We start from the raw sequence: 72,089 nt of genomic DNA, 5'->3' as shown, positions 1-72,089 counted from the left end.
ATAGCATTCACTCAGTAGGGCGGTGTACACCTGGAGGATGTGTTAACCAAAGCCGTCAAATAGCTGGCGCCAATTATCCGCTAAATTGGCTTAAGTCAGCGGGTTAACCTGTCCCACAGGGTCCAGTAGTACACTTTGGCACGGCAACAAAACAAACAGTGACCCGTATAAGTCTCGTGCTCAGCTGAATGTTCCCTTCGCGAGACAGGTCCAGAGTCTCTCAAGAGGGAGGCAACAGTCCAGCATACACTCTCTGCAGGCTGCCACATGCAGGACTTATACCTTATTCCCCCCACATCCACTCCCGGTGCCTCCTGAGATACACGTCACCGTGACTCGTGACCGGCTCTCAGCATGCGAGTCCTACTTGCGAGTGTTTATTACCTGCGTAACAATTTAAGAAGCAGATAATGTGATCACATGCGTTATAGCTGTTTGCTTGTCCATCAGTTATACTGTATACTGTATGATTAATAGACAAGGGTATTGGGTACCTGAATACTAAATGCGCTGTCCAAAATGTAATCGGTAATGATAGTGAAAAAGAGTAATTTATTCAGATTACATTTGAAATGCATCTTCAAAAAGCACGTGTGAAGCAGTTTTGTCGTATCGTGAATGTTATTTGTGTCACACTGTTGCTTGTTCTCATGCCATCATCTCAATATGTGTTGACAACCTGCCAGATACTGCACCACTGCACCAATGGATATATGCAGACGGAAATGTGCACGTGCTAATTTGAAAATAATTGTGTCATTGAGGCGTCCGGGTAGCGTAGCGGTCTATTCCGTTGCCTGCCAACACGAGTATCGCTGGTTCGAATCCCCGTGTAAACTCCGGCTTGGTCGGGCGTCCCTAAAGACACAACTGTCCGTGTCTGCGGGTGGGGAGCCGGATGTGGGTATGTGTCCTGGTCGCTGCACTAGTCTCTTATCTGGGCGGTCGGAGCGCCTGTTCGGTGGGGAGGGGGGGGGGACTAGGAGGGAAAGCGTGATGCTCCAACGCGCTACGTCCCCCTGGCGAAACTCCTCACTGTCAGGTGAAAAGAAGCGGCTGGCGACTCCACATGTATCGGAGGAGGCATGTGGTGGTCTGCAGCCCTCCCCGGATCAGCAGATGGGATGGAGCAGCGACCGGGACGGCTCGGAAGAGTGGGGTTATTGGCCGGAAAAAAAAAACGTGTGTGTGTGTGTGTGTGGGGGGGGGGTTGTGTCACTTACTTTTGATTGGGACCATGGTCGACACCAGGGCTTCTACGTTTCACCATGGGGGGGGGGGGCTTTTGAGTTGACCTCACCATTATGTTGCGTGAATGAGAAATAGGCAATGACAGAGAAGCTTAAATGTACACACTGGAACTGTGTGCGTGCGCGCGCGCGCACACACTCTCACACACGCACGCACACACGCACGCACGGACGCACGGACGCACGGACGCACACATGGTCGCACAACATGACCTACGATGCTTTAGCTGTTTTACGTCATTTGTCGTTGCTGAGTTGCAGACTGCAGCTGAAGCCTGAATACCCGCCTTTCATTCGCTTCTCAGTTTTCATGTGAGCGTGCGTTTGCCAACGACACGTGAGCACGTGTCACCTTTAACCCCGACAGCGAGTGAGGAGGGGCTGTTCTAAAAGCATTCGCCTTAACATTTACGAAGTAACTGTAATCTGAATGCTGGAGATTCCAAACGTAACGTGAGCCGAATACAAATAGATAATTTGTGTACTCTGAATATCTAACGTCGTTACTTGTAATCCGTTACAACCCAACCCTGCAAATGAATAATGGATAAATACACAAAAACACAGACACACACAGAAACAAACAAATACATCATACTGCATACTATATATATGCCCTGTTTACTTGGTAAAAGTCCACATAGTATAGTAATTGTAATTTGTATCACGCACCCCCCCCCCCTGCCTCCTTTTCCTCCCCCATTGTATCCGGCCAATTACCCCAATCTTCCGTGTCGTCCCGGTCGTTTTTCCTCTGCCGATCCAGGGAGGGCTGCAGACTACCACGTGCCTCCTCCGATACATGTGGAGTCGCCAGCCGCTTCTTTTCACCTGACAGTGAGGAGTTTCGCCAGGGGGATTTAGCGCGTGGGAGGATCGCGCTATTCCCCCCAGTTCCCATTTCCCCCCGGACAGTTGCCCCGACCGACTAGAGGAGGCGCTAGAGCAGCGACCACGACACATACCCACATCGGCTTCCCACCCTCAGACAAGGCCAACTGTGTCTGTAGGGGCTCCCAACAAAGCCGGAGGTAACACGCAGATTCGAACCAGGATCCCCGTGTTGGCAGGCATTAGAATAGACCGCCAGGCTGCCCGGGCACCCCTATCATGCACTGATGTTTCCATCATGCTTGGGTTGGGACACTGATTGAAAGGGTGTTTTATAAGGCTTTATCTAGAATTTATTCATAATAATGTGTTTTATTACCAGTAACATTTAAAACCTGAACCTCCTATTCAATGCATTAAGTTCCAGATTCAAGATTTCTGACTACTGTATATTCTCTATATTGGCCTATTCATAGTAGTCAATCAAATTAGCATCACTCGATGTCACTACTGTGAAACAGTACAGTACAACAGATTACAGATGACTGAGAAGTGTGTAACCATTACTTTCCTATTTTGAAAATTAAGAGTATATAAAAACAGTGTATTTCGGTCTAATGGTCTGTGGTATGTTCCCGGAGGGTTGTGGTCCCCTTGGATAAAAGGTGGATTAAGTTTGGCTTTTTTTTCTTCTGGCTTGTGGCACAACATGAAATGGGTAACACACCAGCTTTGATAAATGCATTTTGTACAGCCGAGGTCTCTGTTCTCTGTTCGATACGCTCTCAATCTCAGGTCCAGCTCATAAAATACAGTATCGACATGACTTTATTTTCCTACCCGGTGTTTTCTCCGGAAAAATCCCTCATCCCTGTGATAAGGCTGATTTTATGTTGTTGATGCTGACTTTGGAAGAAACAAAAAGTGGACTTGACAAAGGAGTGTGTGGGCTTGTGTGGATTTAGACATAGAGGAAGGCTTTCCGGCCAGACCTGGCCTCAGCTTAATGTGATCCTTGACCCTTGGACCAGGCGTGTTATGCTAATTGGCCTAATAATTGAGAAAGGGTAAGAAGACTAAGGTTTCCAAATATCAGGCCACCAATAATCCTATTAGTGCTGCGTCTGCATTGTGTTGAGTCTGGTTGTGTTTCCCTGTTGGGCTCTGCAGTACCAGGTAGGATTACAACCACTTACATGGTCTGAGTTATAACATGAAGTTAAGCCAGTGTGCTTCCATGCAAGTGTTGGTGCACCGCTTCCGGTGTGGGAAGCTGACAGGGTGAATTCATGTTTGAAGTGACCTCACCGTGTACCGTCCATGCAGTGTCTTTGTCCACGTCTGTCCACGTCTTTGTTTGATGGCTGGGAGAGCTGGTGCTGGATCAGCTGGGAGAGCTTGGTCTGCTGCATCCTGTGGGCCCAGGGACCACGGCCCTGGCCGGAGCTGCACCCGAAGAGGTAACACCAAGGGTGGTCTGACAGGACGCAGAAGCGGGGCAGGCTAAGCTAACTGCTAGCCCATGCAGACCGGCAGTTCCGACAGTCATCAAGCGTTCGTTCACTCGGACAGTGATTTATATACAAAAATGTGTGTGTGTGTGTGTGTGTGTGTGTGTGTGTGTGTGTGTGTGTGTGTGTGTGTGTGTGTGTGTGTGTGTGTGTGTGTGTGTGTGTGTGTGTGTGTGTTCTTGCAGTTTTTAGATATGTGTTTGTGTTGCACTGCTGTGGGCTGGGGGAAACGATATTTTGTTTCATTTCCTGTACACAAGCACATGGGATGACCCAGTGTTCCTGATTCCTGGTATGTTGTGCAAGTGTTGGGCGGCACGGTGGCCCGGTGGTTAGCACTGTTGCCTCACAATAAGAAGGTCCTGGGTTCGAACCCCAGGCCATCCCGGGCCCTTTCTGTGTGGAGTTTGCATGTTCTCCCCGGTTCTGCGTGGGTTTCCTCCGACTATCAAAAACACATGCATGTTGGAGTTAATACTCCTTTCTGTGCCCCTGAGCAAGGCAGTAGGAAGAAATAACTGGAGTTGGTCCCCGGGCGCTGCACGGCGGGTGCACACTGCTCCTAGCTACACACCTAGGATGGGTTAAATGCAAAGTGAATTTCACTGTATGTATGTAGAAATGACAAATATTCTATTCTGTATGTACACATTTGTGTGTGAAGTATGCGTCACTTTGTCATAATATCCATTATTTCCTTTCTAATGGATGTGGCACACATGAAATAAACACATCTACATCAAGAGTGCACATCGTGGCTTAAATCCCCGCAGTTTACAGAACAACACATCTGACATTTGTTGAGAAAAAGTTTTACTGTTTTATTTTCCATAGTCACACAATGCACTGCAACCACAACACTCCCTTGAGAGAGAGAGACAATGAACGGGTAGATGAAAGTGTGATAGTTGAAGAAGACAAGAACAAATGAAGGAAACAAGCCCCGGAATCCTCCTCTTATAGTTCACTATCTCTCGATTTTCTCTCACCGCAATCTTGCACTCTGATCAAACCTCTAAACTCTCACAAATGGGGCTTGCACGGTGAACTGTCTCTCAAGAATCCCGGTCATCTTCACTACCCGAGCTCCACGAACTTTTCCTCTCTTCTGTTCACCCTTCATTGTCAGTCTCACGTTCTGTCAGGCTGACGAGCACTCTCATTCTCTCCTTCTTGCTCTCAAGGCTCCAAGACTGCAGCTAGCAGGCTCCCGCGCTCTTCTCGCTCTTCAACCTTCCCTCTTTCCTTAGCAAGCCCCGGACTGCAGAACAGGCTGGAACTCTCCGCCCATGCAGATCTCCGCTTGCTTCTGCCGAACGGCGCGCTGGATGGCAGGGGGCAGGCCGCGGGGGTTTCTGGAGAAGACCAGGGCATATCCGTCGTCGCAGCTCCCGTCATCCTTCAGCGTGCGGCAGGCGTACGTGATGGCATAGTTGTCATAGTCTGTGTCAATCACCCAGTAGTTGTCACCTGGGTGGAGAGCAGGGAACAGTTATGGGAGCGTTAAAATATATATTTGTCTATGGTGTATAATCTTATATTTGCGGGATTTAAACATACATCGTCGTTTTCTATGCATTAGTGTCATTAGGTTTCTGTGGCCTGCATTTAATTGTGTGTGTGTGTGTGTGTGTGTGTGTGTGTGTGTGTGTGTGTGTGTGCAGAACTGACCTCCACTGGACAGGTAGCTAGCCAGACCCTGGTAGTTCATAAACATCTTGCCCGGTGTGGCAGGGTCTGGAACAGTATACTGGGCAGCCATGTCCGCACACACAACCCAGAAGCTGGAAAATAATGACACAAATGTAAGAAGAACAACTACCCTGTTACTTGCTCTTAGCCTTTATTGTATTCACTCATTAAAACAAACAAAAAAAAACTCTCTTTCTTGCGCTTTTACTTTAGCGCTGGTTTTACTCTTAGATGCTTGTTTAGAGAGAAGACGCACTTGTGACCTCTGATGACTAGTAGTTCGCCTGATTTCCTATGTTAGCCGTAAAGTAAAATGAAGGAATGAAAACTGGTGACATTAAGATGCCCTTCCCTTTTCAAATGCTTGAACTAAAACCTCTGTTGTTTACTCTCTTTGGAGTAAAAAATGTCCCATCTCATCTCATCTCATCTCATCTCATCTCATCTCATCTCATCTCATCTCATCTCATCTCATCTCATCTCATCTCATCCCATCCCATCCCATCCCATCCCATCCCATCCCATCCCATCCCATCTCATCTCATCTCATCTCATCTCATCTCATCTCATCTCATCTCATCTCATCTCATCTCATCTCATCTCATCTCATCTCATCTCATCTCATCTCATCTCATCTCATCTCATCCCATCCCATCTCATCTCATCTCATCTCATCTCATCTCATCTCATCTCATCTCATCTCATCTCATCTCATCTCATCTCATCTCATCTCATCTCATCTTCTCCGGGGTCGGGTCACAGTGGCAGTAAGCTAAGTAGGGCACTCCAGACGTCCTTCTTCCCAGCTGCTCCTCAGGGATCCCAAGGCGTTCCCATGCCAGATTGGACATGTAGTCACTCCAGTGAGTTCTGGGTCTACCCCGGGGTCTCCTCCCAGTTGGATGTGCACAGAAACCTCCAAAGGGAGGCGCCTAATCAGACGCCTGAACCACCTCAACTGGCTCCTTTCAACACGAAGGAGCAGTGGCTCTACTCTGAGCAGTAGGGCAGGGAAAAAATTCCCAGTCTCTCCAAATATGCCTAGCATATACATTGTCCCACTATCTCTAAATGTACAATGAACTACTCCACAGATTGGGATGACTGAGAAAAGGAATCCAGAATGTCATCATTAAGATATACTACTGGCATGTTTTAGATGTATTTTCCACTCAGAAAATGTGATGGTGTAAGCCTCAAAAGAATCCATCTACAATGTGTCTCTTTGAACCTTTCATTTTATACAGCATTTGGGGCCTTACTTGCCTTAGGTTAGCCACTTGAAGGTTCTTGTGTGCTCTGGGATAGACTTGAACATTGCATTCCTGTGTAAAAACCTACTTCTGCAGCCCACATTAGCATCTAATCCTCTTGTATGCCATGGAAAACCTCACTTGGTGTTAATGGTGTTCAGGCAGTGCTTCAGGAAAATCGGTGTTGTCGTAACTCTCGATGTGGACCTCAGATCCGTTGGTTTCAAATGTTTAGAGCCTCTTTCTGCACCCTCTGAGACTATCTTTCTTACTTCTGATCCTGTGATGTAAACATGTATATTTGGCCCTTACCTACCTTATCTAATCTTATAGAGCGTGTAGAACAGCCCTATGCCCTGACTGGACCTTTGCCCTAAAGGGCAGATAGGGCAGCAAATGCAACATGACATCATTCATTATGATCCCTGTAGGAGGTACCAGAAATTGGTAGGAAGGTGGAAGGTTCTTCCCTCTCATTTGTTTAAGGTTGACAAATCACCAGCTGGCCAAGGGGACCTCAGGCATCCTTACCCGAAAAGAGTGACCCGTCCCTTGGAGGAAGCTGTCATGGTGCCGTCGTCATCAAGGGTGTACTCAGCTGAGATGTTGTCCTGCAGGAAGAGGCCTTCTGGGTCCTTCTTCTGAAGAGCATACCACTTCCCTGCATACTGAAATGACAGTGATGAAAGTAAAGAGGACGTCAGAAATGGATTTTCACATTTCAGTAATCAGGAATCAGGAACCAGGAACAATTTATTGTCATTTCAATTGTGTACCTGTGTACACAAAAGAAACGAAATTTCATTTCTCCCAGCCTACAGCAGTGCAACAAAAACGATAAAAACACATATCCAAAATTTCCCAAAACGACTCCACCAAAATCATACAAAAAACAGAGAGAACAAAGCAAAAAAACAAAACAAAACACACAAACAGTTAACACAGACAGACAGACAGACAGACAGATAGACAGACAGACAGACAGATAGATAGATAGATAGATAGATAGATAGATAGATAGATAGATAGATAGATAGATAGATAGACAGACAGACAACTGTACATTAACAGAAGAATTTATAGGTTCAGTGAGTTTAATGTCACCATTAGTGTGTGTGTGTGTGTGTGTGTGTGTGTGTGTGTGTGTGTCCACATGCTGATGTGTGTTTGTGTTAGCTGTGTGAGTTGTGTCACTCACCCTCTTGGGGTCGAAGTCCTCTTTGACGGTGAAGCTGTCCACAACACAGGAAGCAGACAGACAGCGCTCTGCACAGGACAGCAAGACCAGCAGCAGGGACAGTTTGGAGAGTCCCATTCTGAATGTAGACACAGATGCAACACTTCCTTAACTGTTACCGCTGCATACACTGTTCTAACTTCACGTGTTATTGCACCGGACACAAGTGAGCAGGACAGGGGAACCGAGTCATTGAACTGCCTTATTTTATAAACCAGGGGCAACTACAGTATATACTGACTACATAGAAAAATATACCCTTTTAACTTGATCCTAAGCTCAAGATGAGGACACTTAGGAATATGATGTGTTAGGCAGTATATCCGCTCCACAGTTTGGGATGACTGAGGAAACGATGCAAAGGTGTGACTGCAACAGTTGCATTGAATTTTAATCACAGCACTTGGATACAGAATGCAGTCTTGAAGAGACCACAGTTAGCAAACCTATGGTGTGTATTCCCCACTTGCTGCAATGTGAAATTATTCAACATGTAATTCTGTCCCTAAACTTCTCGTCAGCAACTCCTTCTACTTAACAACTAAAGATGATCTGCAGTTTTATTATTATTATTATTATTATTATTATTATTATTATTATTATTATTATACTATTATCTGACCCTTAGTGCATTGCACATTTCCGTAAACCCTGCCTAAATCTGTCTCCGGGAACATGATGAAAACCATAAATTGCACCGTCTACTAAAATACAACTATATTTTTATCATAATTTTGTTTTTTTTAATTCATCTTGGGGAAATTTCAGCGTCTTACCTGTGTGTGCAGCTTTGAGTCCAAACAGCAACTGAGCTGAATCTCTTGTTTGGTTGGCCACCAGATTTGGTGTGTTGTGTGTGTGGGTGTGTGTGTGAAACTGCCTTTATATAGACACCCCACAGACAAGCTTATGGCTGAAATCATTGCTTGGACCTAACTAAGGTGCTTAGATCTAGAGTTAATCCTGTTGGGTTGAAATCCTTACTGTAATCTGGCTTCAAACCCGCCCAAGAATTGCGGTAAAAACAGTTGGGCCTTTACGTAACTGTGAGATTGCAAACACAGCCAAATGTGTTTACACACAGATGTTTCTGCATGTATGGTGCATATGCAGACTGTCAGTTCATACACAGACAATGTTACAAAAACAATCTGTGTGCACAGCAACACATTCACAATGACATACAAGAACTTCTATTGTGCCTTCAGCTCGCACACGTGTGTGTGTGTGTGTGTGTGTGTGTGTGTGTGTGTGTGTGTGTGTGTGTGTGTGTGTGTGTGTGTGAGAGAGAGAGAGAGAGAGAGCTCAGTTTTTCTAAAATTGCCTGAATTTTGAAACAATTGTTAATAGGCTACACAAGGTAATAACAGCGGTGAACAATATTTCAATTCAATTCAATTCCATTTTATTGTCATTAAAAACAACGTGCAGGCACATGTTAAAAACGAAATGAGGGCTGTGGCTTCACCAATCAGTTGCAAGACAGACACAGACAAACACAGCAAACACAATATAAGATATACACACATGAAGACCAAAGCTAAAAATAAGTTAAAGAGAGCTGGAGTACAAAATATTTAAAAATATCCACAGACATTCAGTGGGTAGCCAGGTTCAGGTGGGCAACAGCTTGTGGAAAGAAGCTGTTTTTGAGCCTGGTAGTGCGGGCTCTGGGGCTCCTGCAGCGCCTCCCAGAGCAGAACAGTCCATGGTTGGGGTGGGTGGGATCTCTGCTGATGCTCAGACCCCTTCGAAGGCAGTGTTTGTGATAATTGTCCTTTATGGCTGGGAGCTGGGTACCGGTGATATGCTGGGCCGCCTTGACGAGCCGCTGCAGAGCTTTCTGGTCTACTGAGGTGCAGTTGCCGTACCACACTGAGATGCAGCTGGTCAGGATGCTCTCTATGGTGCAGTGGCAGAAGTTGGTGAGAATTTTGGGGGGTAGACGGGCACTCCTCAGCCTCCTCAGGAAATGCGGGCGTTGTTGGGCCTTTTTCACAAGGGCCTGGGTGTTTAATGTCCACGAAAGGTCCTCGCTGATGTGGACTCCAAGGGTTATATTTCTGGTGTATTTTTTGTTTCCTTGTAAATCTAAATGATTCTTACCCCCATTTTACCCCAGTTTCAAGTAGTGGAGCACTGAGTAGCACTGCCTACTTGGACAACAGGGAGGGAAGGAAAAAAAAATGCCAAGTGTGGAAGTTTTTCCTGATAAGACTCCAGTAAGACCAATGCTGCGGTGGAGCAAACACATTTGGGCAGAAACAAGGCCTCTCGAGCCTTTATGGGGCCCTAAGGAGAATTTGATTTGGGGCCCCCCCACCGCCTCAGCGCCACCAATACCATAGGCGTAGATTTCGCGAGGGGGGGTTGCAGGGGATACATTCCTCTCAATATTTAGAACTCGTGCATTTGTTCCCTCCCAATAAAAACACGAAAGGCACAAAAGATTTTTATTTTGAGCATCCGGGTAGTGTAGGGCTCTATTCCGTTGCCTGCTAACAGGGGGATCGGCGGTTCGAATCCCCATGTTACCTCCGTCTTGGTTGGGCGCCCCTACAGACATAACTGGCTGGTGTCTGTGGGTGGGAAGCTGGATGTGGGTATGTGTCCTGGTCGCTGCACTAGCGCCTCCTCTGGTCGGTCGGGGCGCCTGTTCAGGGGGAAGGGGGAACTGGGGGGGATAGCGTGATCCTCCCATGCGCTACGTCCCCCTGGGGAAACTCCTCACCGTCAGGTGAAAAGAAGTGGCTGGCGACTCCACATGTATCCGAGGAGACATGTAGTCTGCAGCCCTCCCGGCTCGGCAGAGGGGGTGGGGCAGCGACGGGGACTGCTAGGAAAGAGAGAAAAAGGGGGAAAATAAAAAACAAACAAACAAAAAACTGGCACCAGCATGGCACCGCTAAATTGCCGGACCTGAAGTTGGAACCTGACGCCAGCGGTTATGGGCGGGGCTACCGCACGACATTCTCCGCCCCTTAACCCTTGGCGCATGTCTATTGACGTTTAGCTTCGCAGTGACAATAAGAAAGTCGCCGCCATTTTGAGAAAACGTGAGCGAAAGCGGGGCGAAAGAACGACGGAACAAATCACAAACAAAATGAAAAAGGTAAACAATAGAGATGATAAAAAACAACTATATAAAAGTGGTGCCGGAAGGAAGACATTACAAACTGGGCTAAATACCGAGTTAATGTACTCGGTCAAAGACCAGCTAACCAAGTGACCAGTGCATTAAATTCAGCGACGCTAGAAGCGATGTGCGAATCGGACACCACATCGCCATGTGACCCTGGTAAGTTTTCTTTTTTTTTCACAAACACCCAACGTTAATGATTACACGTAATGTAGTTAATGCTGTACAACAGAAACTATTCCCCTTGCAATAAAACAGCATTGTTGCATCTTTATAGCATGTGCAACAGTGCCTCCGACAGGAGCTGGTCTTTTTTCTCCAGCACTGTTTTTAAAAAAAATGTTAAAATTTTTTCACCCAAAATATGAATAGTGTAACGTGCATGGATAAGAAGACACGCTGGCCACTGGCTGGCGGGTCTGACACTTTAGTCCAGCGGTTAGCGATGTATCCTGCGGTGCGGGCGACACAGGTTCGCCTCCCGGCCGCGGCAGTTCCTGTGATTGCGTTGTCCCCCGAATTCGCGATAATATGAATTATGAGCTCATACAACCACTGAATCTTTTGTGGCGAATTTAATTATCCCCGCCACACACACACACACACACACACACACACACACACACACACACACACACACACACACTGTGTGGAGACGTCAGTCAGCAGTGGCACATCGCCTCCACCTGTCCTCTGGCGCCATGCGGGTGCTGGCAGGTGGATTACCATAGAGGAGCCAGAACGAAAAGGAGGAGGAGGTTATTTTTTCTCATAAAATCTCAAAACCAACGAAGTTGTGAGCCACTTGTTGAGGTTTTTCGAGTATACTTTAAGAGGTGTTGTTTGCTAGTTTGCTAACTAATCTTAAGGTACTGTTGCCTGCCCATAAAAGCTTGCTAGCTGGCTAAGCTAGCAGCAAAGCTAATCCAGCGTTAGCTGCGCAACGGCTGTCCAAAGACGGTCAAAAGAGCGGCAGCGTGGGATTTGTTGACAGTGTGCGGCATTTGAATTTGAATTTCACCAATTAGAGTTTATTTATGTATTATGAATAAATACCGAGAGAAAACCCCGAGGCGGTGTGGCGGTGGCCTCGACCAGCGTCGACTGCAGTATTTTTGTCTGCGTCTGCGTCGTCGTGTGGAGTGCGGGGACGTGTGTCGAGGGTGTGTGGCTGGGAGAGCTGGGGCTGCTTCGTCCGATGGGCCCAGGAACCACGGCCCCTTCCTGGAGCTGTGCCCGGGGAGGAAACGCCGAGGGCGGTGTGGTAGGGCGCGGAGGCGGGGCGGGCTAAGCTAACTGCTAGCCCATGCAGACCGGCACTTCCGACGGTCATCCTGACTGGAGTTCGTTCTCTGGACAGAGGAGTTTTTTTTGGACTACATTGTAGGGTGTACTTGTGTTGTTAACTGTTTGTGTGTTGTTGTTTTTTATTTTCATTTCTTCTCTGTTTTTTATGCTCAGCATCGTTTTTGGGAAATTTTGGAGGTGTGTTTTTTGTGTTACACTACTGTGGGCTAGGGGAAACGAAATTTCATTTCTTCATGCACGCAAGTACGTCTAAGAAATGACAATAAATTATTCCTGATTCCTGATAAAGTCATACGACAGTGTTAAATAATAGATGTTTTCAACAGGAACATGAGGGATCTTGGTGGAATCTGAGATTAGAAAACGTTTTTAGACTATCAAGGACAGTTTGTGAGTTAGGTCTACAACTATGGAATGCATTTATTGATCAAGCAGTGACTAGATGATAGTCATCTAAGGTCCCTTTCACACTTGAAAGTCCAAACCAAGGTCTGAACCAGAGTCTGGTTCTTGTGCTTTCACATCTGTTATTTTATAGTCATTAGATTCAGGACTTTTCCTTTCATACCAGCGGACCTTGACTTGAACTTTTGGTTCGTTGTTGCCGCCAGGTGCGCTCGTTGTTGCCAGGCGCGCTCGCTGTTGCTAGGTGTTACTGTTTGTGTTTGTTTTATCACTTCCTATGATTGATCCGAAAGTCCGAACCTTTGATTTCACATTAGACATTCATGAACCTTGGTCTGAACCGAGACTACCTCCTGAGCTTGGACCAAAGACCGAGTCTTTGATCCCTGTACCCTGGTCCAAGAGGTTTCACACCTGGCAATCTGGTTCGGACTTTTCTGGAAAGTCTGAAAGTCCGGACTAAACAACATAAGTGTGAAAGGGCCCTAATAGTACTTATTGGATGGGTAATTCATAATCCCTCAAGACAGACACCAGAGGAGGCTGGGAGAGTGCAGTCTAAGCGAGTGAGGTAATTACCAGAATTCTCACTCTCATTCAATTTGTGCATTAAACTACTTAGGGATAAAATTACCATATGAATAATGGCAGTTTAAAACTTGCTAAAATGTGAACTTCATGTAGGAAGTACCAGTCATTGAGGCAGAGAGAATTAATAAGAATTAGGTTTCCTTTATTATTCCCCTTGGGGGAATTCAGTTGCTGCAAATTAACCCGTCCTAGCTGTGATCTGTGTAGCTAGGAGCAGTGGGCTGCTGCCTTCATGCTGCTCCTGGGGACCAACTCCAGTTCTTCTCCCATAGCCATAGTCAGGGGCACAGACAAGAGTATAAACCCTAACATGCATGTTTCTTTTTCATGGTGGGGGAAACCGGAGCGCCCGGAAAAAACCCCACCGCAGACACGGGGAGAACATGCAAACTCCACACAGAGGACGACCTGGGGTGATCCCTCCAAGGTTGGACAACCCTGGGGTTGGAACCCAGGACCCTCTTGCTGTGAGGCGACAGCGTTAACCACTGGTCCACTGTGCCGCCCAGAGAGGGAGAGAGGCAGACAAGCAGGTAAGAGTTAATACACTGTTAATGTACTGTTAATACACACTGTTGACATAGTGTATTGATCTACTTTCAAAAGCACACTAAAACAGTTTAGCTCAGTATGGGACCTGTAAGAGTAATACTTTGTTAAAGATGTGATTTCTTGTGATTTCTACTGCCATGGCTTGTGTGTAGAATTAAACTTAAGAGCCTAAGGATTTTGTTTTCCAGAATTACTCAAAGGCTTTAACAGGGTGTCATTTGCGACTAGATTTGATCAATGTTTTAATCGGTTATGGCTAAAATGTGTTGTGTTTTTGTTTTCAGCCATCTTCAATAACATAGTTGATTCCTAAAAATTATCCCAAAACATGTTTTGAATGTGCAGAATGTTTTGAACATGAGCAGAAATCTTGCAGAAACACATATAAGCTATTAAAGTCCAGGGGTTATGAATTAATTAAAATGAATTAATGTATCATTGAATAGATATTTGAAAGCAATGCAGAATGCCTGAGAGCTTTACTGCATTATATTCCATTATATTTTAAATGGTTGCCTGGTGCCTGAATTTTGTGTTTCCCTTTACACAAATAAAGACATTTCCACCATAAATTGATGCAGAAAAGGCACAAATTGGTGCATAAGAATTCACCAAAATGCAGGAAATGAAGTGCTCAAAACCCCCCCCCCCCACTTCATGTCTCCCGCCCCCCAGTGTTCAAACAAAACCTACGTCCTACGCCTATGGCCAATACTATTGACTATTGTCAATGCCTGATCATTCACACACCCACTGTAAATCTAACACACACACTATTAATTTTATTAGTTGTTGCTGTGTTACTTACATCATACCAAAGCCAACCTGGTATGTTTTTTTTTAATTTTTTTTTTTACCTTTTCTATGGTTTTTCATATTAAAAGGTAGCGAACTCACAAGAGTGGTCTGGTTGTTAACTTGCACTTTAATATTTAAAGTTATACAGTACTAGGTGGCATAATGGATGTGGTGTACTGAAAAACAACAAAATAAAACAGCAGACAATGCATTTACTGTAAACAAGTTAACCACTTAACCTTTTATGTACGATTACCATTGACAGAAGACGTCACAATTTTTTTCAAGCGCTCTTGGGGGCCCTCTGGTGGCCACAGGGGCCCAAAGCAGGCGCTTAGTTTGCTTACGCGTTTGGATGGCCCTGGCTCAAACATAAAAACAGACAGAATTGAGGACTTAAAACAGACTGGTAGCAACTAATGACTGCATGCACTCGTTAAGTTCCTCATTGAGGGCTTACTGTAAATCTGTTACTGTATGTCTTACCTCGTCCGCTCAGCATCTATCACGTGCCAAGCCGTCCTGGAAGACAGATCACTCCTCTGACGCTCTTCCTGCGGTTTACCCACCACTGTTTTCCGGAGAAGTTTTTTCTGTGGAGTTTTCCTCATGTGAGGATAAGGATGAGCAGGTGTCATTTATTCTGTTTAGCTGTTTATGGAAAATGTAATGTAGATGTAAAGCCTTTTTAGATGCAACCGTGGTTGGATTCAAATTACAGGCTGTTCACTGTGCAGATATAACTAAGTAATATACTAGTAAAATAGATGTCCTTTAACCATGACTGGTGGTAAGTACTGAGTAATTTATGAGTAAAATCAGGGTTTATGTGTATCTCTAGTTTGCCTCCTTGTCATTATGAAGTGCTGTTATATACTATGATCTATAGGAAATGCTGTATGAGATAAATTCACGAATCACATTGTGCCAAACACAAGTATATTGAATCCATTTCGTTTCAGGGGTAAAAAGTAATTAGTTGTTACACATATTGTTACACAATATAAGGTGAATATTGAATGTCCTGATGAGGAACATAAGCATAGTAAAGATAACGCAATATTCAATTTAGTGTTTGATATAACAGCACATTATAATGGCAAGGAAGCAAACTGGAGATATAGAAAAGCCCCTATTTTGCGCATATATTACTCAGCATTTACCAATGATAATTCTTCTTCTTTCGGCTTGTTCCCTGTTTTTCAGGGGTCGCCACAGCGGATTTTATAGTCTCATCAGTACCACGTGAGGGCACAACATCAATGGCGGTCAGTGTTAACCCGGTTTTTAACCGATCTGGTATGGACTTGTCAATCCACATACTGATTTGGCAAAATATTATGTCGGATGCCCTTGCTGACACAGCCACTACCCCTATGGATGGGGGCACAGGTAAAGCGCTGGATGCCATCCAAGTATTTATGGACTTGCATCCATGCCTGTCACAGGACCAATCATAATTGTTCCTTTTCATTTATTTTACTTGTAAGTTACTCAATTATGTCTTTGTAATGGGTGACCGCCAATTTAAAGTGTTACCCCAATTCTGATTAACAGTGAAGTGTTTAACAGTCAGTGAACTGTAGCTATAGCATTTTATATTTCCCATGGCCCATACATATAGGTTCAAGTTCAACTTTAACTTTATTATCATGTGTATTGGAATACTATGAAATTATTGTGCTTGTGGCTCTCTCTGCCTTATAAAATCTTTCAGGGCGCCCGGGTGGCATGGCGGTCGATTCTGTTGCCTGCCAACACGGGGATCGCCAGTTTGAATCCCGGTGTTACCTCCGGCTTGGTCGGGCCTCCATACAGACGCAATAGGCCGTGTCTGCGGGTGGGAAGCTGGATGTGGGTATGTGTCCAGGTCACTGCACTAGCACCTCCTCTGTTCGGTTGGGGTGCCTCTTCAGGGAGGAGGGGGAACTGGGGGGAAATAGTGTGATCCTCCCACGTGCTACATTCCCCTGTACCGGAGGAGGCATGTGGTAGTTTGCAGCTCTCCCCGGATCAGCAGAGGTGGTGGAGCAGCGACCGGGATGACTAGGAAGAGTGGGGTAATTGGCCGGATACAATTGGGGAGAAAAAGGGGGGACCCCCCCCCAAAAAAAAATCCTGTGTTTCCTAAACTTGAAAGGGCCCGTGCGCTGAAAACTAAATGGGAAGTGATTCAAGTCAGCACCGATGAGACCCTGACAAAGAGGCTGAGATCACAAGCAAAAACACTGTATGAACATTTGTATCGGAAGCTCAAAGATCATTTCTGAATTTGAACCCAGTTTGATCCTAATGAGCTGAATTCAAGTTAAGTTAAACTCAAATTCAGATATACAGTTACATCAGTTATATTTTCAGTAGCTTTCAAGGTAAAGGATATGATACTAAGATGTTTTTTCCTCACTTAGCATATTTATCTATTTTTATTTATCTACACATATCTCATCCAGTTAATGGAACTAACAATTTGTCAACCAAGAAGACTATTTTTGTCCCAAACTTCATTGGCCTATTTTACTTGTTTACCAGCCAACTACGTTTTTAATAGTATAATTGGAGCGACCATTGGCTGCTTCTCTTTCAAAATGGCGTACATAAACTTACCAGACTCGGATACAGTTAAATACTATTTTGAGTGGCGTTTTATAATATTTCACCTAGATCACATAAGGATGCTTTTCTGATACATAAGCACACACACACGCACACATGGATGGATATATATGTATATGTATGTATGTATGTATGTGTGTAGGTGTGTATGTATATATATATATATATATATATATATATGTGTGTGTGTGTGTGTGTGTGTATATATGTGTGTGTATGTACGTATGTATGTATATACATACATATATGTATGTATGTATGTATGTATGTATGTATGTATGTATGTATGTATGTATGTACGTACGTACGTACGTACGTATATCTCAATACAGATACAGATACAAGAAAAAAAGTTTTAATACATTGCAGTACAGGCCTGTTTTGTGCGTCGCGCACTCATCAGCTGCTAATGTGGTTCAACAAAGAAACGTGTGTGTGTGTGTGTGTGTGTGTGTGTGTGTGTATGTATGTATGTATGTAGGTATACACCTACATACACACATACATATACACACACGTGTATGTATGTATGTATGTATGTATGTATGTATGTATGTATGTATGTATGTATGTATGTATACACCTACATACACACCTACATATACATATATATACATACACACATATACTACATATATATACACACACACACACACACACACACACACACACACACATATATATATATATATATATATATATATATGACATGCAATTTACCCTGCATAAATTGAGATTCATATTTCAGCAGGATCAATGGCATTTAAGGGTAAAAGAGGCCTCATATTTGCCTCATGACAGAGCAAAATATTACTTAATATTACATAATGCTTGGTCTCCAAGTTTGTAAGTATATCCAATAACCAATAATGCCAGACTGCTACTACTTCTACTACTACTACTACTACTACTACTACTACTACTACTACTTCCAGCTGCTCCCATTAGGGGTCGCCACAGCAGATCATCCGTTTCCATCTCTTCCTGTTCTCTGTATCTTCCTCTGTCACACCAGCCACCTGCATGTCCTCTCTCAACACATCCATAAACCTCCTCTTTGGCCTTCCTCTTTTCCTCTTCCCTGGCAGCTCCATATTCAGCATCCTTCTCCCAATATACCCAGCATCTCTCCTCCTCCACACGTCCAAACCATCTCAATCTTGCTTCTCTTGCTTTGTCTCCAAACTGTCCAACCTGAGCTGTCCCTCTAATGTGCTCGTTCATAATCCTGCCACCCCCAGCTCCACCTCCTCTTTTTTCGTCAGTGCCACTGTCTCCAAACCACATTAACATAGCTGGTCTCACTACCATCTTGTAAATCTTCCCTTTAATTCTTCCTGGTGCCCTTCTGTCTTAAATTACTCCTGACACTCTTCTCCACCCACTCCACCCTACTTGCACTCTCTTCTTCACCTCTTCCACACGCCCCATTAGTTTGGACAGTTGACCTCAAGTATTTAAACTCATCCACCTTCATCACCTCGACTCCTTGCATCGTCACCATTCCGCTGTCCTCCCTGTCATTCATGTATATGTTTTCTGTCTGTCTACAAATAATGCAGTGACCCCTTTTATTGAGATAATGGCAGTGAAATATATAAAATAACTATGTTAGCTAGAAAATAAAACTGGGTGGAGCTTAATTATCATAGCAGTGTAATGTACTATAAACATCGTGTTAATGAGTAGAGCTCAATGCTTCAAAAGTAAAAAATAAAAAGTCAGACAGGGAGATGCATGTGTGCACGAATTTCAAGACTCGAACTAAAACGGGGAGAAAGTTGCACTTGCTAAAACTCTGAGATTTTTTTGTCCTGCAGGGGGACCCGTGATGTCTGTCAGTGATATAGCCCTTGACGGACGGACGGAGAACAATCCATAGACTCACCCACCCCAAACGACGTTATATTGTTTACTGTCCAGATTACTGCTATAGATAATCCACTTATTAGATCAAATGAGTATTATACATTACCTCATGACAAAATGTAGGCCTGTTAAGGCTTTTATATGCTATAAATTCTCATTTTTTCTACTGGGAGTATTTTCACTTTCACTTTCAAATTAATGTCGTAGAGCTGTTGCATAAACATTAATATTCTAAAAAAAAAAATAAAAAAAGTCATATTATTATAGTGTTGTGTTAACTCAGATGTAAGTCACTGAATAAAAGCGTCTGCTAAATGGAATGAATAAATTAATGATTTTTAATAATTTAATTTATTAATAATTTAATTTGTTTTTGTCACAATCAATAAATTTTAAAATTAATTAATAAATGAAATTGAAACATTATAATTATTAAATTCTAACCAGCCTCCTTGCGAAACATACACTATTGATAACTGCACAAAAGTTACTTTAGCTGACCTACTCAGTATCTTCTCATGTCACAAACTCTTATCAGGAAATGTCGGACAACCAGAAAAAACAAAACATGCCATCCAAACTAGCTTCTCTCAGAGTGTGCAGTGATGCCAATGGGATCTGTAAATTATGATGCTGTGTTTACATTATGTGATGCTGTGTTTACATTGCCATACATAGCACAGGACTCTAAGTCCCGTCTCCTCTAGTCAATACCGTGTGTGCCTGAATAGATCAAAATCTCTACACCATCTCTTTCGCTTTCTCTCTCTCTCAGCGTCTAGACCTAATCTATTACTATGGCAACAGATTATCTATTTGACCTTTTGTTTAAGATGGTTATGGAAGCTCAATATAGACAGGTCCTCCCTACTCTGAATGAAAGGATTACTGGTACTCTGTTAGACAACACATTACATATATCTCCCTCCTCCCTCCCTCCCTCCCTCTCTCTCGCTCTCTCTCTCTCTCTCTCTCTCTCTCTCTCACTCTGACTGACTGTCTCTCTCTCTCTCTCTCTCTCTGACTGACTCTCTCTCTCTGGCTGACTGTGTGTGTCTCTCTCACTTTCTCTCTCTGACTGATTATCGCTCTCACTCTCTCTGACTGACTCTCTCTTTCTCTGGCTGACTGACTGACTGACTCCCTCTCTCTAACTGACTGTGTCTCTATCGCTTGTGTGTGTATAAGTGTATCTTTATCTATATATATATATTCATTTAGTGTCAACTATATCCAAAAACACCTTACAAGAGAGTATTTTTTCAGGACATAATTTCATCATTTAGATTTTTACAAAAGATAGGGTCAATTACTCATCGCTTAACCAATCCATTTCAAAATTGCACCTCCAGATCATAGTATTATAGCGATATCCTGTGTAGTCTGAACTGACTGACTCACAGGCAGCAGAGAGGAGGAGAGTCGGGGTGCTGAGATAATCAGCTAGTGGCCTAACCAAATAGGGCTTATGCCTGAGGAGGCCTTGTTTAATAAGGACTTAAAGAGCTTTTAGGCCTGTGTGCATGAGCAAGTTCAAAATAAATAGTGGAGCGTAGAAGATAAAGAACAGAATGAAAAACAACAGGGAACATGACAGGATGGAAAACACACCACTGATTAATGCATTTACGCATATTTTCACATTATATATTTTTCTATCTGTAATTCGGGCCACCAGATGGTACGTCCCAATTTGCATAAGCTGAAATACAGAAGCTATTTGACTTGCATACTGACCTCCATACACTGGTGTATGCCAATAAAGTAAGCCGAACACAAAACCTTAACCTCAATAGCTGAATAAGACTGTGGAGCCCTTTTCTGTATTTCACACTTGTTTCACATCTTGTACCCCCATACATTTTTGCTGGTGCTGAGATTTTCAAAGCTGATTAAGGTCAAAAAGTACTGAGCTAAACAGTGCTGCTGGGATTGTGCTATGAACGAGGTTGATATGGGTCACTGCAGTACAACTTCTATATATACTTTCAGGACTCTTTAATGTCCACGGGGGTTGGGTCGGTTGGCCATAGCAGTATTTACCAGGTGATCAGCTGATCAGTTTAGTATGGACAGATCCCCGCTAACCTTCAGCACTATCTGCTGATGACAAAAGGATTGCTGGACTCAGCCCTCTCAGCCATGTCCTGTCCCCTCCGCCTCACTTACCACTCATCTTTTTGACTGCAAATAGGGGGATTACTTCTCAGATGCTTTTGAATGTGTTTCCTTATGTATTTCTCCTACTCCGAGTAATAACCAGACAGGATTTTGAGTGAGTTTAGAGGTCTATCTTAGTGACTTCAGAGACTGGTTTGTTTGTTTTCTTTGTTTATATCTGGTCAAGCACTTGGAGAAATTGGAGGCAATTCATTTGAGGCGGTTTTGGATCAAGCAGGAGCTTCATCCTCGACCTGAGAAGGGACAAGACAAAAGGTTAGGAAGCAAAGGAGGGAGAAGGAAGCATGGGGTTGAAGGAAGATGTGGAAAAGTTCCTTAAAGGGAACCCTGCATTTGCTGAGAGCTACTTTGCAAAGAAGCTGAGCTCGGGCTCGATATCGAAGGCATCAGGAATACCAGAGAAGGAGGTCGACTTCAGCCAGTTCAAGGATCTTAGTCAGGTAAGTTGGAGTGTTTTTGATGTTTGTTAGTTGGGGGGAAAAAAACCCAACCTATTGCATCACGTTATGTAAGAGGCCAAGTGGAGAAGATTTACTGTTGCTGTGAACATGATGTAGGTGTTTGAGATCTTCCAAAACTACACTTCCTGGCTAATCTAAACATTTGATTTCCATCAAGAGTGACTCAGGTCTTACTCCATTTCACATCTACGTAGATTTTAAACCACAATTGTCTGCCGTTGAAAGAGTTGTATACTTTTTCCATTTTCTCAAGGTTGAAGAAAGCAGGATCATGTATGAGCTGATAAAAGACATGCAGGAGAACATCAACATGGAACAGGTGGTTTTCAAGATTTTGAAGAGGATCAGTGCACTCATCCATGCGGACCGGTGCAGCCTGTTCATGTACAGACAGCGTAATGGAATCGCAGAGCTCGCCACGAGACTCTTCAATGTAAACACCGAGGCCGAGTTGGAGAACTGTGTAGTGCCGCCCGATTCTGAGATTGTCTACCCGCTGGACATAGGGATAGTCGGCCACGTAGCCCAGACCAAGAAGACTGTAAATGTGAAAGATGTCTCTGAGGTAAGAAGACAGTTGAAAATACAAATAAATCAAATTGCGCAAACAGCAATGTGGGCAACATAGGAATGTGTATATTTGATATGCAGACATTTGCAACAAAGCCAATTACTGCACCATTTAAAAGCCCATTATTATACACTTTATTGTACACTCAGTAATAGTGCAAGTCCATGTTTTCTATTGATTGTGTGTTAAGACATACAACACTATGCATATAGACTGGGTTATCAGATTATCAGTATGGCTGAAGTTTTACTTCAGAACTAAACATAAACAGTTCTGTAAACAGTTATTTAATTACGTTGAAGTTAGAGACAAAAACAGAAGTAGGTACTTGATAATTACGCTGAGCAACTGGAAAAAAAGATCGCTGGATATTGTTATTATTTGTGTATAATGGCAGTTTATACAAAGCAGCCAAAATTAATATTCACTGGTTAAAAACTTTTTATCCCAGAACTATACTACTTATATATTATAGGGGGGGGGGATTAGTCCTATTCTGGGTACAGAGATGATGCATGCAGCATTGCCAAATGGACCGTGCCACCGTACCAGTGTGTGCAAAAAGACACAGTAAAGAGCGTCTTCATCTTTTCTGTGATGGTTACTGGTGTATGTTTTGTCTGAAAAATGTTTATCCAAAGAAGCATATTTTTATTATAAGGACAGATCACATGGCAATACTAATCCAAAGAATTTTTTTTCCCCCAGTAACCTGTTGAATACCATAAGTATTGGCGTATCTACCAAAAAGCAGAGCTAGCCAACACATCTTTGCTTCATCTTTGATCTGTAACACCACTCGGTGTATACATAGCAGACCTGTTCAATAAACAGCTGTCAGTATGTAACAGCAAAAGTTCCCGGTGTGCTCGCTTTAAGAAATTTTGTTAAAACAGGGCTGAGGGATGGGGCGTCCAGGTAGCGTAGCGTGGCGGTCTATTCCTTTGCCTACCAACACAGGGATTGCCGGTTCGATTCCCCGTGTTACCTCCGGCTTGGTCGGGTGTCCCAACAGACACAACTGGCCGTGTCTGTGGGTGGGAAGCCGGATGTGGGTATGTGTCCTGGTCGCTGCACTAGCACCTCCTCTGGACGGTCAGGGTGCCTGTTTGGGGGTGGGAGGGGGAACTGGGGGGGGGGGGGGATAGCGTGATCCTCCCATGCGCTACGTCCCCCTGGCGAAACCCCTCACTGTCAGGTGAAAAGAGGCAGCTGGTGACTCCGCATGTATTGGAGGAGGCATATGGTAGTCTGCAGCCCTCCCCGGATTGGCAGAGGGGGTGGAGCAGCGACTGGGGTGGCTCGGAAGAGTGGGGTAATTGGCCGGATATGATTGGGAAGAAAAAGGGGGGGGGGATAAAAAAAAATGGGATGAGGGAAATATTAGAAGCTGTAATAGGCAAGTTGAATTCAAGTATGTTGTACAATAGGATACGTGTCCTGTTTAGCAGGGGTTAACCTGGTCAGTTCTCTCCCTACAGTAGGATGGAATAGACCAACACACAAGACCAACAATGTACTATGCTGTCTCAGTACTGTAGATACAGTACTGTTTGTTCTTAGTATTGAATTATATGCAACCTAATATTCATGTTAAGTATCTTCTGATGAATATTTTTGATCAAGTGATCAATTTGATTCTTGATCAGTTATCAGTAATTAGGTGAACAGGTTCACACATTGACATTAAATGTGCTGATGTTAAGAGTACTGTGCAATGTGATGCTGTAGATTCATCCTCTCTGCTGTTGTGTATGATCCCAAAACAATACCTTGGTCTACACATAGGAAGGCTGCACTGCACGACTAATATGCATTAACATCCAGCAGACTGCTCAGGCAACACGATATACAATGGCAGGTAGTCATTGGTCCAGAGAGTGATTTTTTTTTTTTACTATTTACCAACTTTATCTTTTTACTTTTTAAAAGTTAAAGAAGAGGTAAGAAACACGTAGCTAAACTTGACTATGAGAAGTAGGTGTGACATAAATCCCCTAGTAAGACATAATCCCTTTATTTCTATATCCTATCAGATCCCGCCCTGTTTTTGGATTATAGTTTTGTGGCATTGAGTCTGCAGTCAGCGCGAACCCAGAACAGATCATAACTACTCCCAGTTTACACTATCGATGTAAATACACTTTCTATAAAAACAACAAAAACAATGTTGTCTGCAGGGAATATGTGTTTTCTTTCACAGTAACTCTCATAGCGAATTATATACCTTGTGTGCAATCTCAAATTGTACACAAGGTTCAAAATTGTCATAAATTATTGTTACGTTTCACTTTGAACATGGAATAAAATGAAGTAAAATCAGAATCTGGCTTTGTGAATTATGAACTATGTCTGAATGTATGAATATGAACATTTTCTGAGTTACTTAATGACAATAAGCACATGATGCTAGTGCCTTTAGATGATTATGCTGAGACATGGACATTTTTTCCAACAGAACTATGATATTTGGAAAAAAAAATGTGAAAAGTCTCATGATGAAATCGTCCTTGTTTTATCTTGATTGTATGTACTGTATCTGTGAACCTCATTGTGTCATGTAGAACCAGTACTTCAGCACATTCGTTGACGAACTCACTGAATACCAAACACGGAACGTACTGGCTACCCCCATCCTCAACGGCAAAGACATGGTGGCAGTCATCATGGCCCTCAACAAGACCACAGGACCATTCTTCACTCCAGAGGATGAAGATGTGAGTCAGCCGTACTCAAGCATTAACACTAATGCGTGCAATGAGCTACTCACGTGGACTCATGCCCATGAGGATACGCATACACAAGCACATATATGCAGACTAAAGCATCATATTACACACTCCATCACATGAACCACAGCACCAACACAACCACACTTGCAGTGATGTACACACACACACACACACACACACACACACACACACACACACACACACACACACACACACACATACACACTACCATGAAAACACAAACAGAATTGGGGGCAAGTGTAACAGGGTTGAATTGCCATTGACTTTCATATCTGGTCAAAGACAATGACGTAGGGCGTCCGGGTGGCGTGGCGGTCTATTCCATTGCCTACCAACACGGGGATTGCCGGTTCGAATCCCTGTGTTACCTCCAGCTTGGTCAGGCGTCCCTACAGACACAATTGGCCGTGTCTGCGGGTAGGAAGCTGGATGTGGGTACGTGTCCAGGTCGCTGCACTAGCGCCTCCTGTGGTTGGTCGGGGCACCTGTTCCGGGGGGGGGGGGGGTAGCGTGATCCTCCCACGCGCTATTCCCCCTGGTGAAACTCCTCACTGTAAGTTGAAAAGAAGCGGCTGGTGACTACACATGTATCGGAGGAGACGTGGTAGTCTGCAGACCTCCCCAGATTGGCAGAGGGGGTGGAGCAGAGACTGAGACAGCTCGGAAAAGTGGGGTAATTGGTCGGATACAACTGGGGAGAAAAAGGGGCACACAAAAAAAAGATATTGACATAGTGATGGGATTTTCTGACAGTTCAGCTAAGCTCAAAGTAGACGATTCAACTTTTTTAGACATTGTAACCCCCTCCTCTGTGAAGAGCATTGCTTTGTTACTAAATAAATAAGTGTTGATAACAAATAATGAAAATGGTTATTTAAAGTATGTCATCAGTCTTGACAATAGTTTACACAAGTTTAGGGAAAACAGCATTAGTGGTCAAAAACATGGTATTAGGAAGTGAACTAAAGTTTGTCTGGTTTTTTTCTGCTTTGTTTTGTTTAAATTTTGATATGAATATTTCATCAAAATATGAAGATAAGGCAAAGTCTAAGTATAAACCTTTGCAATTAATGATAGTTGGCTCAAGGTGACGTGAATATTAGCTTATCAGTTTCAGTGTGGAAAATTTAGCCAGCATACCAGCGCTAAGTCATGACAGCAGCAAACGTGATTCCCCTCCCGCTGCAATTAAGCTTAGCAGAGACTGGAGTGATAACCAGGAATTGTTCAGGGCAGATTTTGAGGATTACAGTTTGGCAACGGTACTGCATGAGAAATCGGTGGAGGTCCAAGCGGCTACTCTGAGGATTATAATGGGCCCTGAATGTGTGCATGTGTGCAAGCACAATCTGGAGTTAACTGAGGAGAAGCAGAAGGATGTGAAGAATATTCTGGATGCAGTGGAGGCATACTTCAAACCCACCAAGAATGTGATTTATGAATGATGCATCATTGGCTGTTGCAAACAGGAGGACAGTGAGTCCATTATCAGTTTTGCTATTGCCTAAGGGGGAAGGCTGGTTAGCTGAGTGTGTGGCACAGCTAACCATTTTGCAAGAGTCTGCAATAAAACCAAGAGAATTGGGGCATGAGTTCATTATGTGGACAATTTGATTTCAGGCCAGGACAGCAGCAGAGCTGAAAAGTATGTTTATTCAAACGAATGTATTGGGGCTTTGGGAGGAAAATGAAAAAGTGGTTTGTTGCGCTTCAACTGAAAAACAAGAAGCCACAAAGTCAACTTGACTCAGGAGCCACATGTATTTTCATGAGTTTCAATGACAAGATGCAGCTTGCACCCAGTGACAGTCTTGTGCCAAGTACCACCAAATTCAGACCAGTTGATGCCCTGCATGGGCCTGGTTGTGACAGAGTATGTCGTGCACATCTGCAAATACACCAGATTTTGAAGTGGTTGAGGCCAGTCAGCAGCCATTGCTCTCAAGGTCTACCTGTAAGCGCCTTGGGCTCATGCATTTTACCATTTCAGTAGACCTTAATGCTGTGGACAGTGTTCAAGCCAGGGCCCTGACTAAGGACACACTGGTTAGTAAATACCAAGATGTGTTCACTGCCCCAGCCAACTCAGTGCCAGGTGAAGTGCATTTTGAGTTGCGGCAATTTGGCCAGTCCAGTGTGCACCTCACAATGTTCCAGGTGCTATGCAGACAGTAATGATGGCACAGCTTGACAAATATGGAAGCCACATGCTCCAGTTACAGAGCCAACAGACTGGTTTAGCAATATGGTGATTGTTAAGAGACCTGACAAGCTGCAGATATGCATTGATCCAAAGCACCTCAACCAAGTGCTGATACAATCACACTACATCATGCCCACACTACAGGATGTACTCTACAAGCTCCCTAAGTTTTCACTCTCATGGATGCCAGGGATGCCTTCCTTCAGTGCAAGCTTGATGAGCCCAGCAGCTACCTGATCACTTTCTGGGTACCCTGGGGTCGAAAGCGCTGGTTGAAGTTTCCTTTTGGTGTTTCTGTGGCCCCAGAAGTGTACCAATGGAAGCAGCATGAGGCACTGGTCAGGCTCAGTGGGGTGGAGCCCATAGCTGATGACATCCTCATTGTCAGCTGTGGCAAAACAGATGAGGAGGCAGACCTAGACCATGATACCAAGCTGCTGGCCCTAATGGACCAGTGTAGACAGGTCAAGCTGCAACTTAGCCCTAAAAAGCTCCAATTCAAGGTGCCAGAGGTCCACTTCCATAGGCACATCCTGTCCTCCATGGACTTGAAAGCAGATCCAGAGAAGGTGAAAGCGATCATGAAATGTCACCCCCATCGGATGTGAAGGCTGTGCAGTGATTTGTTGGATTTGTCACCTACCTGGCCAAATTCCTGCCACAGCTTTTGGAGATGCGTGAAGCATTAAGAAGGCTCATCGACAAGGACACACTCTGGCACTGGAAACAGAAGCATGACACAGTGGTGAAAGACATAAAACAGCTGGTGACAATGACGCCTATGTTGTGCTACTACAATGTGTAAAAGGCCATCAGTATTCAGAGTGATTCAAGCCAGAAGGGCCTGGGCTGTTGCCTGATACAGGAAGGTCGTCCTGTTGCATTTTCTTCGAGGGTCCTCACACCAGCAGAGCAGAATTATGCTCAAATTGGAAAGGTATGCCTCAGCATTGTGTTTCCATGCCAGTGTTTTCACCATTATCTGTATGGACACGACAACATTACAGCAGAGACCGATCACAAGCCCCTCATCGCCATATTCAGCAAGCCCCTTCTGAGTGCCCTTAAGCATCTGCAGAGCATGCTGCTGGCTCTGCAGAGCTACAACTTCAGGGTGGTTTATAAGCCAGGGCCAGAGATGCACGTGAGTGATACCCTCAGCAAGGCCACTGTGTCAGCCACACACAGTGTCCATGAACGATGAGTATGCTGTCTGTAGTTTAGAGGCAGAGCAGCTGGATGTGGAGCTCATCAACCAGGCTGACTCTCTGAATGTCACAGACCAGTGACTTGTACAGACACAGAAGCACACTGACAAGGATGAGCAACTCCAGACCGTAAAATCTGTGATTCTGCGCAGCTGGCCTGAACACAGAGATGAAACTCCACTGGTGGTGAAGGAATGTTGGGCGTCTAAGGAGGAGCTCAGTGTTCAGAATGGGGGGCTATTCAAAGGTGAAAAAGTTCTCATCCCCAGATCACTCTTCCCTAAAATGCTGACGCAAGTTTATGCTAGTCACGTCGGTGCCGAGGCCTGTCACAGGCAAGCATGATACACACTGTACTGCCTGGGGTGCAGATCAAGGTCTTTGTAGGCAAATGCACTGTCTGCAGTGAATACGCCATCGAGCAGCAGAGGGAGACAATGATGTCGCACATGCTGCCAACACTCCCCTGGCAGATTTTAAGCCCAGACCTATTCCAGCATAGTGAGAACGATTTCCTCTTGCTAGTCGACCATTATTCTGAAAATGGACCTCCTCCCAGACCTCTCAGCAGAGACAACAATAAAATGCTGCAAGGCTCAGTTTGCTTGCTACGGTCAGCTGGACCGGGTCATCTCTGACAATGGCCCCCAGTTCTCATGCCACCAATTCCAGCAGTTTGCTATGGACTGGGAGTTCAAGCATGTTACCTCCTCACCACACCATCCCAAAACTAATGGTAAGGCAGTAGCTGCTGTAAAAATAGCCAAGAACTTATGCAAGAAAGCTCTCTGTGAGGGCAATGCCTGGAAGGCAATCCTGCAGTGGCATAATACACCACCAGAGGGCATGGACAGCAGTCCGACCCACCGCCTGATGTCGAGGCATTTGAAGACCACACTGCCTGAATTGGATCAGCTGCGTCACAGAAGACAGGTCTCCAAATTGATCTATGACAGCTCTGCAAGGGATCTACCTCAACTCACAGTGGGTGACGCAGTCCGGATGAAGCCACTACCTACCAGGAGACCGAAGAGGCATTTGGAGACGCGGATCCTGTGTACAGAATGTCACTCAAAAGTCATACATGGTAGAAGTGGAGGGATTGTTGTACCGTTGAAACAGTGTTGACCTGTGGGTGGCAAAGCCAGCAGTGATGCAGGACCCAGGAACTCATCTAGAAAGCATGCCACTGGCCCGACGCCCCCCCGCCCCCCGCATGCCATGCCGGTCCAGAGGCACTGGGCGAGAGCTGAGTGGTCACAGAGCATGTGCTGCCCTGCCCCCACTCAGTCATTTTGACCATCTACCTGCTCATTCTGCCGAAAATATCCCGGCAAGGCCCTTTACGCACTTGCGTTCTGGACAGCTGTCGTGGGAACCTGTTAGGCTTAATCTGCAGCTGGGTTGCCATTCTACCATTCGCCATTCTACCAGTATTGTTGTTTAAAAAAGAAAGGCACAAGTTTGTTTAATGTATACTGACAACAGCATAATAATTTCTGAGAGTGATTTGTAATACTTATGTCATGTTCAGTTATTTTTTTGGAGACAGTGGCACTGACGAAAAGACAGGAGGCGGAGCTAGGGGTGGCAGAGTTGAAGATGCTAAGATTTTCACTGGGAGTGACGTAGGACTGGATTAGGAACAATTATATTAGAGGGACCGCTCAGGTTGGACGGTTTGGAGACAAAGCAAGAGAAGCAAGATTGAGATGGCTTGGACATGTGTGGAGGAGAGATGCTGGGTATATTGGGAGAAGGATGCTGAATATGGAGCTGCCAGGAATGAGGAAAAGAAGAAGGCCAAAGAGGAGGTTTATGGATGTGGTGAGGGAAGACATGCAGGTGGCTGGTGTGACAGAGGAAGACGCAGAAGACAGGAAGAAATGGAAACGGATGATCTGCTGTGGCGACCCCTAACGGGAGCAGCCGAAAGTAGTAGTAGTAGTAGATGTCATGTTCAGTTATGGAGGGCTATGTACGGTTTAGTTCTGAAACTTAATGAAGTGTTTCTTATCTCAGAAAGTTGAAGATGGTATGGGTCTTAGATGGCATGTTAGTAGGTAGTACTGTGTTACTGGTGGTGTATCACTGTAAGGGTTTTGTGTCCCGTATGTTGTTATTATTTTAACTTTTGAGGTAAAGAACATGTCAGCACGCATGACTCATCTCATCATTTAACACTTATCCAAGTAACCTCTCCAGACTGAAGAGGTCAGTAAGATAAGTGATGAAAACTATCTGTCAATTTTCTTAGCTGGATTAATGAGCATGCATCAAGATATGTATCCCAATATTATAAATTGCACTCTCCGTGAAACAGCCTGCTTTTTTTTTTCTCTAGCTTTTTTTAAAGTATCTGAAAGTTGCCACCTTAAACTTGAAGATCTATCATCTGAGTTACCTGCACAACTGTGAGACACGTAAAGGACAGGTGAGTTTGATGTGCCTAAACTCATTCCCTCCCAACTGCCTATACTTTGAAGAAACATGTTTGCCTATGTGCCTGGAAGAATTGCTCAGTCCTGACTTTTTGCATAACCATGAACACAGAATGTGTGTTTCGTCTTTCTTAGTTGCTGCTGTGGTCTGCCAACAAGGTATTTGAAGAGCTGACAGACATCGAGCGACAGTTTCACAAAGCCTTGTACACAGTCCGAGCCTACCTTAACTGTGACCGTTACTCTGTTGGCTTACTTGACATGACAAAGGAGAAGGTATTGTGTGTGTGTTTGTGTGGGGTGGTTGGTATTGTAGGTGTTTCTGTGGTTTTGTCTGCGTGACTGTGTTTGCATTAATTTGTTCAAAATTGCCTCTTGTTCTACATGGAATACACGTTTGGTGAATAAGTATTTGTATGTGAAAGTACTGTTTGAGGGCATACACTGAAATGAGCAAGTTACACATGAATGACTGGAGGCTTGGTGGTCTATTCCATTGCCTACCAACATGGGGATCGCTGGTTCGAATCCTCGTGTTACCTCTGGCTTGGTTGGGTGACCCCACAGACACAATTAGCCGTGTCTGCGGGTGGGAAGCCGGATGTGGGTACGTGTCCTGGTCGCTGCACTAGCGCCTCCTCTGGTCGGTCAGGGTGCCTGTTTGGGAGGGGAGGGGGAACTGGGAAGGATAACGTGATCCTACCATGCGCTACGTCTCCCTGGTGAAACTCCTCACTGTCAGGTGAAAAGAAGTGGCTGGCAACTCCACATGTATCGGAGGAGGCATGTGGTAGTCTGCAGCCCTCCCCGGATCGGAAGAGGGGGTGGAGCAGTGACCGGGATGACTCTGAAGAGCAGGGCCATTGGCCAAGTACAATTGAGGAGAAAAAGGGGGAGAAAAAAAGAAAAGTGAATGAATGAATGAATGAATGAATGAATGAATGAATGAATGAATGAAAGAAAGAAAATGTGTTCAGATATTTGCATCGCCATGGGCAGCAATAATTGTGTGTCTGTATTTTTGTTTCCATTGTCCTACCAGGAGTTCTTTGATATTTGGCCGGTACTGATGGGAGAACAGGCACCATACTCTGGCCCTGTAACCCCTGACGGAAGGGTACATTTTACATTCATCAAAATATCACAACCTAACCCATCTTTATCAAAAGCTAGGTAGAAAAGAGAAGGGACAATGTATTTTTCTAAACTCTCTACTTGCTCTTGCACCTGTTCCCTCTCTTCTGCTCTACTCTCTTTTGTGTATTGCTTTTCTAGGAGGTAATATTCTACAAAGTAATTGACTATATATTACACGGAAAAGAAGAGATCAAAGTTATACCGTGAGTGATTCCACTTTCTATTTAAATGTTGTTTTTCCGAACTATGTTTTCCAGATGAGGTAGTTAATTAAGGGTAGTAGCCCTGCTAATTAGAAATATTTAATTTCCAGACCATATTCAGAGGTTTTTATGGTGCTTGAGCACAAGTGGGTTTGGGATCCAGTTGTGTATATGCCTGGTAACTTGTGTAGTTACTCTTCTGTCATTTAGGACTCCACCTGCAGAGCACTGGGCCTTGTGTAGTGGCCTACCCACCTACGTTGCTGAGACTGGTTTTGTGAGTCAGCTTTTTTAAATTAATCATCTGTTATAACCAACTGTAGAGATGACTGAATCACAAAATGAATTATTTTCCATATTTATCTTGATCAATTTAACAATTTGTTACTTTTTTCATCGACAGATTTGTAACATTATGAATGCAGCAGCGGATGAGATGTTTAAATTTCAGGTAATAGATTCAAAAATAGGCCAAAAATGGAAGTGACTGAAATGGTCCTATAGCCTACAACAGGGGTATTTTGTTTTAAGACGTTAAGTGAGAGACAATGTAATTTACTTGGTGTTTTCTTTTTGCAGACTGAGCCGTTGGATGACAGCGGTTGGACCATAAAAAATGTTCTGTCACTTCCAATTGTCAACAAGAAGGAAGAAATAGTGGGGGTGGCCACCTTCTACAACAGAAAGGATGGAAAGCCATTTGATGAACAGGATGAGCAGCTCATGGAGGTTTATAAATTACACCTACCTACCTATCACTGAAAAATGTCTCCCTTAAAAATGTTAATTTTTGTATTCCACGGTGCCAATTTATCTGAAGAACAAAAGAAACCAAACAGAAACTGAAACTGGATTATTTTTTCCTGCGGTATTTTGACTACTTAAACTTTTCATCTGTGTGCATGATGTGCTGATACAGTTGTGTCCTGCTCTTAACTTCCTCTGTCCACAGGCCTTGACCCAGTTTCTGGGCTGGTCAGCTCTGAACACAGATACTTATGACAAGATGAACAAGCTTGAGAACCGGAAGGACATCGCTCAGGATATGGTGCTCTACCATGTCAAGTGCCGCGATGATGAGATTCAGAATGTCTTGGTTAGTACCTTCAAAGCATTAAACATAGATCAAACTGGCAATTTTGTGACCTTTCACTTTAGCAAATTATCTAATTTAGTATCTTCCTTTATAGTTTTCTCTTTTTTAAGGTTAAACATTTCAAAGCATTTTAATTCATGCAGGGCTCACCTTTGGGCCATCAACAGGGAACAAATGCTCAAGCTTTCCGGTTATATGAGTTTCACGTCTCAAATGCCTGTTCATTCCTGCTTTAAAATCACTTAAGAATGGCGTCCAGGTGGCATGGTGGTCTGTTCTGTTGCATACCAACACAGGGATTGCCGGTTCGAATCCCCGTCTTACCTCCAGCTTGGTTGGGCGTCCCTACAGACACAATTGGCCATGTCTGCGGGTGGGAAGCCGGATGTGGGTATATGTCTTGGTCGCTGCACTTGCACCTCCTCTAGTCGGTCGCGGCACCTGTTCAGGGAGGGGGAACTGGGGGGAATAGCGTGATTATCCCACGCGCTATACCCCCCTGGTGAAACTCCTCACTGTCAGTTGAAAAGAAGCGGCTGGCGACTCCATATGTATCAGAGGAGGCATGTGGTAGTTTGCAGCCCTCCCTGGATTGGCAGAGGGAGTGAAGCAGTGACTGGGACGGCTCAGAAGAGTGGGGTAATTGGCCAGGTGCAATTGAGGGGGGGGGTCAAAAAAATCACATAATAAGCTGCTGTAATTGCTTCAGTACTAAAGCAGGGTTGATGTTTTATCACTATCCATCCACATGTTGTACCGATGAAGCACACACATAATGCTCTCTCATCTCTTGCAGAACACCAGAGAGCTGTATGCCTGTGAACCCAGAGAGTGTGAAGAGGACGAACTCCTACAGATCTTGGTAGGAATCAAACATACGTCTTATTTTGACTTCTGTTATATTCTTCTCACAATCACCATCCCAAAAAATAAAAGAATAGATAATCAAACTGACAATGTGAGATAAATAATCAATTTTGTTCTTTGGTGTATTCCATTGTTTTGATCCGTTGATTCCTTCTTCTCTCCTTTCTGTGTCATTCTCCCGTGCTGTTCACACTTCTTTCAGAAAAAAGACCTGCCACCGTTAATCAAGAAGTTTGAGATCTACGAGTTCCGATTCTCAGATTTTAACTGTACAGAGTTGGACCTGGTCAAGTGTGGCATCCAGATGTACTATGAGGTTGGGGTGGTCAAGAAGTTCCAGGTCCCCCAGGAGGTGATGATGTAAACACACAGGCACCCACACCTACACTAATACAACATGCAAACATGACAAATGAAAGGGAAAACCTGAAGCGTAACCCCTACAGTTTGGGGGTTCAGGGGCTCTGTTATGCTGTGGGGGGCATTTTCCTGGCATGGTTTGGGTCCACTTGTCCCCTTAGAGGGAAGGGTGACTGCAAATCAATACAAAGTTATTCTGAGTGATCACCTTTATCCTATGATGAGACTTTTCTATCCTGATGGAGGTGGTCTCTTCCAGGATGACACTGCCCCCATCCACAAGGCACAAGAGGTCACTGAATGGTTTGATGAGTATGAAAATGATGTAAATCATATGCTATGGCCTTCACAGTCACCAGATCTCAACCCAACTGAACACCTATGGGAGATTTTGGACCAACATGTTAGACAGCACTCTCCACCACCATCATCAAAACAGCAAATGAAGGGATATCTTTTAGAAGAATGGTGTTCATCCCTCCAGTAGAGTTCAGTGACTTGTAGAAACTATGACAAGGAGCACTGAAGCTGTTCTGGAAGCTCATGGTGGACCAACACCTTACTAAAACACTTTAATGTTGGATTTTCCTCTAATTTGTCACCCGTCTCTATATCATACAAGCACAATATGCATATAAGGCATCCAGGTAGTGTAGCAGACTCGATTGCCGGTTTGAATCCCTATGTTACCTCCGGCTTGGTCGGGTGTCCCTACAGACACAATTTGCCATGTCTGCGGGTGGGAAGCCGGATGTGAGAATGTGTCGTGGTCGCTGCATTAGCGCCTCCTCTGGTCGGTCGGGGCGCCCATTCGGGGGGGGGACTGGGGGGAATAGCGTGATCCTCCCACGCATTACCTCCCCCTGGCGAAACTCCTCGCTGTCAGGGGAAAAGAAGCGGCTGGCGACGCCACATGTATCGGAGGAGGCATGTGGCAGTCTGAATCGGCAGAGGGGGTGGAGCAATGACTGGGACGGCTCGGAAGAGTTGGGTAATTGGCCGGATACAATTGAGGTGGAAAAAAAAAGGGGGGGGCATTCGGTCTCTCTCATTCCCACACAGTTAGGTGTACTGAGATGTTCATACCTTAAAACTAATGTATTGCTTGTGTCTAGGTTTTATCTTTACCTGTGTTCTATGTTATTCCTTAAAGGGCTTAATCACGATATTGCTTTTAAAGTACTATTGAATACATTTCACCCTTTCTTGCCCTTCATCCTCTGAACAGGTTCTGGTGCGGTTCATGTACTCACTCAATAAGGGTTACAGGAGAATCACCTACCACAACTGGCGTCATGGCTTCAATGTGGGACAAACAATGTTCACCCTCTTAACGGTATAACGTTTTTTAAACTGTTTTTACAGGTAGGGCTATTTAAGCTTCTGCAGGTATATGGCTTATTATTGCTATTATTATTATTATTAGCTCATTAATATTATTAATAAAATATCTCAAATTAATAATAATAATAATAATAATATTAGTTAATCCATTATTAATAATCCATGTGGGAAAAAGTTGAACATTAAAAAAAAAATCTGAAGAATTCTATGAAACAGTAGTTGGATATAGACACACCATTCTATGTAGAAAACCCAAAAAATACAGGGATTGAAATGGTATCAGTAGTTTTAGTTAGAAAGAGTCTTGATTACTTATCCAAACAGTCGAGTGCTCCAGCTTTCAGTGTTAAGTTGGATTTGAACCCAATGTTGTTGATTTTATTTTCTGCCTTGAGACTGATACTTGTGAGGAAGATAACTGTGTTTCATTTACATTAGTGCTGTAGATGCAAGATTTCTGCACAAGTTATGTTTACATGCAATATCTTTATGTTAATTATGTGTAAGTTCCGATGTTTTACCCTTACAGACATTTATGGTGTTAGCCGACGTGTAAAATCCTTGCGCTAACAAATTATCATGAAATATTATATGATTTAGGAAAACGTTCAATTGTCACTTTTCATTTGGATGCAAATTTATTAGTTTATTATTTTGGAATTACATTATGAAATGTTCACACCATTTGTTTTTGCTGTGTGTGTGCGTGTGCGTGCGTGCGTGTGTGTGTGTGTCTAGACGGGAATGCTGAAGAGATACTACACAGACTTGGAGGTGATGGCCATGATCACAGCTGGCTTCCTCCATGATATTGACCACAGGGGTACGAACAATCTCTACCAGGTCAAGTAAGTACTCCAGGAGATCCTCTTAATTTATCAACAAGTACATTTGAAAATAGCTTCCCTAAGAAACAGATCGCGTGTAAGGCACGTCATTGCTTACTTTTGCCAAGCATCTGATATCCCGGTACAGGTGTTTGAACAAGATAAATTTTGTAACTGAATATTAGACTGATTAGATTATTTCCAAGGTTATTTTTAAAATCGTGATTACATTCTGAGTAATTTTATTTCCACTTACAGATCAGGAAATCCTCTGGCAAAGTTACACGGCTCCTCCATCCTGGAAAGGCACCATCTAGAGTTTGGCAAGTTCCTTTTGTCTGATGAGGTAAGTTTAAAGGGCAGATAAACGAGTCTTGAATAATACCTACAAAGGAGGACCTTTTCCGTTTACCAGTTATCAATTTTCAACCTCTCTATCTACCTGCAGCAGGGATAGCACATGAAAAACACACGTAGTTGTTCCTGACCTTGTCTGCATCTTTATACGGCAGTGAAACTGACATTTTTCGTGGCTGCCATGTGACGTATCTTGATGTAGCGTGACATCATTTGATGGATGGAAAAACTAAAGCCTATCAGGGTTTCTGATACTCTAAACACGCTGTTCAAAAAAACACATCCTCATTCTCTCGGCTAAGATACGTTTCCAATGGTGTAAATGATGTCCCACAACACGAGCGCAGAGGATTTTTTGGACACTGTACAGAAACTTGCATGCAGCAATGCATTCTGGTATGTGTAAGCACTGTGAGAAAGACTCTGAGCAGGAAAACATCGATTTCTCCATCAATTTAGGAGGGTTTCCGTGCAACGTCATCACAGAGATGCATGTGCAAGTAGGGGGCAGAAAGCAGCAACAGTGCAGAGATTTTAACCAAGATAGAGCTCAGATACAGCAGAGATGACGTGCAGTTGTTGTGCAATAAACTGCACAAACCGCCAAAAGGATGGGTCGAAAATGTTGAACATTTTCATTGTTGAACTGCTTTGGTAGCTCTCAAAAGATTATGCCTCTCATAATCTTTTGAGAGCTACCGAAGCGGTTTTGCCCCCTGGCTGCGCACGCACCCAGTAATATTGGAAACGGGAAACCCATCTATAGTCAAGTCAAGTCAGTTTTATTTGTATAGCCAATATCACAAATTACAAATTTCCCTCAATGGGCTTAACAGCAGCACAACACCCTGTCCTTACACCCTCTCATCGGATAAGGAACAACTCCCTAAAAAAAACAACAAAAAAAAACCTTTAACAGGGAGAAAAAATAGGAAGAACCCTCAGGAAGCGCAACAGAGGAGGGATCTCTCTCCCATATAGTGCACAGTGAAGACTTTCTTGCTTCAGTCGACTACATTAATCGTCACTACACATACATAACACCATTGGTGAAATTCCCCTTTAAGATCTTGTAAGAAAAGTCTCCATATTGAGGTTTTGTCCTGATACATGTGTATACCAAACCAAAAATGGAAAGAAAGAAAAAACAGCATGCCAAGGTTTTGCTTGGCCCTCAGTTGCAGAGCACTTTTTTTTATGAGAAGAAATAGTCTGTGTGAAGTTGTGCAGGCTCCATTTCCTTATTTGCAGGTCCCAAAATATGTTGCCAGGTTCTGTCATGTGCATACAATGCAAGTCAACTAGTCTTGCGGGCCCATACATGACTACACCACTGTCACAAGAACACATGTATATTTTTAGCCTCACAAGACTAGTCAACATCTCCAATCATGCTTTCTCACATGCAAACAATAAATTTCAACAACTCAATGAATGAAAATGTTGTTCAGGACATCTGCTCTTATGAGTTTACTGAAATGTACAGGTTAAAAACCATATAAAGGTAAAAAAACATGTCAAGCTGGTCTTGGTACTCCGTGATGTTAGCGTAACAGGATAAACACAGCTGAGGCTAATGACATCAACAATGGCTCTGTTGGATGTATGTAGGTGTGCCAAAGAACCAGCATTGAGAGTTGTTAGTGGTGTCTGTCTGTCTGTCTGTCTGTCAGTGCTGACAGGTGTGCTGGTACACCTACATCTATCAGACCCATTATTAATGTCATTAGCTGCAGCTGTGTTTATCCTGCTATGCTTACATCACAGAGTATCGAGACCAGTCTGCCGTGTTTTCAACCTTAATATGTTTTTACGCCAGCAGATGTCCGCAAACTCACCAAAATGGGCTAGGGTTTAGTTACTCTTTAAGTTGGTGTAGGTATACAGTTAGAAATGTTTATGTTTAGGTATTAGTTTAGAGATGGTTAAGTTAAGCTACAGGTTTTGTCTGGTTAAGGTCAGGTTAAGGATCTGGGTGGCTGGCCGTTAAGCATTATAATCCGCATTGAGTCAGCAACACTGGATTTAAACAAAATATTTTTTATATGTATTCTCTGTAAAAATGTGGTCTGATAACTGAAATCAAGAACATGGCAAAGTCAAATTGCTTGAATACAAGCTTTTATAACATCTACACAGTACATTTATAACACTTCCTTTATCTAACATTATAGCTATTTCCTCTCTCTCTCTCTCTCTCTCTCTCTCTCTCTCTCTCTCTCTCTCTCATCTCTAGACTTTGAATATTTTCCAGAACCTGAACAGGCGGCAGACAGAACATGTTATTCACCTTATTGACATTGCCATCATTGCCACTGACCTGGCTCTGTACTTCAAGTCAGTAACGCCATACCCTACTCTCACCTTCTCTATCTTTTCCTCTTTTCTGTCTTTCCTTCATTTTTCTCACCCAGACTCCTTCACATTCTCTCCCTACTTGCATGTTTCTCCTACTGGGACCTCTGATTTTCTGTGATGTAGCCTGCCAAATTTCTTCCTTTTTAAAGCTATCTGAAAAAAAATCAATAACTTAATGACTCATGTTGAAAAAAAAATCAAAGAAAACAAGACTTCGTTGTCTCTTACTGTAGTCCCTCTCCTCCCACCTGGCTAGGAAGAGAACCATGTTCCAGAAGATTGTGGACCTATCACACACTTATGAGGACCAAAAGAAGTGGACTGACTTCATGTCCCTAGAAACCACAAGAAAAGAAATTCTAATGTGAGTGTGCAACCACACACGCACATATGTAGTGAAAAATAAAGTTCCTTTCTCCATATTCACTGTGCTTATGTGCATGTTCATGTTTTTACTGTTTGTTAAGGAATTTCACTTGGATGCTCAACATAAAAACAGCAAGGAGCATGTACACTAGATTTGAAAGAAAAACACCAAGAGTCAGGTGGTTCTGTTTGCCTGATGCTGAACATTTTGTATCCTAGTTTGCAGAACAAAAACAATACCAGTAATGACAAAAAATAAGATAAATAAATAAGAACAACACCAACTCCATTTTTGACTATAGTCTCAACTATATGTCAATCAATGAAGGGCGTACGTATGCTGGTTTTCATTTCAACCAAACACCACACCAAGATCATCTCAGTCAACAACATGTCTTTAACGGGGGGGGGGGTCTAATCACTGAAAAAAGGCGGTGTTAAGCTTCCTGTTTCTCACCCTTTTCCATGTCAGGGCAATGATGATGACGGCATGTGACTTGTCAGCCATCACCAAGCCCTGGGAGGTGCAGAGCAAGGTGAGAAGCACAAATATCCAGTGGCTGACTAAGGAAATGAATTGGGGGGGGCGTCTGGGTAGCTTAGCGGTCTATTGAGTTTCCCACAAACATGGGGATCATGGGTTCGAATCCCCGTGTCCCTACAGGCACAATTGGCCCTGTCTGCGGGTGGGAAGCCGGATGTGGGTACTAGCGCCTCCTCTGGTCGGTCGGGGTACCTGTTCAGGGGGGGGGGGGTAGCATGAACCTCCCATGCACCACGTCCCCCTGGTGAAACTCTTCACTGTCAGGTGAAAAGAAGCAGGTGGCGACTCCACATGTATCAAAGGAGGCGTCACATGTGGTAGTCTGCAGCACCTCCCTGGATCGGCAGAGGGGGTGGAGCAGTGACCATGACAGCTCAGAGTGGGGTAATTGGCCAGATACAATTGGGGAGAAAAAGGGGAAGAATCCAAAAAAAAAAAAGAATAAGGAAATCAATGGATATTGTGAAATTTTCTTTAATCAGTAATAATAATAATGATTATAACAATAAATTAAGCAACATGCCACATGACACTGATATTACACACAAGGCTGACGTCACATTCACACCACACTGAAAGTGTTTGCCAGCTGTTCCTCTGTGTTTCTGTATGTTCTGCAGGTTGCCCTGTCTGTAGCAGCAGAGTTTTGGGAGCAAGGAGATCTGGAGAGGACAGTATTGGAACAACAACCTATTGTGAGTTCACAGATGTCTGCAGAGTGTGTTAGGCTGTGAAGCAGTGGTGCACATACACTTGTCTGTATGTGCTGAATTAGACCTCACATCAATTTTATTTGCTGAGATAGTTCTCACACAGCCCAAAATGTTGACTTGGTTTATCAGTACGTCTTCGTGCTCGTACGTGTGTCTGCACGTGAGGGTGAAGGTATGTATGGCCACTGTATGTGAGAATTTATCATCATATCTGTGTCTCCCCACCAGCCAATGATGGACAGAAACAAGGCAGCGGAGCTTCCCAAGCTACAGTGCGGTTTCATTGACTTTGTCTGCACATTTGTTTACAAGGTACTTCACATTAGTGTATTTCAATGAGAGATGTAACTTCTCTACTATGTCAGCATGTGTGATACTGTGTTTTCTGATAGAGCAGTTCACACCATGGTCACACTTAACATAAAAGGCCGTTTCTGAAATAGCTACATGTAGAGGTAGAATTTGGATATTTAAAATTTTAAACAAAATTGACTGCAATTCTACTTTATTTTTACATCAGTAAGATTTTAATGAAATTCGAGATAGTGAGTAAACAATATTTCAATCTTTTGGTATGAGAAATAGAAGTAGCTAGTCTGCAGGCATGGTAAAAGGTTTGTTCCATGTTTAAAAAATATTTATTTCTGGGCGTCCGGGTAGCGTGGAGGTTTATTCCATTGCCTACCAACACGGGGATCGCCAGTTCGAATCCCTGTGTTACCTCCGGCTTGGTCAGGCGTTCCTAAAGAAACAATTGGGCATGTCAGCGGGCAGGAAGCCGGATGTGGGTATGTGCCCTGGTCGCTGCACTAGCGCCTCCTCTGGTCGGTCAGTTGGGCCACCTGTTCAGGGGGGAGGGGGAACTGGGGGAAATAGCGTTAGCCTCCCATGCGCTACGTCCTCCTGGTGAAACGCCAGGACTTCGAATCAACCAGGATGGCTCAGAAGAGTGGGGTAATTAATTGGCCAAGTACAATTGGGGCGAAGGGGGGGCGGGGGATAAATAAATAAATTAGTTAATACTTATTACTTTGGAGCATAAAGATGATAATAGTCCTCCCCCAAACAGCAGTATTTTCAGTTTCTGACTTAAGACGAGACGATGCATTTTAAGAACACAACCTGAATGACGTAAATGTTGTCTTCCGCCCGTCTCTTCTCAGGAGTTCTCTCGCTTCCACCCAGAAATCCAGCCCATGCTGGACGGCATCCTGAACAACAGAAAAGAGTGGAACGCTAAAAAGGAAGAGTATGAGGCCAAGCTCAAAGCCATCGAAGAAGAAAATGCAGCTAAAGCGGAAGCTGCAGCTAAGAAAGGTGCAGCAATTGTTTAACGTTGCCATATAATTGTTCATTTAAGTGTAATTCAAGAAATACTGGTTGCTACAACTTGCTGTCATTACAGCCATACCTGTATCAGATGATGGTTATGCAATCAAAGGGGCCCTACACGAGGGTTACACACAGATCCTGTTGTTTATTATCTTTCCAAATAATCTTGGCTTAAGCTTTAACATAATGAACACATCATCCAGTGCAAAATGGGTTTAGCATCTTTAAATATCAGATGTCCTGGGCATCCAGATAGCGTGGCGGTCTATTCCGTTGCCTTACCAACACGGGAATCGCCAGTTCAAATCCCTGTGTTGCCTCCGACTTGGTCGGGCATCCCTACAGACACATGTAGCCGTGTCTGCGGGTGGGAAGCCGGATGTGGGTATGTGTCCTGGTCGCTGCACTAGCACCTCCTCTGGTCAGTCGGGGCAACTGTTCAGAGGGGAGGGAGAACTGGGCGGAATGGTGTGATCCTCCCACGTGCTACATCCCCCTGGTGAAACTCCTCACTGTCAGGTGAAAAGCGGCTGACGACTCCACATGTATCGGAGGAGGCATGTGGTATCTGCAGCCCTCCCCGGATCGGCAGAGGGGGTGGAGCAGCGACCGGGACAGCTCCGAAGAGTGGGGCAGTTGGCTGGATACAATTGGGGGAAAAAAGGGGGAAAAATATTAAGATGTCTTCTCTAAAGTATCTTTTGTCTCACAGTTGCTAACAACAACAGTGGAGGGTCAGGCTCCAAGACCTGCACGGTTTGTTAGAAGAGCCAACACCTGAAGCACATGATGGGAGTCTGCACGGGAGGGAGGGGACCCGCTGGCTTCAGGATAACTGCAGCACCACTGCCAGCGAGTCGGTTTCACTGCCAAGGGAAAAGCTCACATGAAAGGAGAAGGCTGAATGAAGCATGCAGACATGGTCCCATTATTGTCCTTGAAGAACCAAAAGAAAAATATGAACTAAAAAATTATGTTTCTTATTCATTTTCTTCCACACTGAGGAAACTCGTGTTTTGCGTTTAAGGACCATCAGCTTGGTGGACTAGGACAGAAGCAAGAAGACACCAGGAACCACCAGGACTTGGACTAACAATACCCAGTCATCAAACACAATCAACCAGTTACCAGATTATGGTTATGAACAAGTCCCTTTTGTCATCTTAAGATGCAGGTAATTATGGACGTGAAGGAGACATCAGAAATGTATCTATATTCACTACCTGTGCTTCCGTAACTTTTTGTGATGCATTTTAAATACATCGTTTTGAGCACAACTGGATTAAAGCTACATAATTGTTTGGCTCATTTGATGTAAATACAAGAAAAAACAATGCTGTTTAAAGCTTTTAACTTCAAAATCCTTGAAACAGTCAAAATATAGTTGGCGGTCAGGGAAAAATCCCTTGTCATTTGCTGACATTCAGACCCCACTTGGCCTTGAGGGGCAAATCAATAGATTGTTATTAAGCAGTACTGTATATAATAATGCATAACGCAACAGCTAATTTACTCCTTTAAAATTGAAAATCTGGCCTTGTTCCCTTCTGAGTTTCATCTCATACTTTTCCCCCTCATGTCAGCTTCATCATCTTCTGACGCTGTATGTTAGTCATAGATGTGTTACCTAACAAGTAATGAAGGCTACAATCACAAACTTTTATACTCCTCCATATAGGCTTTTAAAAGTAATGACTTATGCATTGTCCGGGTAGCGTGATGGTCTATTCCGTTGCCTACCAACACGGGAATCGCCAGTTCAAATCCCCGTGTTGCCTCCGACTTGGTTGTGTGTCCCATAGACACAATTGGCCGTGTCTGCGGGTGGGAGGCCGGATGTGGGTATGTATCCTGGTCGCTGCACTAGCGCCTCTTCTGGTCGGTCGGTTCGCCTGTTCGGGAGGGGGGGGATAGCGTGATCCTCCCACGTGCCATGTCCCCCTGGGGAAACTCGTCATTGTCAGGTGAAAAGAAGCGGCTGGCGACTCCACATGTATCGGAGCAGACGTGGTTGCAGCCAGGACGTGAACCCGGGTCTCCTGCACCACGGGCAACTACGTTAACCAGTCAAGTAGAGGCTCCGACCAGTTAGCCAACAGGCTAGCGAGTCTACACATCCGTTATCATTACACTACCCCCCTCCTTCGAGAAGCGTGTCCCCGCACTTCAGCATATCAGCTCCCTCACGCCTCTGGGCGCACGCGCTTCCGATGGCCTCAGTCTCACTATCCCACTTCTGACACCAGTGTAGCGAATTCAGGGGGCAGCCGGGAACCGTTGCAGCAGGGACGCGATCCCGGGTCGCCCGCACCATGGGCAACTGCGCTAACCATTCAACTAAAGGGTTTGACCCGTTAGCCAAACGGCTAGCGAGTCTACTCATTCATGGTCACTACCCCCAGTGGGTTAGACCCTTATTTTACTGGTTAGCGCAGTCGGCCGTGGTGCAGGTGACCCGAGTTTGCTTACTGGCTGCCCCTGAATTCGCTACATGTGTGACAAAAGTGGGATGGTGAGACTGAGGCCATCAGAAGCGCATGCGCCCAGAGGCGTGAGGGAGCTGATATGCTGAAGCGCAGGGATGCGCATCCCGAGGGAGGGGGTAGTGTGATGACCATGGATGACTAGACTCGCTAGCCCTTGGCTAACTGGTCGGATCCTTTAGTTGACTGGTTAGCGCAGTCGCCCAGGTGACCCGGGTTCGCTTCCCGGCTGTGGCGGATTCCCGCCTGTCCCCTGATGTCGCTACAAGGTGGTCTGCAGCCTTCCCCGGATCGGCAGAGGGGGTGGAACAGTGACCGGGACGGCTCACATTTGGGGAGAAAGGGGGTAAAAAAAAAGTAGTGACTTGCCCCCATGTAAAACGGTGCACGTTATAACATGAAACTTGTATGTACATCTTGTCTTGTATCATCCGTGGATATTATGTATGCGTGAATATTCTTTATTCTGTACAATGTATCGCTTTGTTCCTTTGATCTCAAACAACTTAATTGTTTGCATCCTGGCAAAATGCAACAACATAACCAATTCGAAGGCTATGGGACTTCTTTTTTCACTTGTATATTGTTTATATTTGTTTCAATTTTAGATGACAGGAATTAGACGCGTTACTTTTAAGTTGAACTATATCGTCTAGCGTTATTGTTGAATGATGTACATCTTTATGTGGTCGTTACACTGTATGTTATGTTCACTCCTTCCAGTCATTCATCATTTACAAACGAGTGTTTACCTTCCTTACTGCTCGCGATCAAAAGCTAGAAAATGGCAGAACAGATGAGCGATGCACCGCTTACGTTAAAGATATAGATGAAGCTGGCATCATGTAATCATTCTCTGTTGCTTTCTAGAAATTATAAACTGTAGACATTTATGGAAAATGCTACTCCAGCCAGCAGAGTTTCTGTAGTTGCTCATCAATGATGCCAAGTACGAATGTGTGAGAGTAGCCTAGGAGGTTATATTCCTGCAAAGCTCAGTAAAACATTTGTTAAGTCCACTCTGCTAGGAATAAGGAATCATAATGATTAGTTTAGTTTGTTTATATATCAAATGACTATTCGCATATTGAACCTGGCTGTGACCTTTCTCTGGATGGATGTTAGCTGTGCTTAAAGCCAGTGGCCTTGACACTGTTAACGTACATTTTATGCTCCTCTGATACAGTAATGACACCAACAGACTCACATGAAGACAGCTCCTTCAGAATATTCAAGAAGCATCTTGGCTTCTTGTAGCAAACTGTACATATTTCCCGTCTGTAAATAACAAAAGAAAATCCAATACATTGTTTCTCTAGGTGAAAAATAATTTTTAACACACACACACACACATATGTATATAGCTATACATACATACTATATAGAAATTATTAATCTATACACTAATTAATGAAATAACCTCACACTTTTTCAGGCTTGTCTCCATTTTCTGACCTCTGAATATAATATTCCATGTAAGGGTAATGACATTATTTTTTTATTATTATTATCATTGTTGTTGATTTAGTTGTACTCATATTTCATGTCAGAGAAATACATTTACCATATATGCTATAAAAACTAAGAGGTAGTTTAATTTTGCTCAAGTCTGTATTTTCAAGCTTGCCTGTGGTGATCAAATAAAGCAAATTATTTTTATGGAAAGACTTTAGCCGATTTATTTCTTTGTGTAGGAAATGGAAATACTGGATTTGGAGGAAAGTTGAAATATCAGTTTTTATGCTGACATATTTACCAACTCCCATAAATATCTTGGTTTACATTTTTCCCTGGTTGGGGTTTCCAACTAACCGGTAAATCTCTTATCAATTCCTCATCAGCTCATTAGCAACGTCCACCCACCGGTCAATAGTCTATTTCAATAGGCTACATTGCATACTACAAATACATGGCCAGCCCTAATCTGACTAGGGCAGACTATGGTAACTAAATGTTGAAATGCAATTGCCATGCAACATATTTTAGTGATGATGTCACCACTTTGGGGTACTGTATTAAAACTATATTGATTTCTTATGAAACAAAGTTAATGAACCAATTAACTTAACTAGCCAATTCTTTAAGCTGCAATCAGTCAACATCAAACAAAACTGTTGACCAGTCTTCATCGTTGTGTAACAACAGTAACCATACCACGGTGCTCATTTAGTATTCATATTTCTGCTGTGCAATTGCGTTCACTAGAAATGTCACTTTTTGACAGTTCTTGTATAATTACTACAACACATCAAGCTAAGCGAGGGTAAATCGAGTTTGTAATTACGTAACAAAAGAGTACTGCAGGGGAGAAGTATTGCCCACACTGCACTTTCTTCTACTGGTGCCTGACCCCAATCCTGGGATTGCTGCTAAACTAGGCCCGGATTACAACCTACAGCTTTCCCTCCTGGCTCATCTCCTTCTGAAGGACAGGTAGACATACGCACACATCTATAACACATAAACACATATGCAAAAACAGTGTATGTGCACCGCATGCAACTAGCAGTCTTAGCCTCTAGAGCGAGTTAAAATATTTTAAGTGCATGAAAGCCATACCCGTCTACTACACCCAACGCCATCAACAAATAACAACACTTGAGTACATTAAAAATATCGTCATTTTTATTATGGTTATAACATAATGGCTGCTCCGGTGAAAGTTCACTTCAGGATGGTGTCAGAGTTTGCTGCAGAGAAAGGAAAGAGGAGACACATTAGAACTACTATTGCTCTACTGAGAGCTCCTGTGATATGGCATTCAGAGCACCGCACACTTCCTCAATTTCATGTATATCAGAATGACCACAACTGTCGGGTGGGATTTAACGAGGGGAGGAAGTTTAATTTGACTAACAGTCAACAGTGACTGGCTTTTTTAGAAGAATGTTGACACTGATGTGCGATTGGCTAATTTCAACTTGGTGGTAGAAGATCACTCGTCTTCCCCCAGTGTCGCGCCCTATTCAGTGGAGCATTTTCAGTGTATGCCCACAGATGCTGGGTGATATAACAAAAAAATATTGTATTTTTCAAGAAGAGCCCGGGGACCAACTCCAGTTGGACTTGCCATGCCTCAGTCCATTAACCCTAACATGCATGTCTTGTTTAGATGGTGGGGGAAACCAGAGCACCCGCAGAAGACCCACCGCAGACACGGGGAGAACATGCAAACTCCACATAGAGGACGGCCTGGGATGACCCTCAAGGTTGGACAATCCCGGGGTTTGAACCCAGGACCGTCTTGCTGTGAGGCGACAGTGCTAACCGCTGCGCCACCGTGCTACCCAAATTCCTTATCTTGTAAACATAAAACTGAAATTATTTTTCATCTCAAGAACATAGCATTAAATATATGTAAATTAAGTGCAGATAAAAGAGGTAACAAGAAGGAAAATAAATTTTTCATTTCATTGGACCTTTACAAAACAAAACCCAGTGTAATGTGTTGTCTTGGAAATCAAAAAATGACACTTTTTGGGAGTATTAAAATGATATTGATATTGTGCTATACAAATAAAATTGACTTGACTTAATACTTTACCTTCAGAGAGCTGTTTGTAGATCCGCTCCTGTTCCTCTCTGGCCTTCTTCTCTGCTTCCTCAATCTTCCTCTCTTCCTCCGCAATTGGTTTTAGATACTCTGAGTGATAAAAAAAAAAAAAAAAAAACCCCACAATTTTACCATAAAATCATTATTTTGTTTAAATCCATTCTCTTGTCTTGTTGAATATTTCTAGAGACAAAACTGCAAATTAGATCAGCATTGAGTGTTTACTCAGAAACCAATAATAACCCCATCACTGGAAGTAATCACCGGGAAGTTGTCCCATAAAGTTTAACTTTGTTTTTCCTATTGACAAACGTAATATTCATATTGGATAAACTGCTTTAAACAGACCCCTTCACAGCAGAACTCAGTAGCATTATTATTATTGTCAGACAGTTAGCCTAGTAGTCTTGAGAATATAGCAGACTGTATAAGTTGAAAATGATGTGAATGTGCTGCTACTGTGTAGGACAACATACCAATCAAATAAACCCAGGGATCTGATTCTGCAGGCTTTTATTTACTGTAGTGCATGGATGAGACAATGATCCTCACATGTCTGCTAATTAAAGCTTTTCTCTTGCCACATTTATTTTTGCTGAATGTCTGTCTTCGGGATCACCCTCTCCATTAACTTAAAAAGGTGTCCTCTTGAATCCGATATGAAGATATAAGAGTGAGATACAATAACAAATTAGTCTATAGAGCTGCTGACAACCTTTTGCTTTGGACTGGTAACTGATGTACAGTGAAATGAATAAATATAATTTGTCACTCATTTACACGTGTGTGTATATACTTTTTCAAGTGGGCTGTGTTTTCAAGAGGCAACCATAACCCACCTACATTTCAACTTAACTTGTGGAGGGGATTTTGCTGGTGGCATACTGTGTTAGAGCCACACAGTTATTTTGTAATTGCAACATGAGAGTACATTTCACCAGCTCGAATATTTGCAACCCAGATTAGATGACCCTGCAACAACATGCCCAACGTGCTTAACAATAAACAATGGTGTGAAACGGCCAGTGTCACTGTCCAGTAGCATGATACTATTTGCTGATATTGAATTCTAATATAACATCAGGTCAATTGCAGAAGGAAATGAACAATAAGGGAATACAACAATTATCCCTCTACCTCCTCCCTAAAACTTACATAGTCCAAGTAATAACATAAGTCCCTTGTCAGGATTTTTTTTAATTCAAAAACTGCTTAAAATAAGTATCATATTTTCATCTGCAATGCAGCAGGTCAAACTCTACTGATGGTTATTTTGATGAGCTGCATCCTTTTGACCAGAAATTAAGGTCTGTGAAAGACACTGCAGTCAGCAAAAATGCAAAAACTAATCTCAGATGATAAACATGAACCAAATTAACAAGCAATAGGGTAAACTGTATTGGTTATTTTCAAAGTCATGTTTGATTTTTTTCAGAGCAAATTGGTAGGCAGTTATTATTGCTACACTTGGTCTTCTTCTATCGGCTTATTCCCTTTCTCTCAGGGGGCGCCTCGGCAAATTTTAAATTTTCCATCGGTACCCTGTGAGGGCACAGCACCAATGGCGGCCACTGTTAACCTGGGCCTTGACCGATTCGGTATAGAGCCTCAACCGATCCAGTATGGTCTCGTCAATCCGCACACTGATTTGGCAAAATTTTACATCGGCTGCCCTTCCTGACACAACCACTAACCCTAAGGATGTGGTCACAGGTAAAGCGCTGGATGCCATCCCAGTATTCATTGACTTGCACCCATGTCTGTCACAAAAAATGTAGTTGATCTTAAATTTTATAATAATCTGTTTCTGACTGTTTCAATTCTCCCTGGGCAAAACATAACAGCTGGCGACTTCAATTGTATGTTAGACCCATTGAGAGACAACCCACCCAGCTTAGATAATACTCACACCAGCTTGAGTAAGACAATACACCATTTCATGAAAGAATTGAATTTTTTGGATATTTGGAGACATGGTAAACCAAATAAAGTAGAATATTCCTGTTAATCCAGCTCTTATAAAACTTACCATCGTACAGACTACTTTTTAGTCTCAGCATTACTTGTTTTCAAAATTGATGAATGTCAGTATAGCAGTATGGTTCTATCCAACCATGCAGCCATATCTTTGAGTTATAAAGATACTGAACTTGTGAGTCATCCCCCAAAATGGCATTTTCAACCAGGTTGGCTTGTGGACCCGCATTCATAGACTTTTTTAGATAAACAGATTGACTTGTATTTTGAATGCAACACTACCCAAACATCTGCTACCACAAGATGGGAGGCATTCAAGGCATTTATTAGAGGTCGGATACCTTGTCTTACAAGCTCAAAAAAAGAGTACCCAACTTGAAATGAAGACATCAGATGAGAAAATAAAAGAACTAGAAACAGATTTCTACCAAAACAGGCCTAGCTCTATAGATGCACAGGCAAAACTACTACTTAGATCACAGCATAGAGAACTGCCAGCTAACAAAGCAGCTGTCAGTGAATGAGACTCTAACAGTCCTGCTATGACCAGGGAGAAAAGCCTGGGAATCAAGCTTCTAGCATGGTGCATTAAACAGCAACAAACAGAAAGGTCCATTAACTGCACTGAAACGTCCCACGGTGGTAGTCAACAGAAAATTTATTGAACATGTCCGTTTCAAAAGAGAAGAAACGACAGGCTATGTTTAAAACTAACTGCTTCACAATGTCATAATCAGACCACTTTGTTGATACAGGATTATTCATAAACGAGACACTTGAATTTCAGACATTCACACAATTGCAATTAAAAAGGAGGATCTTTCTGAAAGACACTTACCAAGCCTCTGCTTTCCATACAATACGCCAAGGAACAAGGCGGACCACCTGGCCGTCTGAAACAAAAGGTTACATTAAATGAGGCTATTCTGGAACATAAATACGATGGTGGTAAGAGTAGCCCATCAGTTGTGCAGGCTGACGAGGGAGGAGGACGAGAACGTTTGGCACTTTAACTCAAAGCACACCTTCAATGTTGTCATCCTTTCAAGGTCGACATGCTTGGTTAGAAAAACCTTACGGTCCTTTTCTAAATCTGTATTTCTTGCCCTTGCACGCGTTGATGCACAGCAGCCAACAGACCGTGATGTGCAGCGCGCAGGGCAAAGGTCCACAATTCTGACCTTGCAGCTGAAGTATGAAGGTGTTTCGACAACACACCGTATGTAACGAAGTAAATAGCAGGGACGCCATTGTGCATCCAAAAGCCTAACAATGTTCCTTTACATGCCGCAGTTGCGACTATCCCCAACGTGCGTCTTTTTCACGTCAGTCAATGTCATTAGCCGCAGGCTTGCTAGCTAGCAAACACCTAGCATGCTGCCCCTATCGTTTGACCGACAGTCTGGCAACGACCGCGACGGTTGAGATGCGACATTTTTTATTTCCTGCGATTTTAAAAGTCTATTCCAAACGATTTGTCAGGTTTAGGAGTTTGTGTTTAATACCTTGATGAGCGGCGAAACAGCAACTGCCGGAACCATTCTGACGTTTGTCCAGGAGGAAGTGAATTCCGTGTGGCTCGGAAGTAAAACCAGAGGACGCTGGTGACGTCACGCCGGACGCCGGTCTCCGGAGCATGCGTGGAACCGGCTGACATTGCCGGTGTGTGTTCATGGCCCACCTCTCGGTCATGCCGAGGGCCACGGCTCCCCTTTTTATTATGTTGAGAATAACAAAGAAGAAGACATTAAATCGCTGTTCACCTTCGGTTTTGGCACCTGGACTTGACAGAGATGTATTGTTGCACCTGTCGAGGTTATTGGAAATTAATTTGGCTGTGTTATTTCACAATGCCAGCGTCTAGAAATACGTATATGATGTAGACATGAAGAGAATGGATAATAACATTTATTTTGTATGTTTTGTATGCGTATCTAAACTATTGATCAGCTATAAAAAAAAACTGCCAAAAAGTGTGTCTGGGTCGACAGACTCGCACTGAGCCATCTTGGTTTGTTTGCTCTCAGCTGGGCGACAAGCTCTCGATGTGCATAATCAAAATTAAAATATATATATTGTGGGAGTGCGGGAATGAGGAGACGGAGAGATCGAGTCGAGTCAATTCCGTTTACTCGCCACGCAAAACGACACCGATACTGCGCAATCTCTCATGGCAACCAGCTAACCGCTAGGCTGCTACAAACATGGCTCCACCCCGGAAACTCTAAGCAGTGCTACGTCATCACGCTGAACGTCCGCCTTAAAGGAGCAGCAGCCCCCTGGTGATCTACCCTCATTTGTGTATCACCACAATATACAATACACTAGAAGAACCCCGCTACAATGTAGCGGTTTGGTTACCCACCCGTCTAAATCTCCCTCCTCTTCATCCTGCCAGCTAACCGCCCCCCCCACTCCAACTCCCTCCCCCCAAATGCTCAGAATCATCTGAAAAGCCGAGAAAAGTGGTTTTTAGCCATTTTCAGAAAATGCATATTTTGCATAATTATTATAATTATATTTTAATTTTCTGCTATTTTTCTGGTCCTCTCTGGAACAATACCTACCACCTCCAAAAAAATAGGATCATGAGTGCACTTTTGCAAAAATGCATATATTTTGCATAATGCCAAAACATTTCTAAGTACCAGAACATTTTTTTTAAAATAGGTGAAAAAATCAAAGATGCTCAGAATCATCTGAAATGCCGAGAAAAGCGGTTTTTAGCCATTTTTAGAAAAATGCATATTTTGCATATTTACACATAATTATGCATAATTTTAATTTTCTGGGATTTTTCGCTTACTCTCTGAGACAATACCTACCACCTCCAAAAAGAATTAGGATCATAAGTGCTTTAGTTTACGGTCCCGCTATCTACACTAACTAACACACACACACACACACACACACTAACACCACACACACACACACACATTCCGAGTAGATATGCCACCGACCGCAATTTCACCTGCAGTGAAGGTGACAGTGCATGCCTGCCATTCTTAGACGTAGAGGAGATGGTGTCCATCCATCGACTGCATTTGACTGACTCATCAAGCAGTCTACACGACACATCGAAGTCTTATTTTACTTGTTTAGGTTTGGAGTTGGCTTTTTGTTCTGGGTCCCAAAAAAAACAAGCTGACCTGAGAGCTGTTTTTCTTGTCCTGAACACAGAGCAAAGAAGTTTGAAGGCAGCTGTAGTGTCATTATAATGTGTAAAGCTGATATCCTCACATGCTTTCCTAAGACTAGCAATACTGTGGCAGTGGCAGTAGTTAACCACTTGTAGGCTTTGTGTTACCATTTTAAAACTGCCTCTTGGCACTGCGCTAACCAGTCAACTGTAGGGTCCGACCCATTAGCCAACCGGCCTGCGAGGGTGCTCATCCCGAGCATTACAATACGACTGTGTCACATCTCCCAAACCAGCGTGATTGCTGAACCCCTAACAATAAAATATAAAATGACCAGTGCCCTGCAGCTGGATGTTGTATGCACATCGGTCAAACTCACATTCACCACCCACAATGGTGCACAATCTGCTATACACGCCCCATGACAGCGGTCATAATGTGTCTAAATCTGTAAATGTGCCCATATTCCCCAAGAAAACCGGCAACGGAGTTAATTATCAGTATCCTTCAGCAGCCTTGTCCATGCAACATCGGTTTGCGACCACGTGATATCAGGGTTTACTTTTCCCCCCATGCAACCTTTTCATCAGTTGCCTATAACAATATCTACTGCACATTTTGGGTTGCAGAAAAAAATATTTCTTTAGTACAATTTATATTAAAGGCTGGTCTTCAGTGGTCTACTTGAATTTGTGTATTATGCACTATCTTATCTTCTTCCCATCTGCTTTGGGCCCATGATTGAAACTGCACCTCTCAGATCAGAGGGGTACAGTTTGCACAGAAACGAGTTTAATCTCGTTTTAATTCTAAAATCTTTAAACCAGAACATGCACCTGATAAAAACTGACCCAGATTACTTCTGAATGTCCAGAGTGCTACACGCCTCTTCATTTACAGAGCAATAGCTCTGCTTCCTGACAAGCTGCCCCTGTAACTTAGCTTGTAAGACAGCCCTGAATCCTGTAAGACAAACGTACATGATAGTAATGCTGCTCACTTTGACTTCCGTGTCCGATGTTAAGGATTAGTTTCATGTTTCAAGTTTCAAAACTTTATTGCAGACTCAGGGTCCATAACAGACAAAGACAAATAGGTAAAAGACAAACCCCAGACAATGCACAGAGTAAACACAATAAAATAACATAAATGGAACAAATCAGTGTCTTATAAGAAGGCAGCTATACCCGTGGTCCCACTGCTGGGGTTGGTAGCGTGTGGCACTGAATCTTATATTAGTTTAACTCTTTATGATTACATTATCAGAGCCATTGAGCAGGCAAATAAATCTATACATAAGATTTCTTATTTCTGCAGCCACAAACATTTCACTTGCACTACACCATCTAGGGCTTTTTAGCAGTATTCTCATGGTATCACTATAAGCCACTCGAAGCCTCTGTAAGCTTGCTTTTTATAGTTTGACCACAGGGGGGCAGTATAGAGTGTTGTACAATATGCTCTGAACAGATATCTTCACACTAACTGAACACATACCAAACTTGCGTGACAGAGTGTTTGCTTGCGCATACATTATATTTCGCTATTCTGAATTTCACAAGATCTTGGCATGTTTGATTCTGTCAGGATAACAAGTCAGTCAATCAATTAGTCAATCTCTCTCTCTCTCTCTCTCTCTCTCTCTCTCTCTCTCTCTCTCTCTCTCTCTCTCTCTCTCTCTCTACCTAGCTAGCTAGCTATCTACCTAGCTATCTAGCTAACAATAGCTCTGGAGAGTTTGTGGTCCATCAATAAACTGTATGATTGCTACAATGTATAAAAGGATCCAACCGAGGAGAAAGCGCCAATGAGGGAGACAATGGATGTGTTATCATTTAGAATAAAGCCACGAAACCGTTCATGATTCTTAATAGGCCTATTTCTGAATTAAGAACTTTAGATTAGAGTTGGACAGAGCACAACCCAATCGTGGCATCCAGAAGCCAACAGTCAGAGAGAGGGGGGGGGCAGAGCGAGAGAGAGAGAGAGAGAGAGAGAGAGAGAGAGAGAGAGAGAGAGAGAGAGAGAGAGAGAGAGAGAGAGAGAGAGAGAGAGAGAGACCACTGATCGAAGCAGTAGCCTGTGATCAGCACAGACTGTACAGCTGTTATGACTTGGACAGTCTGACCTAAATTAGTGAAAATAAAAGGAAGAAAACAAAGATGCCAAAATCAAATAAACCAACCATTGTAGGTGCGGCTGACAGGAAAACCCCCGCTGCTCATATTCCTGGTGAGACATAACACCCGAAGACCGCCTATAGTCTGTGTCTCATCCACTGTGAGCGCAGATGCGCGCCTGCTGCCAAGGGCGGCATGCGCCGGCGTTAACGAGCCACAAGAGGGCAGAGCTGCGTCTATTTTATCCGACTGTCTCAGACGCGACTATTATTTTATTCTCGCCTGTTTGGTAAGGCTATCGCATGCACGAGTAATTTGTTTTAGGTCTCTATAGCAGAGTGCCTGTGAGACTTTCAGCCACCAAACCATACGACTGCAATGGATAGGACTGGGGTCTATGCAATTAAAACCTTATTTTGTTAATTTATCTCTTGATTCCTGGATAACTGGTAGCAGCGTGCTTTCTATTGATACCATAGGAAGAGCCGTATATACAGCTTATAAACAGTCGACACTGGCGTAAACAGTGCAAGAAATAAAAGGTTTAGAAAAAAATTGCTTAAACAAACTCACTATATCCCACATACTATAGTGTGGGCAATGTTGTGTAACCTGAAAGGGAGTTATCAGCAGTGTGGTGAGATCGGTAGGCTAAACGTGACCCTTTAAAATCACTTTGGGGATGGTGATTGCTTGTGATTAAGATAACCTCTGGCATAAGGACATAATCTTTTCATATCCATGGCAACACATCCTATCACTGTCCTTTGATCGAACAGCGTTTATGAAGCTGCTCCAGGGAATGGCAAGCTGCTCCTGCAATACCTGCAACGAGCCACAGGATGGCGGTGTCCAGACGATGTATTTTTTGCCAATAACCCAAGGGTAATGAAACAGCTACGTTATCACTCATTGGGATAAAAAATGATTGCATGCGAATTGATGCTGAGTTCTATTTTTCAGATTACCAGTGGTATTGTTTAGTGATTAGTTGACCCTTTTCATTGTTTTATTCATTGTTTCCCATCTGATTTAATTCAAGAACTTGATATAAATGATTTTCTACTTCAAACTTAGACTCAGGACGACAGTATGGCCACAGGCGTAGAGGTAAAACTGTGCCCTCCTGTGGTTGATAGTCGATATTGCAGCGCCACCTGACGCCAGCAAAGAGATACTCCGCTGACAGCAAACAAGAAAAGACCGTCAGTGGCAAGGAAACTCATCCACGTCCTCACCTAGATTGTGGACAATCACAATTATTGCTGTCCAAAGAAATCAGGCTGTTTGTGAGACGACGCAGCTTAAAGCTCAGGTTAAGCTGTTGTAATAAATGTGGTGGGAACGGTACGCTGAACGCTACCCTTTAAAATCGCGTTGGAGCAGGTGATTACTTGCGATTAGGATACATGTAGGTATGAGAAGATAACCTTTTCATATCCACGGAAAAACATCCTATCACTAGAGAAATGCTTTCCCACAGAGAAAGCGCGTGAATGCTGAGCTGCTGAAAGAAATCGCAAAAGCCTTGCTGAAAATTGATAAATAGGAAAAGCCAGAAAGTCACTAGCCTACCTGAAATACCTGGAAACAGAAATGGGAAATGGCTGAATATTTTAAAAGTTTTAAAGGTATAAAAACTGGAAAAAATGCCATAATGTGCTAAATACATAAATGGTTTGATTGTTGAATGGTTTCTGTAGTTTAAAGTATGAAAAGGTGGAAGTGGTGCAAAGATTTCGAAGTGCTCCCAGCCCCGTTACAAACACACACATCAAGGCTGTAACAAAACATGCAAGCATTTGCAGCAATGGTTTATGTATGGAAAAGGTTTGAATAGTCTGAAATATGTGACCGCCGCTGGTAAAAGAGTCCCCAAGTAGGCCTTGGCCATTGAACTGCAAAACCTAACCTAAACATTGTTCTTCTAAAAGAAGAAAAAAGAGCTACAGTACATCAGAAGAAATGGTCTTTATTTGTTATGAGAGGAAGGGTAGAATGAGAGGAGAGGTAGAATTAAAGGAGGGGTAGAATGAGAGGAGGAATGGTAGAATGAGAGGAGGAAGGGTAGAATGAGAGGAGGAATGGTAGAATGAGAGGAGGGGTTGAATGAGAGGAGGGGTAGTGATGAAGAGGAAGGGTAGTGATGAAGATGAAGAGTAGTGATGAAGAGGAAGGGTAGGAAGGAGGGTAAGAAGGTTGTGGGAAGGTAGGATAGCAGGGAGGTTGTAGGAAGGTTGTAGGAAGGAAGGTAGGAAGAAAGGTAAGGTTGTAGGAAGGAAGGTAGGAAGGTTGTAGGAAGGAAGGTAGGAAGCAAGGTAGGAAGGTAAGAAGGTTGTAGGAAGGATGGTAGGAAGCAAGGTAGGAAGGCCGTAGGAGGGAAGGAAGGTAGGTAGGAAGGAAGGAAGGAAGGTTGTGGGAAGGAAGGTATGAAGGAAGTTAGGAAGGAAGGTAAGAAGGTTGTAGGAAGGAAGGTAGTATGGTTGTAGGAAGGTAGGAAGCAAGGTAGGAAGGTTGTAGGACGGAAGGAAGGTAGGTAGGAAGGAAGGAAGGTAAGAAGGTTGAAGAGAGAGGAAGAGCAGTTAAGAAGCGCCGAGGAAGCTGATCAAATCTACCAGGTGTTGAGAGTTGACAGTAATTAGGCTGGCAGATGAGTTTCAAATTGAGATGTGACGTCACAATAGGACTGAACATTCTAACAGGCAAAGTGTATGGCAGAATTGCTAAACTTTAGAGCTGAATTGTTCAAAAACTATAAAATGTTTCCGAAATCTGAATAGGATTCTGAAAGATCAGAATGCCCTGAACTGTTTAAGCTTTAAATGGGGTTTCTAGCTCAAAAAAGGAAGGAGATACAGTTCAAAGGTGATGAGGGTTTCAACCTTTCCCCATACACTTCCATTGTTTTGAAAAAGTAGAAAAAGCTTAATATGTCTAAGTCGCAAAAGGCCAAATTTCCATGTTTCTCTGTGTAGCACACTTGATAAGAATGACACTTACAAGGGCTGGTGTTTTTGTTGTTTTACTCCATCTGTCAAATAGACATTGCAGAGGACACGTTTTCAGAGCATGGCTCACTATACGAACGGCAACACTCATCTGACGACTCTCTGTCCCAGAGTGCACGGCGAGAGCCAGCACTACGTCACACAGGCTAGAAGCAATTAACCTGCAGTGCCCTCCTGTGGCAAGAACCGGCTATCACAACAACACAGCAGACAATTCTCCTCTTTACTATTAGTGAGTGGTCAATGAAGGTAAGTATATAAAATAAAAAATAGATGGGGGGCTACTAAATCCCAAGTACCCCACACTCTCCCCTCAAAAAGATAATGGCGTCCCGACATAACAAATCTACCAGTCCACATTGCATAACTTTTCATTGAAAAGATAGGTTATTACTAAGCAGGAGTCAATCTGGATACTGTACTGTAATCAGTCATAACATATAACACACATCTCCTATTAATGGTATATGTTTGCAGTAAATAATGTGCACTTGAATCCACTGCTTCGTCCGTCTTGAGGCCGGGGAGCTATAGTATCTGACTAAAAGCAAATAACTTTGTAATAGTAATATCCCTGGTGGTAACAGGTGTGTTCTAAAACCCCAATGCTACAGTAACTCTGTGTCTGGTGATCACAGGACAACTAAAATCACATAGCTATAACAATTGTAACATGTCAAAAGTTTTTTTTTTTTTTTTTTTTTTTTTCATTTATTTATTTATACTGAGTTGTCTGATTTGCTTATCTACCAGACACACTAGGCTGCCCTAGTCTGTGATAAGTAAACACTGGTGTAGGTTTTCTATTTCTCAAAGGATATGCTTTTTCTCTGGCAGGCTGCACAGCTTCCCCTGGAGGAGGCTGCAAGGCATCTTCTGGTGGAGGCTGCAAGGCATCTTCCAGGCTCTTGTCGTCATCGGGCTCATCCTCTTCTTCAGCTCCAGATGTCTCGCCATTCTCTGACACTGTCCCATTGTCCTCTATTGTTGCAGGCTGCTCCGCAAAATCCTCTTCATCTTGACCGTCTCTTTCCTCCGGATAGAACTCCAAGGCATCTGGGCTCAGCTGACTCTGGATCCGCTCACTGGCTCTGACTGTTGGTCGTCCCACGATGCATCTCCAGTTATCCTCATCATCTGAGTCACTGTCCTGTTCCTGGTTCCACTGCATTTGTCTGTCTGTCTTCTTTCTCTCCCGTCTAGGTTTCACAGGTAAGTCCTCTTCTCTTGGTTCCACCGGCAGGAAGTCGCATGGCAGAAGAAGGTTCCTATGCATGATTCTGGTTCGTCCTTTTCCATTCTCCGGCTTCAGCTCATACACAGGGCTGTCGGCGTGCTTCCTCTGTGTTACTACATGCACCTGGTCCTCCCAGAATGGTCTTAATTTCCCCGGTCCTCCTTTCTCGTTCAGGTTGCGGATGAGAACCCTGCATCCGGGATACAGCTCTGTCCCGTGGGCCTTTTTGTCGTATAGTGTTTTGTTTCTGGCCCCCTCCTTCCGTGCTGTCTCTGATGCTAGGCGATAGGCGTCATTCATGCGGGCCTTCCACTTCTCTGCATATTCTTGAGGGGATAGTGCCTGGTCCTTTGCTCTAAGGCCAAACATCAGGTCAATGGGAAGTCTTGGATTTCTGCCGAACAACAGATAGTAAGGTGCAAATCCGGTCGCTTCATTTCGGGTGCAGTTGTATGCATGTATCACCTTTGGGAGTGACGCTTTCCAATCCGTTTTCGCAACCGCTGGCAGGTTTCTCAGCATCGCCAGAACCGTTCTGTTGAAACGCTCGACCTGACCATTTCCTTGCGGGTGATACGGTGTTGTGTGAGAACCCCTGACTCCACTGTACTCCTGCAGCTTGGCGAAGAGCTTATTGTCAAACTCCTTCCCTTGGTCATGGTGCAGCGTCGCCGGGAAACCAAATCTCAGCACAAAGTCCCCGAATACCTTCTCTGCGGCGGTCTTGGCAGCTTTGTTTCTGCATGCATAGGCTTGAACAAAACGGGTAAAGTGGTCCATAACCACCAGTATATACTCGTACCCTCCCTTACACTTCTCTAAGTGTAAGAAGTCAATGGAGACCATCTCAAATGGGTGTGTGGTCACGATGTTGGTGAGAGGGGCTCTGGTTGGTTTGTTGGGGCGCTTGGTCTTCAGGCAGCTACACACCTGTGTGATGTAATGTTCCACATCTTTCTGCATGTGAGGCCAATAGAAACGGTCCCTCAACAGGTGCAACACCCTCTCCACGCCTAGATGGCCCAGGTCTCTGTGCAGTTCTTTATATACCAGCTCATGGAACTTTTTCGGCAGGACTAGCTGAGTTCGGGTAGCTGTTTTCCGGCGCAGGATGCCATCATCATCAAGGCACAGCCGATGCTTCTCTCTCATGAGTGTCGCAACACCCCTGCTCGCACACTGTGTTTTTCCCCGAGGCCACTGATTGGAGGTTATGTACTTCAGCACCTCTCCAATGACAGCATCCTCCCTCTGGGCGTCTCTCACCGTCTGACTGGGTATCTCTGCCACAGGTGATGTATGTTCCTTCTCAAACTCGGCTAGTGCTGTGGCTATGGTTACCGGACACATCCAAGGCTCAGCTCTCTCCAGCTGTACTGACAGCGCCTGGGTCACACTGTTCATGACCTCGGGGTGTACTTCTTGTGAACAGGTCTGCATGTACTGCTCCATCGGCATGCGTGAGAGGCCATCTGCGTCCCCATTGGCTCGTCCAGGCCGGTACTTGATAGAGAACTGGAAATCGGCTAACTCTGCTACCCACCTGTGGGTGGTCGCATTCAGTTTGGCTGTCGTGAGCACATAGGTGAGGGGATTATTGTCTGTGTAGACAGTGAATGATGGAGCGTGGTAGAGGTAATCTCTAAATCTCTCACATATGGCCCATTTCATCGCGAGGAACTCCAACTTCCCTGAGTGGAGATGGTAGTTCTTCTCAGGAGTTGTCAGTGTCCTAGACCCATACGCGATGACTGCCAGCCCACCCTGTGACTGTCTTTGATACAATACTGCCCCGAGGCCCTCTCGTGACGCGTCGCAGTGAAGGATAAAGGGCTGTTCAAAGTCTGGGTAGCCCAACACTGGTGGCTGGATGAGGAATTCAATCAACTGACAGAGGACCTGTTGGTGTTCAGCTGTCCACTTAACTGGGTGAGAGGAGGGCAGATGGTCTCGGGAGCCCTTCCTCCCCTTGTCCTTTCTCTTTTGTTTGAGCTTCCCCGCTGCTGTCTTCTCTGGGGTGAGGAGGTCATAGAGAGGCCTTGCGATTCGGGAGAAGTTAGGTATGTAGGGCCGGTAATACGAGATGAATCCCAGCATCTTCCTGAGCTCTCCGATGGTCGTAGGTTCTCTCTCCTTCAGTGCCTGGACCGGGGCCACATCAGCGGGGTCCATTGTGTATCCATCCTTGGTCACAAGCCTTCCCAGGAACCTTACTTGGTTTTTGAAGAGTTCACATTTTCTTGCCGTCAGCTTGATTCCATGGCTTCTGTAGCGGTGCAGTACTCTTCTCAGGTGCTGGAGGTGTTCGTCGAATGTGGTTGAGTGGACCAGGTTGTCATCTAAATACGGCTGACAAATGTTGTCCCTCAGCCCAATCAAACATTCCTCCATGGACCTCTGGAACTCTGCTGGTGCTGAGGACAGTCCGAAGGGAATTCTCACCCATTCATATAATCCCCACGGGGTGATGAATGCAGTCAGTGGACGGCTGGACTCCTCAAGAAACCCCTGGTGATATGCCTTCCCCTGATCCAAGACAGAAAACCAGGCACTCCCCTTCAGGCTGTCGAGCATATCCTGGATGCGTGGTATTGGATGGCGGTCTGGGATGGACCTCTTGTTCAACTCACGGTAGTCACAGCAGAGGCGGAGGCTCCCATCCTTTTTCCGCACACACACGATTGGGCTTGAGTAGGGTGATTTTGACTTAGTTATCCAGCCTCTGTTCAGTAAATCCTCGAGGTATTCCTTCACTTCTTTATGAAGAGGCTTTGGGACTGATGTGTATGTCCGCTTCACCGGTGTGGTGTCACTCAGGCGGATCTTGAGCTGGAGTGATGGAATAGTCCCCACATCATGGTCATCGCGTGCGAACACACTACTCTCCTCCCGCAGTAGCTCTCTCACCTGCAGTTGTTGTTCAGGTGTCAGGTGGTTCAGAGGGACAGGCGGGTCCCATAGATCTTCCTCCTGGTGTTCCGTCTTGACATCACCTGGCCCTTTCAGCTTTGTTGTGTCTCTAATCACAGGTCTTCGTTCTGTACCTGTTGTGGAGGTCCCTGGGATGACTGGGTTCACTGTACTAGTCCCATCCACATCCAACGGCTTCACGGCGGCAGGGTAGATGGCTCTAGTTCTTTGGGTCTGCCCCAGGGGAGTCCGTGGCGGCAGTGTGATGTCATGAGCTGTGACGTTAGTCACTGGGACAGCGATGCGTGACCAGGTTCCCTTCTGTAAACATACAATGTTTTCATCCACCTTCAGGCCCTCTGGCCACTTTGGGTTCACATTAGGCTCAAAGAGGACGTTCTGGTCTGCTTGGAGGGGCCCTGCTCTAACACCACACTTAACAATCTTTGTCTGGCCCGCCGGAATAGTCATGCTTTCTCGGCCCACTTTAACCATCCCCTCACCTTCCATATCATCTTGGCTGTTTATCAGCTTCACGAGGACTTCAGCCTTCTTGTAGTCAACCGCGAACGCAATGCTTAGTGCCTTTGTGATTACACTTGATGGCTGTCCAGCTCCAGACTCTAACAGGTGTTCAATTACATTGTAACCGATGATCGGTTCTTCTGCGGTGCCCTGGTGTGTGGTTACTAGTATTGGCACAGTGAGTTCCATTGGTGGAGTCTGAGTGGTGCTATTCGGTGCTAACTGGACAGTCACTTCCACCCATCCAGAGAAAGGAATGGTTGTCTGGTTTGCTGCTTTACCAGTCAGGGTGCCAGGGCCAAGGATCTCTTCTGTGCTTCTCACCTTGGTGTGTGGGAGATGTTTTCTCCTCCATTCTTCACTGATTAGGCAGACCTGCGACCCGGTATCCCACAATGCCTGTGTGGCTACACCATCAATGTAACAGTTTATCATGTATTTCTTTCCAATTAGGTTCAGCAGCTGTGACTGGCGTTTTGAGGAGATATGACTCACTGTGGGTGCTTGCTGTTCCCGCCCTGCCTCGTCTCGCTGTCGGGCAGACACTCTGGCTTCTAGTAGCTGAATACTGTCGTCGATGAGCTTGCTGGTGACAGTACAGCTAGACGTGTCTACCTGCTCCGATTTTTCAGGCCTCTGAGCTCTACACCCTCTTGAAAGATGGCCACTCTGTCCGCATTTGAAACAGTGGTTGCACTGGTCGCCCCTTTCACTGTCTTGACAGGCTTTGCATCCGCGCTTCCTCACAGGCTGCTGCTGACGAGAAGGTCTTTGGCCAGAGGAGTGATTCATGGCTTTTCTCATCTGTTCCATTTCTCCTTTCAGCTGTTGGATTATCTCGTAGAACGCAGACTCCTTTTGGTTCCCTGCCTGTGTCTTAAGGGCATTCACACTCGCGGATGTTGATGGCGACGACTCCTGACCCCCGACCACTGCAGCTTCCGCTCCTAGATACTGATGTGCCTCAGCTCGCACTTCCCGCACTCTGGTTTCCTTACTGTGGGAGCTCTTCTTGAATTTCCGCTGTCTCTCTGACTCGAAACTTGCGGCCTCTATCATCTTAACAATGAGAACATCATCAGTAGTTGCTTGATCATCGAGATAGCTCTTGAGCTGATATTTTACCTGGTCACTCACTAGCCCAGTTCCCACAGCTCTTAGGAACTTCTTCTGTATCAGTTCAGGGCTGTATTGTTCATCAGAGCCAGGCTCTCTCGCTGCTGCTAAGAGTCTCTCTTTACATGCTATGGCTCGGAACAGGAAGTTCTGTGGTGACTCCTGACTGTCCTGTGTGATGTTGATTAGTCGGTGATATAGGTCCACAGAGCTATCCTCTTTGAAATGGCCTTTCAGAATGGTCCTCAGCTGAGGGAGGGTGAGTTCGGTTTTGATCTCTAACAAGTCACGGAGAGTCAGCCCAGGGCTGATGGCTCGGATTACAGCCTCTATTATCTCCAACTCGCTGTGGCCTTTTCTCACCCCCATATCAATCTGATGCGTAAGATTTATATAAGACAACTTGTCTATCTGCCCCCGTTCTCCTATTTGGCCATTTATCTTAAAGTCTCTGCGTATGGTTACTTCAGGGGGTTGGATTACTGACGGGATTGGGTTTGAAGGTTGACTAGGTCTACTGGGTTCTTTAAGACTTAGTTTCTCACTGAGGCGTGATATCTCTTCCTCAAGCGCTTTTGTGGATGCAGTAAAGCTGGACTGTAAGGCCTGATATTGTTCATGTAAGCTTGCCAATTCAGCAGCATCCTTGTTAGTACTGTCTGCACCTGCACCAGTATGTGACTCCGCCCCTCTCTGCTTCATTTCACTAGAGAGGTCCACTAGTCTGGACAGAAACTGACGTGCTACCTCTTCATCCTCCTTCTCAATTGCTTCATCCACAGTTTCACTAATAAGTCTGATCAGCGCATGCCTCTTTGTCTGGTTTTCAGTGGGGACTTTAGCAATAACACACACCTCTTTTAACTGGTCCAGCCCTAACTGCAGGAGGGTCTCACTCAGCCTGTCTTGCAGTTGCTCAAGCTCCAGTTCCATTGTTGGTCACGTGTTCTCACTCCGCTCCCCACTTCTTCTCCTGACAATGGTGGCAATGGCGCTGATCCCGGGTTTCGGCACCAATATTTGTAGCACACTTGATAAGAATGACACTTACAAGGGCTGGTGTTTTTGTTGTTTTACTCCATCTGTCAAATAGACATTACAGAGGACACGTTTTCAGAGCATGGCTCACTATACGAACGGCAACACTCATCTGACGACTCTCTGTCCCAGAGTGCACGGCGAGAGCCAGCACTACGTCACACAGGCTAGAAGCAATTAACCTGCAGTGCCCTCCTGTGGCAAGAACCGGCTATCACAACAACACAGCAGACAATTCTCCTCTTTACTATTAGTGAGTGGTCAATGAAGGTAAGTATATAAAATAAAAAATAGATGGGGGGCTACTAAATCCCAAGTACCCCACATCTGCAAAAAACCACAATTCATCCAAGGATCATAATATATAGAGGAATCGATGCGTTTCTTCTTTGTACCCGCATTTTACAAAAGCCGTTTACGCAGGACCGCAAAACCGTCAGAATTCAACTCTAACTTAAGCCACTCTCTTATACAATATATGGTAGAAAGTGCTATCAAGTTGGGGTTTGATTCTGTGCTGGAAGAACTGACATTTTCAGCAAACTTTAAGGCAATCTTTACATTGGCATTGACAGTTTGTAACATTTAGTGCCTTTTATAGTTGTTAAACTATAGCACATCTTCTCTTTTCTCAGATGATATAAGACCGACATGGGCTTTCATTTAATTCTTCGAGCATATAAAATGGTCAATTCCCCGAGGGTCACAAATTCGTGGGAGTACTCGACGCTAACAGAAAACACCTTTGAGCCCGAGTAAGCAGAAAACAACGACGACAAATGTCAATACGACTCCTCTAGCATTAGCATTGACTTGAACTTAACACGCAGTAAGTGCTATATGTTGGGGTAGTTGTACTTGATCAGGGCGACATGACAGAAGACTATGCTGATTATAAGTTTGTCGAACACTCGGGCTACAAGGCTACAATCTTTGGGTGGAACTGATGATAAACCACTTAAATATGTTCTACCCTTACACAGGATTGGTCGCTGATATTACCCTAATATAAGCACTAACAATACGGTTTACTTCTGTAAGTGCTTCATGTTGGGGTAGTATCTCTTGGCCACTACAACTTGGTGGGAGACTATGATGATTACAGTTTTGTGAAAAACACACTCAGATCACTTCAAATTGAGGCATTGGTGAGTCTTGAATACATAAGTGCTTCTCTTTGGGGTTCTCTCAGTTGTACTCAACATATCGATAATTGTACATCTAAAGCACAAAGTAGAAAGTGCTATCAAGTTAGAGTTTGGTTCTGTGCTGGAAGAACTGACATTTTCCGCAAACTTTATGGCAATCTTTACAAAGACTTTCACAGTTTGTAATGTATAGTGCTTTTTATGGTCAAATTTAGCAGATCTTCTCTTCTCACAGATGGTTATACATTTGGAAACAGAATTTAGTCCGTGAGTCATCACAAGATTGAAAACATCCAAAGAAGGATTACAATTGTTGACTAACTGACCTTCCTTTGAACATGTCCTGCCTTGATGAAGGTGATTACCCAAGAAATGGTCGACCATCAGGTTAAAAACAATTGACAATTCGTCATCCAAACGTTGGAACTTGAGATGTAAATGAGACTGACACGGTTGTTTGAATGCTTCAAGTATATAAAATGGTCAACTCACTGAAGCAAAGAAACTCAGGGGAAGACTTGATGCTGAATGAACACAGCCTTGGGCTTGAGTAAGTAGAAAAACAATTATTAAGACAAATGTCAAGATGACTGCCCTAACTTCAGCATTGACTTGAACTTAACGGACAGTAAGTGCTATATGTTGGTCTAGTTGTACTTGACCGGCGCGACATGCGAGGATACTATGCCGATTTAAGTTTGTCAAACTCTCAGATCACTTCAAATTGAGGCATTGCTGAGTATTGATTTCACAAGTGCTTCTCTTTGGGGTTGTCTTAGATGTGCTCAGCGGCAATAATCATACTTTTGAAAACATGAAAAACGATAACAGTGATACCAACGGTTCAATATAAATATACCCAAGACGCTTTGAAAATGTGTCCTTGATATTGCTCTAACTGATGCTCTGACAATGCTTGTTCACACAGTAAGTGCTTCATGTTGGGGTAGTCGCAAAGACACATAGCTTCAGTCGCAAAAGGACAAATTTCCATGTTTCCCTGCCAAAAACCACAGTTCATCCAAGGATCGTTTACACAGGACCGCAAAACCGTCAGAATTCAACTCTAACTTAAGCCACTCTCTTATACAATATATGGTAGAAAGTGCTATCAAGTTGGGGTTTGATTCTGTGCTGGAAGAACTGACATTTTCAGCAAACTTTAAGGCAATCTTTACATTGGCATTGACAGTTTGTAACATATAGTGCCTTTTATAGTTGTTAAACTATAGCACATCTTCTCTTTTCTCAGATGATATAAGACCGACATGGGCTTTTATTTAATTCTTCGAGCATATAAAATTTTCAATTCCCCGAGGGTCACAAATTCGTGGGAGTACTCGATGCTAACAGAAAACACCTTTGAGCCCGAGTAAGCAGAAAACAACGACGACAAATGTAAACACAATTCCTCTAGCATTAGCATTGACTTGAACTTAACGGACAGTAAGTGCTATATGTTGGGGTAGTTGTACTTGACCAGTGCGACATGACAGAAGACTATGCTGATTATAAGTTTGTCGAACACTCGGGCTACAAGACTACAATCTTGGGGTGGAACTGATGATAAACCGCTTAAATATGTTCTACCCTTACACAGGATTGGTCGCTGATATTACCCTAATAGAAGCACTAACAATACGATTTACTTCTGTAAGTGCTTCATGTTGGGGTAGTATCTCTTGGCCACTACAACTTGGTGGGAGACTATGATGATTACAGTTTTGTGAAAAACACACTCAGATCACTTCAAATGGAGGCATTGGTGAGTCTTGAATACATAAGTGCTTCTCTTTGGGGTTCTCTCAGTTGTACTCAACATATCGATAATTGTACATCTAAAGCACAAAGTAGAAAGTGCTATCAAGTTAGAGTTTGGTTCTGTGCTGGAAGAACTGACATTTTCCGCAAACGTTATGGCAATCTTTACAAAGACTTTCACAGTTTGTAATGTATAGTGCTTTTTATGGTCAAATTTAGCAGATCTTCTCTTCTCACAGATGGTTATACATTTGGAAACAGAATTTAGTCCGTGAGTCATCACAAGATTGAAAACATCCAAAGAAGGATTACAATTGTTGACTAACTGACCTTCCTTTGAACATGTCCTGCCTTGATGAAGGTTATTACCCAACAAATTGCCGACCATCAGGTTAAAAATCTAGAACAATTGACAATTCGTCATCCAAACGTTGGAACTTGATGTAAATGAGACTGACACAGTTGTTTGAATGCTTCAAGTATATAAAATGGTCAACTTACTGAAGCAAAGAAACTCAGGGGAAGACTTGATGCTGAACGAAAACGCTTTGAAAATGTGTCCTTGATATTGCTCTAACTGATGCTCTGACAATGCTTGTTCACACAGTAAGTGCTTCATGTTGGGGTAGTCGCAAAGACACATAGCTTCAGTCGCAAAAGGACAAATTCCCATGTTTCTCTGCCAAAAACCACAGTTCATCCAAGGATCGTTTACACAGGACCGCAAAACCGTCAGAATTCAACTCTAACTTACGCTACTCTCTTATACAATATATGGTAGAAAGTGCTATCAAGTTGGGGTTTGATTCTGTGCTGGAAGAACTGACATTTTCAGCAAACTTTAAGGCAATCTTTACATTGGCATTGACAGTTTGTAACATATAGTGCCTTTTATAGTTGTTAAACTATAGCACATCTTCTCTTTTCTCAGATGATATAAGACCGACATGGGCTTTTATTTAATTCTTCGAGCATATAAAATGGTCAATTCCCCGAGGGTCACAAATTCGTGGGAGTACTCGACGCTCACAGAAAACACCTTTGAGCCCGAGTAAGCAGAAAACAACGACGACAAATGTCAATACGACTCCTCTAGCATTAGCATTGACTTGAACTTAACGGACAGTAAGTGCTATATGTTGGGGTAGTTGCACTTGATCAGGGCGACATGACAGAAGACTATGCTGATTATAAGTTTGTCGAACACTCGGGCTACAAGGCTACAATCTTGGGGTGGAACTGATGATAAACCGCTTACATATGTTCTACCCTTACACAGGATTGGTCGCTGATATTACCCTAATAGAAGCACTAACAATACGATTTACTTCTGTAAGTGCTTCATGTTGGGGTAGTATCTCTTGGCCACTACAACTTGGTGGGAGACTATGATGATTACAGTTTTATGTAAAAACACACTCAGATCACTTCAAATTGAGGCATTGGTGAGTCTTGAATACATAAGTGCTTCTCTTTGGGGTTCTCTCAGTTGTACTCAACATATCGATAATTGTACATCTAAAGCACAAAGTAGAAAGTGCTATCAAGTTAGAGTTTGGTTCTGTGCTGGAAGAACTGACATTTTCCGCAAACTTTATGGCAATCTTTACAAAGACTTTCACAGTTTGTAATGTATAGTGCTTTTTATGGTCAAATTTAGCAGATCTTCTCTTCTCACAGATGGTTATACATTTGGAAACAGAATTTAGTCCGTGAGTCATCACAAGATTGAAAACATCCAAAGAAGGATTACAATTGTTGACTAACTGACCTTCCTTTGAACATGTCCTGCCTTGATGAAGGTGATTACCCAAGAAATGGCCGACCATCAGGTTAAAAACAATTGACAATTCGTCATCCAAACGTTGGAACTTGAGATGTAAATGAGACTGACACGGTTGTTTGAATGCTTCAAGTATATAAAATGGTCAACTCACTGAAGCAAAGAAACTCAGGGGAAGACTTGATGCTGAATGAACACAGCCTTGGGCTTGAGTAAGTAGAAAAACAATTATTAAGACAAATGTCAAGATGACTGCCCTAACTTCAGCATTGACTTGAACTTAACGGACAGTAAGTGCTATATGTTGGGCTAGTTGTACTTGACCGGCGCGACATGCGAGAATACTATGCCGATTTAAGTTTGTCAAACTCTCAGATCACTTCAAATTGAGGCATTGCTGAGTATTGATTTCACAAGTGCTTCTCTTTGGGGTTGTCTTAGATGTGCTCAGCGGCAATAATCATACTTTTGAAAACATGAAAAACGATAACAGCGATACCAACGGTTCAATATAAATATACCCAAGACGCTTTGAAAATGTGTCCTTGATATTGCTCTAACTGATGCTCTGACAATACTTGTTCACACAGTAAGTGCTTCATGTTGGGGTAGTCGCAAAGACACATAGCTTCAGTCGCAAAAGGACAAATTTCCATGTTTCCCTGCCAAAAACCACAGTTCATCCAAGGATCGTTTACACAGGACCGCAAAACCGTCAGAATTCAACTCTAACTTAAGCCACTCTCTTATACAATATATGGTAGAAAGTGCTATCAAGTTGGGGTTTGATTCTGTGCTGGAAGAACTGACATTTTCAGCAAACTTTAAGGCAATCTTTACATTGGCATTGACAGTTTGTAACATATAGTGCCTTTTATAGTTGTTAAACTATAGCACATCTTCTCTTTTCTCAGATGATATAAGACCGACATGGGCTTTCATTTAATTCTTCGAGCATATAAAATGGTCAATTCCCCGAGGGTCACAAATTCGTGGGAGTACTCGACGCTAACAGAAAACACCTTTGAGCCCGAGTAAGCAGAAAACAACGACGACAAATGTCAATACGACTCCTCTAGCATTAGCATTGACTTGAACTTAACGGACAGTAAGTGCTATATGTTGGGGTAGTTGTACTTGATCAGGGCGACATGACAGAAGACTATGCTGATTATAAGTTTGTCGAACACTCGGGCTACAAGGCTACAATCTTTGGGTGGAACTGATGATAAACCACTTAAATATGTTCTACCCTTACACAGGATTGGTCGCTGATATTACCCTAATATAAGCACTAACAATACGGTTTACTTCTGTAAGTGCTTCATGTTGGGGTAGTATCTCTTGGCCACTACAACTTGGTGGGAGACTATGATGATTACAGTTTTGTGAAAAACACACTCAGATCACTTCAAATTGAGGCATTGGTGAGTCTTGAATACATAAGTGCTTCTCTTTGGGGTTCTCTCAGTTGTACTCAACATATCGATAATTGTACATCTAAAGCACAAAGTAGAAAGTGCTATCAAGTTAGAGTTTGGTTCTGTGCTGGAAGAACTGACATTTTCCGCAAACGTTATGGCAATCTTTACAAAGACTTTCACAGTTTGTAATGTATAGTGCTTTTTATGGTCAAATTTAGCAGATCTTCTCTTCTCACAGATGGTTATACATTTGGAAACAGAATTTAGTCCGTGAGTCATCACAAGATTGAAAACATCCAAAGAAGGATTACAATTGTTGACTAACTGACCTTCCTTTGAACATGTCCTGCCTTGATGAAGGTTATTACCCAAGAAATGGCCGACCATCAGGTTAAAAATCTAGAACAATTGACAATTCGTCATCCAAACGTTGGAACTTGATGTAAATGAGACTGACACAGTTGTTTGAATGCTTCAAGTATATAAAATGGTCAA

General features: G+C 43.7%; 2 protein-coding genes and 1 long non-coding RNA gene across 3 annotated transcripts; 1 reads left to right on the top strand and 2 right to left on the bottom strand.

Moving 5' to 3' along the window:
- Positions 1-4,832: 4,832 nt before the first annotated feature.
- On the bottom strand, positions 4,833-8,591 carry rbp4l (retinol binding protein 4, like). Its single transcript, XM_056291000.1, has 5 exons — positions 8,551-8,591; positions 7,736-7,853; positions 7,069-7,205; positions 5,264-5,376; positions 4,833-5,062 (listed from the first exon to the last, which is right to left on the bottom strand). The coding sequence occupies exons 2-5, from the start codon at positions 7,850-7,852 to the stop codon at positions 4,839-4,841; spliced, it is 591 nt and encodes a 196-aa protein (XP_056146975.1). The 5' UTR covers position 7,853; positions 8,551-8,591; the 3' UTR covers positions 4,833-4,838.
- Positions 8,592-21,514: 12,923 nt separating this feature from the next.
- Positions 21,515-43,136, top strand: pde6b (phosphodiesterase 6B, cGMP-specific, rod, beta). Its single transcript, XM_056290587.1, has 23 exons — positions 21,515-21,670; positions 21,945-22,256; positions 24,827-24,979; positions 30,771-30,860; positions 31,003-31,143; positions 31,910-31,984; positions 32,143-32,207; positions 32,418-32,484; positions 32,611-32,658; positions 32,787-32,936; positions 33,160-33,303; positions 34,100-34,165; positions 34,373-34,522; positions 35,759-35,866; positions 36,613-36,722; positions 36,960-37,047; positions 39,295-39,395; positions 39,673-39,780; positions 40,255-40,318; positions 40,947-41,021; positions 41,268-41,351; positions 42,203-42,356; positions 43,084-43,136. The coding sequence occupies exons 1-23, from the start codon at positions 21,515-21,517 to the stop codon at positions 43,134-43,136; spliced, it is 2,562 nt and encodes an 853-aa protein (XP_056146562.1).
- Positions 43,137-47,457: 4,321 nt separating this feature from the next.
- Positions 47,458-51,996, bottom strand: LOC130122092 (uncharacterized). The gene is made up of 4 exons (XR_008811109.1): positions 51,890-51,996; positions 51,223-51,277; positions 48,399-48,497; positions 47,458-47,544 (listed from the first exon to the last, which is right to left on the bottom strand). It is a non-coding gene; the product is annotated as an uncharacterized LOC130122092 (long non-coding RNA).
- Between the last annotated feature and the right edge of the window lie 20,093 nt (positions 51,997-72,089).

Source organism: Lampris incognitus, chromosome 12, assembly GCF_029633865.1.
Source record: "Lampris incognitus isolate fLamInc1 chromosome 12, fLamInc1.hap2, whole genome shotgun sequence".
Classification (NCBI taxonomy): domain Eukaryota; kingdom Metazoa; phylum Chordata; class Actinopteri; order Lampriformes; family Lampridae; genus Lampris; species Lampris incognitus.
This window is presented reverse-complemented; position numbering and strand designations above follow the sequence as displayed.

What these genes read in the sequence shown, in the direction of transcription:
- rbp4l (XM_056291000.1), bottom strand. Translation starts at nt 7,852, where the DNA reads ATGGGACTCTCCAAACTGTCCCTGCTGCTGGTCTTGCTGTCCTGTGCA. An exon ending in AGGACTTCGACCCCAAGAGG is followed by an intron (nt 7,206 to 7,735) that starts GTGAGTGACACA and finishes CTGTCATTTCAG; the next exon opens with TATGCAGGGAAGTGGTATGC. An exon ending in TAGCTACCTGTCCAGTGGAG is followed by an intron (nt 5,063 to 5,263) that starts GTCAGTTCTGCA and finishes CTCTCCACCCAG; the next exon opens with GTGACAACTACTGGGTGATT.
- pde6b (XM_056290587.1), top strand. Translation starts at nt 21,515, where the DNA reads ATGGGGTTGAAGGAAGATGTGGAAAAGTTCCTTAAAGGGAACCCTGCA. An exon ending in GTGAGACACGTAAAGGACAG is followed by an intron (nt 30,861 to 31,002) that starts GTGAGTTTGATG and finishes CGTCTTTCTTAG; the next exon opens with TTGCTGCTGTGGTCTGCCAA. An exon ending in CAATGTTCACCCTCTTAACG is followed by an intron (nt 35,867 to 36,612) that starts GTATAACGTTTT and finishes GTGTGTGTCTAG; the next exon opens with ACGGGAATGCTGAAGAGATA.